Genomic DNA, 72,089 nt, shown 5'->3' with positions numbered 1-72,089 from the left:
GGATGCTGCCTAACCTGCTGTGCTTTAACCAGCAACACATTTTCAGCTGATTATGTTCTTCCTCTGGTTAATTGATTGCATTCTCGTTGCTGAGTAACAGTGTTGTGAGATTGTGACCCCACAAGCCAGAGACCTGGGTACAAAGCCTGCAAAATGAACAGTCATCTCCTTTTCAGTAGTAAATCCTGAGCAAAATGGGGTCTTCAGAGTTGAGATATATAATGATATAACAAGAAAGATAGAACCCAAACCAATAAGTTCCCCATGTAAAGAATCCTTGAAAACAGCCTGTCAGTGTTTTTAGTTGCAAGGGTTCAGTTCTTTGCCAATGGTGATTTAATTTAAAATTCTACACTTTTCTTTCAATTAACTCTGATCTCATTTTTTGTTTAATGCTTGAATTCCTTTAATAGGTTCTGCACCTTTCACTTTGCCAGATATGCTGGCTGCAGTCCGTACTTGAGCATTTCAAATTGGCCACCAGGGATGGATGTTAAAATGCACTTGCAAGCGTGCAGAAATGTCCAAACTGCAGGAGACTGCACTATCGAGTGATACAGGGTTTAATTTATCTCTCAGACAATGTCATGATGCCAAACCCCTGCCTCAATCGCTGATGCATCAGAAAATGTGGGAGGGAGAGAAAAGAAGTCAGCATTTCATATTTTAGATCATTTTTGGAAGGCGTACATAAAATGCTGGCTGTCAGATCCAAACTTGGTTGGCTAGAAACTCGAGTTATAACAATCATAAACATGCAGGAATGGAGAATGGCCAACACATCACAATCTATTGAGCCCTTCAGTTGATTGGATTCATTGGTTCCCAAGTAGCACGCTGATGTAGCAATCTCTCAAATTAATGTTTGTTTGTAAAGACTGGGTCTTTAAGTACGATGCCCAAAGGCAAAGGGACCAAGGTTTCACCTCAGGCGGAAATGTAAAATGAGTGATGGTAATTCATTCTCCTTCTGGCCCAGTTTTTATTTTCATGAACTTCAGGCTGTTACCGCGCAATTTTTCTGAGGCACACTGTCGAAATCTATTCACCGACTGGAGCCTTTGTCACAGCTTTGTGAAAGTTGCATTCGTGTTACCTGTCTAATCAAATAGGGGTGACATCTATACAGTTGTACTACGGGATGGCAGCAGGATATTAGGTTGGCAAGTTGGACAATTGTTTCCACTAGGCATCGGGAATTCCAATACCATGTGACTGGGAATGGTGGCCAGCTTTAGATTCTTGGCACTGTAAAAGGGTGACAAATCCTTATGATTTGGATGTGGAAATATTTGTTATGGCTGCATTGTGAGCCGTGACTAATTGAGTGTCAAGTGGTTAGATTGTTCCCAACTTACAGTCAGTTCTGCTCACACCATATAGTTTATAACAGACACTTCTAACTGAGCTTTGAGGAAATCAAAACTGTGGTGGAAGGTTTTCTGTTGGACATTACTGCATTGGATTAGAGATCTTCTGCTAATTCCACTAACGTCAGCATCAAGCCCTCCTGGTTGGTTTAGAGACAGGAACATTCTATAGGGGGCAGACTTGAAAGTGAGGCAAGTAGAACCCCTGGGAGATGGAGTCATTAACAATATCATTAACATGACTGGGAAGGAAAGATGGATGGTCAGTTATTTAGGGAGAATGGGGTCAAGGGAGCAGGATTATTATGAATAGGTTGAGTTAGGTGTCATCTGTTGGCATTTGTTGAGAGTCACCATTCCAGAATATCTGTTGCATCATTTCTATAATTGTAGTAATGGCACTTGGCAAATTACTGAATGCATTGAGATGTTTGTAGCACTATGCAAATGTAGATATTTTAAAATTTAAATGTAAAGTTCATTTCTGTTTGCAAGTCATTAGTTTATTATGATGAATTCTGTGAAAATCACCTGGAAATTATCATTTAATAATGACGTACTGTAATTATCTTATTAATATTTACACATATTGTCATGTCTATGCAGGAACAACCTTGGGAACAGTCAAGGAACGTGCTTGCTGAATGTGCACTGCTAAATAAGGGATCTAAGGCCACAGTCATTCCAGACAGCATGATGGGTTTGAGATTTTGGAGAAGATTTGTAGCTCAGGTTGTGGATCAGGTTTCAAGCTGGCCATCTGAATGCCCAAGCATCAGAAGTAATTATTAAACAATATCAGAAAGAACACAAATGATAAATCATGGGTAAAAATTATAAATCATGTCAAATTGACAGGCCATTGCTAAATTAATGACAGAATTGCAGGCAGTAGTGGAGCCTTGTTTTGATGTACCTTGTGAAATGCTGGAAATTATTTCATTGTGATAGCTGTAAAATAACATCACCAATGTCACATCAACAATATTCGACCACAATTCAGTGATAACATTCATGTTAGATTATTCATTGTTATCTTTACGATCAAGATAAATTTAGATCAAAATAATCTGAAGTCGTCTTTAGCTGAAGTATTCGTTCTGTCTCACTCTCTCTACAGAAGCTGCCTGCTTCATTACATATATACAGCATATTTACTTTGTTTGTCGATCAGATTTACAATAACCACTTGCACTTTGTTTTTAAATCCCTCTGTCTTCTTCGAAACATAGAACTGAGGAAGAAGGGCTACATCATTAGATAACATGAAGTTTGGAAACAACAAAAAGAATAAGAATGACTTCAAATGATATGTGTGCAACTGAGGTTCCATTGATATTTTCTTCCATTTTTATGTGACTCTCATGGTTTTGTAATAATACATTACAATCGTTGCAGCAAATGCTTCCTGTGAATAATCGGAGAACAATTCATTCTCATGATCCATATGGACGCTCAGTCGGTTTATTTCAATTCTTCCTGAGATTATAACACATAACTAATACTACAGTTCTCAGCAAGAGAATATGATTCATGAAACTCATTGTTTTAATCACATTACACATTAGGTCTGAATTTCTGGGATTGCTAAATCTTGTCAAGTTCGTGGACTGCTGAGGCACTACATTAAGACTTGACCACATAAAGTGCTTTGACATGGAGACATATAAGGCTAGTGCAAGCTGTTAATATCTTTTACCTATAAATACATAGAGCGTGTGAAACCCTGAGCATCTCACCCACCCTCTTCACAACACTTGGGTGGAAGATAGGAGAAAGTGAGGACTGCAGATGCTGAAAGTGTGCTGTTGGAAAAGCAGGTCAGGCAGCATCCAAGGAGCAGGAGAGTCAACTTTTCAGGCATAAGCTCTTCAACAGGTTGGAAAATATTCATCCTTGGTCTTAAGAGCTTTAAAAAGAGGAAAGTTACATAGGTAATCATGGTAGAGCAGACTTCGTTAGTGCCTTCTTTTATCAGGTATCAGTGCCATGTTATCTGATGATGTGACAACACAGTTTATTTTTACATACATGCTCAATAGCCATGGTCAGCGTTTGGGTACAGTTAACCCAAATCACTATCAGCTCCATGGTTATTTTACAGCATAATATATCAACTGTGTCAGCCATTTCCCATCCAGCAACAGCCTGGAAGAAGCTGTTCAAGGCCTTGGAAACACTTGTCAGTATTTTCTGAATAGCGCCATGGAATTTTTAACAGCAGACTGAATCACCACAGCAGCCACAGAGGGATGTGCTTAGACATTTAACCCTTGACAATGTTGAACTCACCTGGAGGTTGTTATGCTTGATCCAAGTGGAACTTGGCTTTATCAATGCTGTGGGGATAATACTTATAAAATTCTCTATAATGGCAGAAGATAAAAAATGGAAAGCTCTTCCTCGAAGTTATGCTCAGCATTGTAATTATAGCACATTAATGGATTCATGGGAACACCAAAGTTCCATTCCAAGCTTTACAAAAACAAAAAAACTAGGAGCAGGAGTAGGTGATCTGGCCTTTCGAGTCTGCTCTGCCATTCAATAAGGTCATGTTTGTGGACTCAGCTCCACTTACCCACCCACTCACCATAACCATTGATTCCTTTACTGTTCAAAAATCTATCGAGCTTTGGCTTAAAACATTCAATGTGGTAGCCTCAACTGCTTCACTGGGCAGAGAATTCCACAGACTTACAACCCCTTGGGTGAAGAAGTTCCTCCCTAACTCATTCCTAAATCTGTTCCCTCTTATTTTGAGGCTAGTTTCTAGTTTCACACACCGGTGGAAACAACCTCCCTGCTCCTACCTTATGTATTCCCATCATGATCTTCTATGTTTCTGTAAGATCCCCTCTCATTCTTCTAAGTTCCTCACACTGTCCTGACTTGGAACTACGTAGCTGTTCCTCTCTATTGCTTGGTCACAATCCTAGAATGCTTCCCAACAACTTTGTGGGTCTGCCTACCCTACATGGACTACTGTGGCTTGAGAAGGCAGCTCAACACCATTCTGTCATGGACAAGCTGGCCCAGCCAATGACACTCATATCGTTTGAACAAGTAAATAGAAGAAAATAATACACGATGATTTGTTTAAATCAGCAGTTGGATTAGTATGGCATGTGAACGAGGGAGAAGATCTGCAACTAAGTCATTTCTGAGAACATTCTAAAAGTATTTCTATTCTTAGTTGGGTTTGAATTTTGTTTTCATATTCTGATAATGTTTACAGTTTATTAAAAATTCTTGACTGAAGTAGGGAAATTGTACTGAACCTGTATTGAGTCTTGATCTAGCCACAGTGATAATATCGTGTCTAGCGTTAATCAGTACACTTTGGAAGAGCATGGAGGTCTTTGAGAGGACATTTACCAAACAGGTTTCAGGGTGGGGGATCTTAGGGAGAAGGTTACATTGGAGAAGCTTGCTCGTTCTCCTTGGAACAAAAGGAGACTGAGGGTAGATTTGAAAGAGCTGCATCATTAGTTTAGATGAGAAATCTTTTCTCATTAGGAAATGGCACAAAGGCTTGGGGACACAGACCTAATGGGATGACTGGTACACATGAGGAAAAATGTTTTGACAGAAAGAGTGGCGATGACCCAGAATTCCTACTTACAAGAATGGGTTAAGGTGGACATGATGAATGATTTTAAAAGGAAATTGGAATGGGTACTTGGGGGATATAAACTTATAGAACTACTGGAATAGTGTGAAGGAATGGGACTGATGGTATTGCTCAATGGATTCGATGAGCAAAATAGCCTCCATTTTCTTTCATTCATGGGACGTAGGGCACTGCTGGCCTGGTCAGCATTTATTGCTCATCCCAATTTGTCTTTGAGAAGGTGTTTGTGAGCTGCCTTCCTGAGCCGCTGTAATCTAATTGGTGTAACCTCACTGTGTCGTTCAGAAGGGAGTCCAAGATTTTGGCTCAATGTCTGAAGGAATGGCGATATATTCCCAAGTGAGGATGGTGAGTGACTTGGAGGGGAACTTGCAGGTGGTGGTGTTCCCATATACTTGCTGCCCTTGTCCTTCTAGATGGTAGTGGTTGTGGATGTGGAAGGTGCTGTCTAAGAAGCATTGGTGAATTTCTATAACGCATTTCACAGATATGTTACTGACATTTCTCCTGAAGAGCTTATGCTCGAAATATTGACTCTCCTGCTCCTCAGATGCTGCCTGACTGGCTGTGCTTTTCAAGCACCACACTTTTTGATTCTGATCTCCAGCATCTGCAATCCCCACTTTCTCCACAATGTTACTGTTGTGCCATGGTGATGGCAGGAGTTGGTGTTTGTGAATATAGTGCAAATGAAGTGGGTTGCTTTGTCCTGGACGGTGTCAAGCTTCTTGAGTGTTATTGGAGCTGTACTCATCCAGGCAAGTGGGGAGGATGCTGCCTGACCTGCTGCGCTTTAACCAGCAACACATTTTCAGCTCTGATCTCCAGCATCTGCAGACCTCACTTTTTACTCGAGGATTCTATCACACTCCTGACTTGTGCCTTGTAGGTGACAGACAGGTTTTGAGGAGTCTGAAGTGAGTTACTCACAGCAAGATTATGAATCCTTGCTCTGTTTTGCACCCAAATTATTAATGGGGCTAGTCTGGTCCAGTTTGTGGTCAATGGTAACCCCTGAGATAGTGGGGAGTCTCAGTGACAGTAATACCAGTAATAGGGATGATGGTTAGATTCTGTTTTGTTTGAGATGATGTTTTATCTGCACTCGTGTGGTACAAACATTACATTCACTTCTCAGCCCAAGGTTGGGCATTGTCCCAGTCTTGCTGCATTTGAACATAGACTGCTTCAGTATCTGGGAAACCATGAATGTTGCTGAACATTGTGCAGTTATCGATGAACACCCCAATGTTTGGCTTGTGATGGAAGGAAGGTCATTGATGAAGCAGCTGAAGATGGTTGGGACGAGGAAACTACCCTGAAGACCCCCAGCAGTGATGTTTTGGAGCTGAGATGACTGAACTCCAACAACTACACCTATTTCTCTTTGCATTCTAAATAGTAAAGATTTTTCCTCCTGATTCCCTGACTCTAGTTTTGCTAGGGTTTCTTGATGACACACTTGATTAAACGCAGCCTTGACGTCATTCTCCTCCCACCTCTGGAATTCAGCTCTCTTGTCCATGTTTGAACCAAGGCTGTAATGAGGTCAGGAGCTGAGTGGCCCTGATGGAACCCAAACTTGGTGTCATTGAGCAGGTTATTGCTGAGCAGATGCTGCTTGATAGCAACTTCCATCACTTTATTGATGATGGTAATTGGCCAGATTGGATTTGTTGGATTGTTGGATGGGTTGGATTTGTTGGATATTTCACATTTTCAAGTAGATGCCAGTGTACAGCTTGGCTAGGGAGCAGCAAATTTCCAAGCCATGTTGGTTTAGTACTATTGTTGCAATGCTGCCAAGACACGTAGCCTTTGCTGTATCCAGTACCTCCAACAGTTTCTTGGTATCAAGTGAAGTGAGCTGAAAATGTGTTGCTGTAAAGGCGCAGCAGGTTAGGCAGTATCCAAAGAGCAGGAGAATCGACATTTCGGGCATGAGCCCTTCTTCAGGAATTCCTGAAGAAGGGCTCATGCCCGAAACATCGATTCTCCTGCTCCTTGGATGCTGCCTGACCTGCTGCGCTTTTCCAGCAACACATTTTCAGCTCTGATCTCTAGCATCAGCAGTCCTCACTTTCTGAAGTGAAGTGAATCAAATTGATTGAAGACTGGTATCTGTAATGCTGGGGACCATTGCAGGAGACAGAAATGGAACATCCAATCAGCACTTCTGGCTGGAGATTGCTGCCAATGCTTCAGCCTTATCTTTTGCACTGATGTTCCATCATTGAGGATGGGGATATTTGTGGAGCTGCCATTGGCTCCTATCAATCAAACCTTCATTCCTATCCCAGCATCAAAAGCTTGAAATGTAATTGTCTAAAAGTTATGAAACCCGGGTACTGGGTTTAAGTCATTTGAAAAGAAATCCTGTTCTTCCAAAATTAAATAGCAGATGATCATTCAATAGTTTCACATGGCAATCCTTTTGCTATGATTACTAAATGCTTGGATTAAAAAAACTCCCAAGGTGTTCATCTATCTAATAATCCCGGACGAACCTGCGTTTCTTAGACTGGCATGGTGGGACAGTGGTTGGCACTACTGTCTCACAGTGCTAGAGACTCCAGGTTCAATTCCCACCTCAGGCAACTGTCTGTGTGGAGTTTGCACATTCTCCCCGTGTCTGCCTGGGTTTCCTCCCACAGTCCAAAAATGTGCAGGTTAGGTGAATTGATCATGCCAAATTGCCCATAGTGTTAGGTGAAGGGGGTAAATGTAGGAGAATGGGTCTGGGTGGGTTGTGCTTTGATAGGTCGGTGTGGACTTGTTGGGCCGAAGTTGTTTCCACGCTGTAAGTAATCTAATCAAATCTAAAAAACACACAATGCACTTTGAGACAGCTTATGAGGTATGAGAAGTGGCTTTTGTGGTACAGTGGTAATGTCCCTATCTCTGATCCAGGAGGTCTGGGTTCAAGTCCTACCTTATCCAGAGGTAGGTCATTACATCTCTGAACAGGAGAATGTCAATAAGGTGTTATATAAATGTAAGTATTTCAGTTGCTTATGCCATTGTTTCTATTTTACCACACTGCCATCTAGAGCTTAGATATCACACTGCAAGTTATGAAAGCTCGGTTAAAAACAAGAACTGCAGATGCTGGAAACCAGAATCTCGATTAGAGTGGTGCTGGAAAAGCACAGTAGGTTAGGCAGCATCTGAGGAGCAGGAAGATCGACGTTTTGGGCAAAAGCCCTTCATCAAGTTATGAAAGCTGTTCGGTACAAAGTCCAACAAGGTCTGCAGCTGGCATTGGGATATGTTGGCACAATATGTTGGGTGACCTTTTGTGGAGACCAGAGATATGAGGTGTAGACCACAAATCTCAAACTATAAACTTGACTGTGCAATTTTTATAAATTGCAAAAATATACCTTATTCATGAAAATCTTTATTTACATGCATGGTTACTAAAGCAGTTCTGTACAGTCTTTGCATTTGAGGAAAGGCATGTCTGTTTATTCAGCAATACTCAAGCTCTGGGATACCAACCGCCAACTTCCATAATATGGTAATTCTGTTCGGTACTACTTAATAGAGAAAACTGCAGAAAGCTCCAACACAGAGGGACTTGGAGATGTTTGTGCATCAAACGCAGAACGCTAGCAGGTAGTCAGGAAGGCCAATGGAATGTTGTCACATATTTCAAAGGGGTTGGAGTATAAGAGTTGGGAAATCTTATAGTAACTGTACACGGTGCTGGTGACAGCACATCTGGAATACCGTGAGCAGTTTTGGTCATTTTATTTAAGGAAAGATATGGTTTTCTTGGAGTTCAGTTCAGAGGAGGTTCACTTGGATGATCTCTGGCATGGAGGGATTGTCTTATGAGCAAAGGTTAAACAATGAGAACTCTATTCACTAGAGTTTAGAAGAATGAGAGGTAATCTTATTGAAACATGTGAGATTCTCAGGCGGCTTGACAGAGAGAATGATCCCCCTCATGGAAGAGTCCAGGTTCAGAGGGTATACTCTCAAAATTAAGGCCACAAATGTAAGACTGAGATGAGGAGCAATTTCTTCTCTCAGAGGGTTGAAAATCTTTGCAACTCCTTGTCACAGAGAGCTGTGTAGGTCATGTCTCTGTGTATATGTGAGGCTGGGACAGATAGATTCTTGATCAGTCAGGGAATCAAGGCTTACAGGGAAAAAGCATGAAAGTGCAAATGAGGACTGCCTGATCAGCCTTGATCCTCTTGAGCACAGAAACATTAAAAAGTATAAAATTATCTGCTATTTCTGACGGTGACCGCAAGGATCCCGAGGGAAAAAAACCTTCCAGATTTCAGAAGGTCAACGTAAAATTCAAGACAATTTCTGGATTGTGTTCATGTCATACCAACAATAGTCAGGTGAAACAATGGACCAATCCATTGTCAGATGTCGCCAAAAAATTACAGAATGTAGTTTCTCCGAAGCTAACATAGCTGAGACCCTAATGGAAATGACATTGGGTGTACATTCTTCATAAAAGCTCCACTGGATAAACCCAAAGAAAATGCCATTGATACATTATCAGATGACAGACGCATGGTCAAAGCTATAGTTATGCATCACCAGCATCTTTAGCTGCTTGACTGTGCAACAACAATTGCAGCCTTTGATTGGCCAATGAAATGTTCAAATATTGCAAGAAGTGCCACTTGTCTCACGTGCAAGTCACTGTCCAGCATTTCACAACATATCAAAGCTGTGTTCCAGAAGGGATCATTGGGCTAAAAAGTGTAGGAACTCCAACTGTTCAGAGAAACCCAAAATACAATGCAGCTGCATGTGAAGAACAGTCAACTAAAGAACAATATCATGGCCATTTCTGAAGTTCTGAAGAAGAGTCACTGGATTTCAAGCATTAACTTACTGATGCTACCAGATGGCTGAGTTTCTCCAGCAGTTTCTGTTTTTGGTGCAATATTCTGTGCATGGCAAGCATGCAAGTCAACAAAGTCCAAAAGCTAACAACAATGTTTCGGTTCGCAGACCCCAGTCAGACAGTACATTTAGGAAACTTGATACACCAAATTGTTACCAACTGAAAAACTGAAGTGTTTACCTCTGTCCAATAATATATCCCAAAAGGAATGAAAAATTTGCACAATGTGCCAAAATTATTCTGGTACTAGGTCTGACATTATTGCTTTACACATTTTAAACAAGCTCTATTTGAGACACTGTCACAATGCGGTGCAGACCACAAAAGTTAAGCTAGCTCTTAACAGGGGACCAACATCCCAACATTGGCATTATTCAGGTCAAATGAAATTTGAAATCTTTCACTCTCACCGATCTACCAATGTGAGAAACAAAGCTCACTTACTGCAGTAATTTCAGTCCGAGACAAGATCTGAATCAGCAGAGCTCTTTATTTCACACTTGCAAGTGGGTGTGATGTCTACAAGGCAGGGACAAAACACACCGAATACAACAAATACTCGATATTTATACAATTTGGTTCCTATATGTTTTTTTCTTATTTCATTGTTTCCCCCCCTGTTTACATCCTCCACTTCCCTGAGACCCTCCTGCGTATCTCGTGTCTTATCCGGTCTTGTTTGTGAAAAACATGCTCATTCCTGATTTCAGGCTATTTGCCCCTCTTCCTGCCTTTTCACAGCATCCTGTCACGAAGCCCTTCTAACTGGGGTTACCACTTGTTACATCCTTAGCAAACCAATTAGCATTTCCTCCACTGAGTTCACATTCTTGTTGACTCAGCTCCTGGCTGAAACAATTGCCCACTGATGGAGTTCAGTTTTTTTTATATAATGAATTTCGAATTGCAGAAGAAACATAAATTTCCTATATCTCACAACCAACATGCACCAATCTATCTTAGGATTCATGAATTAACAAACTTGGCATTTGCAACACCAAAGATTCTGAACCACAACAATGATCTCATATGTTTTGGTCACAGCTGAGCACAGCAGGTGTAGCAAACTATGTCAGTTAACCAGCCAAACAGCTCATCATCATAACCATAACAATCAGAAGGTGTGCTGAATGCATCTCACACGGTCCCCAAATTATTTATGTTCATGCTGGATTTTCAGAGGTGAACTTGGACTCTCCAAGAATGTAATCCTCAAAGGCAAACAGCTCTGCAAGCTCCATGTTAAGGCACGTGAGACTCTGTACCTAACATGAAGAAAACCACCCAATTGTGTTTGGACCTATCTATTGGCATAGAATTAATAAGGACATTGATTAGCTGATCAAGTCGTGTGAAATATACCAAGACAACTTGATCTTCTACACAAGATTCCTTGTGAACCTTGGTGCAAGAGAGTGACTGATATTTGCCATGCCCAAGGACACAATTACATTCTGGTGATTGACTATTTCACTAAAATGCATTTTGCGTGACGAATCGAAGCAAACACTGATGCTTTAGTTTTTTTTAGTGGTTTTTCCATCTGGGACCTTGTTGCTTTGAAAATTTTGAACATATTGCAATCGAGAAATGTGCCACTCTATTATGCATTATAATGCAGTTAGAGTCACAGAGTCATAGAGAGGTACAGCATGGAAACAGACCCTTTGGTCCAACCCATTCATGCCAACCAGTTATTCTAAATAATCTAGTCCCATTTGCCAGCACTGGGCCCATATCCCTCTAAACCCTTCCTATTCATATGCCCAACCAGAAGCCTTTTAAATGCTGCAGTTGTACCAGCCTCTGGCAGCTCATTCCATCCATGCACCAGCCTCTGTGTGAAAAAGTAGCCCCTTAGGTCCCTTTTATATCTATCCTCTCTCACTAAACCTATGCTACCTATTTCTGGACTCCCCCACCCCAAGTAAAATACTTTGTCTATTTATGCTATCCATGCTCCTCATGAATTTCTAAACCTTTATAAGGTTACCCTCAGCCTCTGACATGCCAGGGGAAAAGCCCCAGCCTATTCAGCCTCTCCGTAGAGCTCATAACTCTTAAATCCTTTTAAATTAATATAACAAATGTACAGCACTCATGACTGGTACTCTGAGCAGAACTGAAGTCACAACCAGATTTTCACCAATCACTTCCTCGGAGATGAGCAACTTTGAATAAAAACAAAAACTAGCAATACGCTTGGAGTAATTTAGCAGCAACCAATCAATCAGCAATTAAGTTGACAATAATTTATGGTCATTTTAAATAGCATACTGAGTGGTGAACATTCAGATCGAAAATCACATCACTTTCAGCAGATAAACATAGAGGTACAGTTTGTAAGTTTGCAGATGACACCAAAATTGGAGGTGTTGTGGATAGCAAAGAGGGTTACCTCAGATTACAACAGGATCTTGATCAGATGGGCCAATGGGCCGAGAAGCGGCAGATGGAGTTTAATTCAGATAAATACGAGGTGCTACATTTTTGGAAAGCAAATCTTAGGAGGACTTATACACTTAATGGTACGGTCCTAGAGAGTGTTGCTGAACAAAGAGACCTTGGAGTGCAGCTTCATAACTCCTTGAAAGTGGACTTGCAGGTAGATAGGATGGTGAAGAAGGTGTTTGGTATGCTTTCTTTTATTGGTCAGAGTACTGAGTACAGGAGTTGGGACATCATGTTGCGGCTGTACAGGACATTGGTCAGGCCACTGTTGGAATATTGCATGCAATTCTGGTATCCTTCCTATCAGAAAGATGTTTTGAAACTTGAAAGGGTTCAGAAAAGATAAACAAGGATGTTGCCAGGGTTGGAGATTTTGAGCTATGGGGAGAGGCTGAACAGGCTGGGGCTGTTTTCCCTGGAGCGTTGGAGGCTGAGGGGTGACCTTATAGAGGTTTACAAAACTATGAGGGGCATGGATGGGATCGATAGACAGGGTCTTTTCCCTGGGGTGGGAGAGTCCAGAGTTAGAGGGCATAGGTTTAGGGTGAGAGGGGAAAGATATAAAAGGGACCTAAGGGTCAACTTTTTCACAGAGGATGGTACGTGCATGGAATGAGCTGCCAGAGGAAATGGTGGAGGCTGGTACAATTGCAATATTTAAAAGACATTTGGATAGGTATATGAATAGGAAGGGTTTGGAGGGATATGGGCCGGGTTCCGGCAGGTGAGACTAGATTGGGTTGGGATATCTGGTCAGCAAGGATGGGTTGACATCTCTATGACTCTATTATTGATTGACATCATGATCTGCCTATAATCTGCATTCTGCTGGTGAATTAGCTTCTGTTCGTACTGACTACTCACATATGAAAATGGCAGGAGCTGAGGCCTATATTAACAGAAGAGTATGCACAAAATGCAGCTGAACCAATCAGCATCCATAGCACCACTAATACAAGCATTACACAAAACTTTGCAGCTTTGGTGTTCCAAATGTAGCAATGTATAAAAATTTGTTTATGAACTGTAGTTGTTCCTGGCTGGGCAGTGTTTATTGCCCGTCTATAGTTGACCTTGAAAAGGTAGTAGTGCCTTCTGAACGCATGCAATTTAATTAGTGTAGGTTGACTCACAAAGACATGAGGGAGCCACCTGCCATTTTGTTAAGTGAGTAGTTTGAAGGAGCACATGAATTATGTACCAGCAGAATACAAATTATGGGCAGAGCCTGATGTGAATTAATAATGCTTACTTTCTGCAAATTATGTAATTTTTGATGTTGAAGCTAATTTTTCAACTGATTTTGGAAGAAACAGTGATATGTTTCGAAGTCTGGGTAGTGGGTGACTTGGGCAGAGGAAACTTGCAAATGGTGGTGTTCCCTTTTAATTTAAAATAAAAGGAACTGATAATTTTTACCTTTTCTAACTTTCCCGCTGAATGGCTCTTTAAATCTTGACTTAACCACCACTGAAAGTTGGAAATAAACGTATTGGAGCTCTACAGGAACGTCATCCATTGCTCCCAAGTTTTACTGTTTGTGTTTCTTCTGGGAAAAGTCTTGACTTTCACTGTATCTGGTGACTTCCATGTAATTTTTTAAAAAAAGTCAGTAAAACAACCTATGGAACCTAATAATAGAAGAAGAATGCAAAATCACCCCAGCATCATCGTACTAAGTGACAAATTGAATGCAAACACTGTGAGCAGTGAAAACATTGTGGATGAGGAGCATGTGAAACTCAGTGATGGGATTGGAGTGAATTGTCGGCCGGGCCCGAGTGTTCGGGGCTGCTGTACCGGCCGGAGCAATATCCGCGCTGCACACATCGCAACACGGGAGAGCACAGGGTGCACCGCCCAAAGGGGTCCGCTACATTCTTGGTGGCCGGAGTTTGTGGGAAGGAGGTGGTTTCACTCGGACGGAGCCCCTCCCTCGGTCCGGCGTCATGGGCCTCCTGAACAGGAGCAGGACTCTGAGGTTCGGACTTCCCATGTTGGTGAGTGAGTGAGTGAGTGAGTGAGTGAGTGAGTGGCTGGAGGGGAGGGGGAGAGTCGGGGATTAATAGAGACATACAGCATGGAAACAGACCCTTCGGTCCAACTCATCCATACTGACCAGGTATCCCAACCCAATCTAGTCCCACCTGCCAACACCCGGCCCATATCCCTCCAATTCCTTCCTATTCATATACCCATCAAAATGCCTCTTAAATGTTGCAACTGTACCAGCCTCCACCACTTCCTCTGGCAGCTCATTCCATACACTCATCACCTTCTGCGTGAAAAAGTTGCCCCTTAGGTCTCTTTTATATCTTTCCCCTCTCACCCTAAACCTATGCCCTCTAGTTCTGGACTCCCTGACCACAGGGAAGAGACTCTGTCTATTTATCCTATCCATGCCCCTCATAATTTTGTAAACCTCTATAAAGTCACCCCTCAGCCCCTGACGCTCCAGGGAAAACAATCCCAGCCTATTCAGTGTCTCCCTGTAGCTCAAATCCTCCAACCCTGGCAACATCCTTGTAAATCTTTTCTGAACCCTTTCAAGTTTCACAACATCCTTCTGATAGGAGAGAGACCAAAATTGCACACAATATTCCAAAAATGGCCGAACTAATTTCCTGTACAGCCGCAACATGACCTCCCAACTTCTATGTTCAATGCAAACCAAATGCCCCCTTCACTATCCTATCTACCTGCAATCCCACTTTCAAGGCAATATGAACCTGCATTCCAAGGCGTCTTTGTTCAGCAACATTCCCCTGGACCTTAACATTAAGTCCTGCTCTGATTTACCTTTCCAAGAGCAGAGGTTGTAAGTTTGCTTGCTGAGTTGTTGAGTTTGTTCTCAGACATTTCATTGCCATGCTCGCTAACATCATCAGTGAGCCTCCGGTGAAGCGCTGGTGTTCTGTCCTGCTTTCTAGTTATGTGTCTTGGTCTGTAATGGTGAAATTCACAAGATAGATCTCCAAAGAAGGAAACTTGATGGATCCAACTCACCCCACCTCTATGGATTACCTAAGGTACACAAACCAGGGGCCTCTGAGACCCATAATCTCACTCCCTGGCACACCAACATACAGACTAGCAAAAGAACTTCACTGTAAACTGAAATACCTGGTAGAAGACTCACGACACTGCATCCACTCCACCCAGGAATTCCTGAACACCATCAAAGACACCAAGATAGAAGAGGAAGAAGTCATGCTCTCCTTTAATGTAACGGCTCTATTCACATCAATCAACATCAGCATAGCCAAAGAATCATGATCTCACTACTAGAGGAACCAAGGACACAAACACCAGACAGCACCAACTCCATCAGCAAGGACAGCATCCTCAATACCTGTGCCTTACTACCCATGCACCTTCAACGACAAGACCTACAAACCAATCAACAGGACACCCATGGGATCACCAATATTAGGTTTCTTAACAGAAGCAGTAATGCAGAGACTCATATGAACAGCCCTCCCCATTATCCAGCCCATGCTTTGGGTCTGCTATGTGGATGATGCCTTTGTCATCACAAAATGGAACAAATTAGAGGAAACCTACAATATCATCAATAACATCCTTTCTGCCATAAATTTCACCATAGAGAAAGAGAAAAAGAAAATGGTGTTTCATTAGCTTGTTTTACATTCTGACACTGACGTAGCGCCTTGGATGCTCCAAAATGGTTTCCATCTGATCTAACAAAGTTAGCGTTGAGCCACTCATAATGATATGAGCTCAGGTGATTAAAAGCTCAATCAGAGGCTAGCTTTTCAGAGCTTATTTAAGGAGTAAAGGCAGTGGTAGGGAGGGTACAGAGGTGCAGGATGTCACTGTTTGGAAGCACAGGTAAGTTGCTGGGATGGGAGACTGGACCACATCGGAAAATTAGGAAGGAATGGTGCCATGGAAGGATTTGAACTGATGGATGAGAAATAGCTTGTAAGAGCTTATTTAAGGAGAAAAGTCAGTTGTGTGGAGGACACAGAGGTGCAAGATGTCACAATTTGAGGAGCATAGGTAAGTTGCTGGGATGGAGAGCATTGGACAGTTGAGAAGGGATAGTGCCCTGAAGGGATTTGAACTAGCCAAAGTCAAGGCTAGTCTGGGAGAGAACAGAACATGAATATTCCTTTAGCAAGAAGAATAGAATTCTGCCTAAACATCAGTTTCCAGTGCTACACTCTTCATCTCTGATCTGCAGTCCCTCGCTTTCTCCTGAACGTCAGTCTCCTCAGGCAGTGAATGAGAGACCGATGTGGCCTCAATGGTAAAGATTCAACTCCACACGAACATGACTTTGGCTGGAAGGAAATTCCAAAGCTTGCTCCTTTTGAAGAACGAGGGATCACCAGCCAAGCCTGCAAAGTTTGCATCTTAAAGGACTAAAATTAGAAGCCGTTATTTATTTCTGCTAATAAACCAAGCACGTGCCTTGCCTCTAGAATCCATCCTTTCTTATGTTTGTTCTCGGGAGGGAGAGCTTCTTACGTTTCAAAATATACTTGCAAATGTTATCCTTTGTTCTGAATTTAAAACTTACTAGAAGTCCTGCTTTGTGGTGTTGCTGCAAATCACAACACTTGAGCTTGAGAGCACTCTAAGACAAGTTGCTACAGACCACTGAGAGGTGAGGAAAGTTATCTCACTCTCTCTCATTCTCTCCCTCTCCCTGTGTAACACTGTTTTGGTGCAAAGCTTCAGGCAATTTCTGCTTTGGATTCTTTTATCTCTAGGATTCCCAACAATGGCATTTCAGAACCGTAAGAATGGCAGGAGAACTGAAGCTGCACTCCCCTTCCTTGTGACCAACTGTATCTGTTGAATAATACACTTTGAACTGTCATGGTGAAAGTGGCCTTTACTAAACCAAGCCACCAGTCCAGTGCTACCACCAGTGGGTCCTCAGTACGATCCCTTTAAGCGCTTACGAAGAGAGAATGTGCACATGACCAAACTAAATGATGGAGTTTGCATTTGCAAAACAAAAACAAATTGCTTCAGCCACTTAACAGAGGGAGATCACAAAATGCAGAGATAAAAATTTGAGAAACTAATCAGAAAAATTAAGCTTCAGCACAAGATGAATTTGAGTAAAGCATGCAAAATACTGAGGCAAAAGGTTTTTGTTGCCACTTAGTGGCTAGAATATGCAACTGCACGAAAGCAGTTCTTAAAGTATGCTGTACACTGTCACATTAATTGGAAAATCCTGTTAAAGCAGGATAGGGAATATCATGCCTAATATGGCCAGGGATGCAATTAACATTGAGCACATTGCAGTTGCTGATGGACAATCTTTGGAAGAATGATGAGCATTTTTCTAAAAGAAATCCTATACAGTGTGACAAGGCTGCTATCAAAATATGCCTCTCTCCATGTGAGCATCTCTGTAACAGATACCACTAGTTGAATGTGTGGTATCAGTATCTTTAATTTGGATTTCTTTGGAATATGTTAAGTCCATGTGCTCCAGCAAATACATTTTCAGCAGGGAATATTGATTCATATGCACTACTTTCAAAAGAACTTCCTAGGTGATTAATTCCCTTTGTGCACAGGACTCCTGAATAGTTTGCAACCTACAAAGTAATAATTAACAAGCCCGAGAAGTCGATGGGAGTTCTGTGAAAGGGCTGGCTCTTGGCCACGGGGCTTGTAGACTATTTGGTCTTAGACCTGTGAATAGAAATGGTCATAGCTCATCTTTAGGGAACAAGTGGTCATGATTTCAGTGCAGCCTAAATTTCCTTTACTCCTTACTTTCCTACATCATAGCTATTTGAATTGGAAGAGTATTCATTTTGTGAAAATCAGCTTTCGAGAAGCCATGTTCTGTACATGGGAACGGATCATACATTGTGTTAAAATGATAGTAGCTGACCTCGAACCTGAAGGAAAGTAGCTTGGCCTGGAGCTATTTTGTAGATATGTCGTATTTAAGGGTGTGGACGACTGAAGCCAGCACGGATTTCAGATGCAGTTGTACTTGCCTGTCTGTGAGCAATTGAGAAGCTCCTCTTGCATTTAAAACCAGCAAAATTAAATTGGCATAAAAATTCACAGCACACAATTAACTGCAGATTATTGCTCAATAAACCTGTAGTAATGGCTTCAGTCATTAAAATACTTGTGAATATGATTGCTTATCAAGGTCGTCAAAAGTTAGCTGTGTGTAGACAGCTGCAATTGGCAGAAGAAAATGACTGCAAGTAAAATTATTGTGCATGAACTAGCAGCATTGGCCCAGAGTTTGCTGTACTGTGTCCTATTCGGGTGTTTTTTACTTCAGCCTCCAACTTAATCGTTTTGCACCACAAATTGCCTGATGCAAAACTTGATAATGCTGGAGAGAGTCAATGCAGCATCAAGAACCTTGGTCAGCAAGATGTCCATGTTCACTGTGGTATGATGAATTAGGGCCACAATGGGATAGACAGATCAGTTTGGGAGAAGCAAGAACTGTGCTTTTGTTCAAAAAAAGAGAAAATCTCCAGGGACAATTTACAAACTGCAGGAATAAGAGTCGATGCCTTCAATGTATAGAAATTTTATGACACCACAGTCTGTCATGCCTATGCCACTCAATTATCCCACCTTCCTGCATTAGGTCTATGGCCCTGCAGGTCCCACTCTTTAAGTAAACAAAAGAATACTTTTGAAATGTGGTGGAAGTTACCACTGCTGTTCCCTTTTCAGGTGATGAGTTCCAACTCCTGACAATCCTCTAGTGGAAAGGCCTTTCATCCTCTCCCTCTGAACCCACTGAACACTTTAAATCTGTGTTCCCCTGTTTTTTGATCCCATATGCTAAGCTCCCCTTGTTTGCTGTAGCCAGACCCCTCATAATTTTGCACACCTTTGAATGTTAGTTGCCTCTGTTCCAAAGAAAGGAAACCTAGTGTATTTAATCCTTATTTACAGCTAACATTTTCTAGTCTTGCTAACATCCTTATAAATCCCCTCTGTACCATCTCTTGTGCAATCATATCTTTCCTGTAATGTGGTGACCCAGAAGACTTGAACTGTGGATTAACAGTGCTTTCTAGAGTTCTGATATAATTTCCCTGCTCTCGTATTGGGTGCTTCAAGTGATAAAGCAAAGTGTGCAGTATGCCTTTTAAGCATCTTATAACCCAAGCTGTACTTTTCTTGTGGTCTGGGTTCATATACTCCAAAGTGCCTCTGTTATTCCACATTCCCCTCCCATATATTATACATTCTTTTCCCTTGATGCTCCTTTCAAAATACATTGAATCCATAGAAGTATGAAGTAATTTCATTTTTCATTCTCCAGCCCAACTGACCAGACTGTCTCCACCGTGCCACGTTCTAAAACATTCCTCCTCGCAGTCATTCGGCAACCTATATTTTTGCACCATCTACAGCTTGGTTATATTACAAAACCCTCAATTTTTGGGTTGAATCACTCATATAGACTACAAAAATGCAAATGGCTTATACTCAGCTCTGAAAGACTTAGCTGATTTAAAAAGTTAATAAAGTTATCCTTTATTTCTTGCCACTCACTAATTTTGGACCTAGTTTGTCATCTCCTTTTAATACCAAGGCTTCACCATTTTGATAAGCCTGCCACATGAGACCATGTCAAAAACCTCGCCAAAAGCCATATGGATTATATCCAACTCACTGTCCTCAGCAACGTTACTTGACATCTCCTCAAAATCTTGGAAGTTAGTCCAGGCCAACCTTCCCTTCACAAATTTATGCAGATGTTTCTCCATTCGCTTCTGCCCTGATTGATTCATGGTTTTCTGAATAAAGGTTTATGTGGTCCCTTTGGCCTCTAGTTACTCTAATTTTCGCTCATTTTGTGAATTGCAGAACAAAGTCCTCAGATCCCCAGAGGACAGGCTCAGGTCTTCTAGCCAAGAAGGATGAAATCTGAGGGTTGCAGCCTCTGCATTTTTCTTCCTTGCTTCTTTTAACAACCCAAATTATGTTTCATCCAGGTTTGGCGAGTTATCTCCTTTTGTAAGTGCAAAACACTTTAATGCTCCTTTTCTCACAATGTTTATCCAATCCAATATTTCACTGTTACTTATCAACTACAATTCATCATAGGCCCCTGACTTGTGGAGACAATGGTAAAGTCTGCATTAAGAACCTTGCCCACAAGGTGGCTTCACGCACGGGTCACCTTTCCGATTGACTGTTTTCTTAGTTATTCTATTGCTCTTGATACAGTTTTGAACATTTTAGATTTTACTTGCTAATATTCCGTCTCTTTGCTGTTCTAGTTTCCATTTCATGTTCACCCCTGTATTTCTGGTACTCTTCTGGACTCTGAGTCATACAGCACTGGAACATGTGCTTCCATTCAACTTGTCCGTGCTGACCAAGTTTTCCAAACTAAACTAGTCCCATTTGCCTGAGTGTGGCCCATATCCCTCTTAAACCTTTCCTGTTCATTACCTGTCCACATGTCTTTTAACTGTACCTGGATCGATCATTTCCTCTGACAGTTCGTACGGGCCACCCTCTGTGTGAAGAAGTTGCCCCTCAGATCCCTTTTTAAATTTTTCTCCTCTCACCTGAAAAATATGTCCCCTAGTTTTGAATTCTCCCCCCCTTGGGAAAAAACCTTTGCTGTTCATCTCAGCTATGCCCCTCATGATTTTTTCAGCCCCTATAAGGTCAACCTCCTGCACTCCAGTGAAAAACGTCCCAGCCTCTCGCTATAACTCAAGCTTTCCATTCCCAGCAACGTCCTGGTAAATCTTTTCTGAACTCTCTCCAATTTAATAATATCTTTCCAGCTTTTTATGTTTCATGCAAGCTTCTCTTCTATGTGTTACAATGCCTACTATCACCTTGTCATTTATAGATCTCTAGAATCTACTGTCCTATCTGTCTCTTAGAGAAAACAATGTTTACCCAAACTCTTTGAATTGTTTTTCTTCTCATTGCTCTGGCACCACTTAATATTAAAATGATTGTTTCCAATACAATTTTAAGTTGTTTCGCTGCTTAATCAAGTTGGCCTTCTCTCAATTTAGAAACCTTACTCATCATTTATCTTTGTTCTTTTCCATAATTGTGCTAAATATAACTAAATTACACTAACTACAACAAAAGTACTCCCCCACTGATAGTCCTTTCACATGCTCAGCTCCATTGCCTGAATCTAAATCTTCCACCAGTTCCCACTCCACCTTCATCTTGTTCATTTTGTCACAGTGACCTTAAAAAAAGTTACCTTGAATGTAGTCAGAATGCTCTCTGTATCTTTTAACCTCACTGCATCTCAACTATTAGGGTAATTGAATTCCCCCACTAATACTGTTCTGCTCTTTTTGCATTTTTCAAGAGTTTCCTTACAGATTTGATGTTCTTTCTTCATCACTTTTGTGATTAGGTGAAGAGGTATGAATTCACTCACATCTTTTCAGCCGTGAACAAAGATGCATTCTTTTCAGTGTGACGCTGTACTCTTTCAATTAAAATGTTAACTATGTTCCACTGATCAGAGAGGAACCAATTATAAGGTTGAGTGAAAGGAAGCAATTTTATTATCTGATATTGCTGAGGGGGAGAAAGTAAAGGTGCAATGTCAAGTATGCATGTGATGATGCAAGTAGAAATTTACAAAGGTTTAGTTTCCAGTACAGAACCAGGTGAAAGGAACATACAATTTAAAGTCAGTGGGATGTCATCGAGCTGTAAGACTTTAATCTGAGATCACAGTTATTATTTTGTAATATAGTCAATGTTACAGTTCTTCTTTTGAGTTCTATGTTCTGATGTGTCTTTGTGACCTGTCTTATCACTTCTCTGTTTTCCTTGTTGTCGCACAGAGCGTTTTGCACCTTCAGTTCTACAGTCACTAATTAATAATCTCTTTTCAGCTGGAACCGGCACCTTCAAATATAAGCTTCACTCTCCGCAAGCTGCGTTTACTTTGATTTGCTAATTTCAAATGATGTTCCATCTCCAATGTGCCAGTTCCCAGAAAGTTGTTTGTCAAAGTAGATGATTTGTCACACCTGCCTGAGTTCATTGGTTTTAATGCCTTTTGATAAAATCCCAGTTTCATTTTAGACCAATTTTGTTTTATTCCTTTTGTGATAAAGCGGCCTCTTACAACTAAAACATAGTATGTCTGCAGCATCTGTGGAGAGACAGAGTTCCTCCAGCAATTTCTGTTTCCGTTTCAGACCTCCAACATCTGCACTACTTTGCTTTTATTTCTCCATTCCATGTTGAACTTTATCTATCGTGTGGTCAGGTAATTGCCAGTGTTTTTTGTTTCTTTTTAAAACCATTTCACTCTGTGAAAATCCCAAGGAGTAAAATCAAACTATGAAATTCTGAAATCAACAATCTATATTTTATCAACATTGAGACAGTCAACCTGTTTGGAGATCTCTAGCATGTACCCAGCACGGCCATTCCCCCTTCCTTTTGTTCCATGGTTTACAGGGATCAAATGAGCTAAGACATTTAATGTATCACCCTTTGTCACAGCCATAATTGTTTCTTCAATCAATGTTGTCATCCCATCTCCATCTTTATCCCGTGCTCTCTTTTCTCTGAAAGCCCTGTTAAGTAGGAGCATTAAGTTGCATTCCGATTCCTTTTCTAAATGATCTTTCTGATGTAGCTTAAAATTTATACTTCCAAACCCCTCCTTTTTTTGACTCCTTTTTGTCTATTTTCCAATCTCTGTGCAGCTTTCTAAAGCCCCTCGTAGTTTTCGATACCTGCCCTGCTTTTCTCCCTTCTGTGTCTGTGGCCCTGTTTGGTATTTTCATCGACTGAAATGGTTTTAAAAAGAAACAAAAACACTGACAAATGCTGAGGGGCACCTACCGTCCTGATCGATTCCCAATTTCACCTGAACCGATCCCAATGCCTGAAGAATCTAAAGGCTTCCCTCCTGCACATTCTCCAGCTCCATAGTTAGTTTTCTCCTCCCACCTCTCTGCTCACCAGGCACATGGTCCTCCTGAACTATCAGCCTACACTTCTTCTGAATGACAGACACCCAGACCCTCTGTACCTGCAAACTCTCAAGGTGTGGACGATCACTCATAACAGGGTGTGCACTTCATTGGTCTGAGGTGCCCTGCCATTCTTTTTATGTTTAGTCATAATGTGTATAATCAAAATGCTCAATGTATATGTTGGTTTATTTGTTAGTTAACTACCTGTATTTCTCAAGTAGAGTTGCCTCTTTAGTTAGCTAATTATTGTCCTCAATCAGTTAGGTGACCTAACAAGTAGGTATAGATGATGTGAAACTTATGTAAGTTTATTAGGACTTTGGTAATCTATTCATGATGTACACATATCGGGTGTGATGGACAGAAGTTTAGCTTGAGTCAGTATTAAGTAGTACCTTGAACAACCTCTGGGGTGATCATAGTTTTTAAGGAATAAGGTCATTGAACTCATGTCAGGGTGGCATGGTGGCTCAGTGGTTAGCACTGCTATCATAGCGTCAGGGACCTGGGTTTGATTCTAGCCGTGGGCGACTGTCTGTGTGGAATTTGCACATTCTCCCCATGTCTGTGTGGGTTTGCTCCAGGTGCTCCGGTTCCCCCCCTCAACCCAAAGATGTGCAGATTAGGTGGATTGGCCATGCTAAATTGCCTATAGTGTTCAGGGATGTGTGTAGGTTAGGTGCATTAGTCAGGGGTTAATGTAGAGTAATAAGTAGGGGAATGGATCTGGGTGGGTTACTGTTTGGAGGGTCAGTGTGGACTTGTTGGGCCAACTGGCCTGTTTCCACACTGCAGGTGTGGAATCTATGATTCTGTCTGTACATGCAGTGCCTAATGAGTTTCAAGTAGTTATCACAAATATAAGGGAGCTTATTATTTGTTGCAACAATTTGTTGTGAGTTACGAATGTTGTGTATATTAATGTGAAATAAAGGTATTCACTTTACTATTTTAACGTCTTAGGTTTGAGGCCTAGGTATGTTTTAATCACCTGTTGTGCCCAATATGCTGAATGAGTGTTGACCTGAGCATGACATTGAACAGATCTGTAAGTGATAAAGCTGACAAAAATCTCTCCATTATGAGACAATTGATGGAATGGGAAATATCCACTTAGCTTCCCCTCACCACCTTTCACAGCAGTGTTCCTATCCTATTGTAGTGCGATTTCCCAATATTTTGTAATCTTGAGACACTGCCAGTAAGTGCTGCCATTGTGAGTCCATTCTGTCATGATGCCTGACAAACAGTTTTGGGGATACAATATTCTCCACAGCAGTTTCTTGCTTTGAGTTCAACTGTGTAGACAGTTAAATTTTGTTTCCCATTTATTTTAAGCATTGATTCTGTCAACGTTCTACAACTAATATTGAATATCCAGATAATTCAACTGTGTATCTAAGGCAGATTAATGTCCTTGTGTTTAACACAAATTATATCGAGTGCTATACTGTAAAGCGAGTATTTTGCACCTTTGCTTGTTATCTTTTATGGTGTAGACTGGTATGGAAGATCATGTACTGTATATACTTGTCAACCCCTTATTTTTGGCCAAACAGTTCTTGTATTTTCCATGTACCTCATGTAAAAGTTGATCCTACTATATTGCATCATAAACTTCTTACAAAGGAAGCTACACGTCCCTATTAACCCACTTAAACAAAATCGCATTCAGTCATACTCTACTCATCACTCTTTGTTTACAATATATTGCGTCTCATCTTTGGATTGGGAGAGGAAACCGGAGCACCTGACGGAAACCCACACAGACACGGAGAGAATGTGCAAACTCATCACAGACAATCGCCCAAGGCAGGAATCGAACCTGGATCCCTGGCACTGTGAGGCAGCAGTGCTAACCACTGAGCCACCGTGCCACCAAACTTTGTTCACTATACATCCAAAAGTCAATATCGTTAAAAAGTTAATCATGTTAATTGTGCCATTATATCTGAATAAAAGTGAGATATATTAGCTGCATATATCTTTAATTCTTTGACAAATGTGTTAATATTGCTGAGGTTCCTTACATACGAGAGTAAATGGAAGGGGAAAGTTCAACATTCAGAATTTAATAAATGTTTCATTTTAAGTGTGCCATTATACCAGGCCATGACTATGGTGAACAGTGTGATTTTGCAGGATTTCACTGAATCTTTGACATGTTAAATTTTTGTACCGGTATATATAAATAAAATTTACTACCAGTATTTCGTTCTTGTTTCTCATGCTTTGATCTGGTAATTCCCTTTACCGTAATTCATTGTGTTGTTCTTCTTTACCTGGGATTAGTTGAGTGATCAAATCGACTTCTGCTAATAATACGGTATTTTGAACTGCAGGATGAATTTCAGCCACTCAAAACTAGGGCCCGTGTAACAGTCGACCCTATAAATTGAACTTTTAAAAATAGTCTAAAGAATTCGACTTTTACATGAGAATATGTAGTATTTTAGGACTGAGGCTGATGGATGGTTTCAGGCAGCCTTTTTTAATTTGCTCACGGGGTGTTAAGGAGCACAGTGATATCTAGTTATCCATAATTGCCTTTGCAAAGGTAGTGGTGAGCTGCTACCTTGAAATGCTACTGCCCATCTTTTATGTACCTACAGTGTTGTTGGGAAACACATTTTAGTCTCAAGGCCCAGTGATAGTATGTACAGTTCCAGTTCAAGATGATGTGTGGCTTCGAGGGCAACTTTCATGTGGTGATGTTTCAGTACATCTGTTGCCCTTGTCTTTTTAGATAGGAGAGATCATTGGTTTGGTGGGTGCTACTGATGCAGTCTTGGTGAGTTGTTGCAGTGCATCCTGTAGATGGCACACAGTAGCCAACGTGTGCTTTAGTGGAGGGAGAAAATAGTGAAGAAAGGCTGCTTTATCCTGAATGGTGTCAAGCTGGAGGGGTGCAAGCAAGTAAAGTATTCCATCACAATCCTGCCTTGTGACCTATGTATGGTAGACAGACTTTGGGGAGTCAGGATGTGAGTTATATGCTTACAGAATTCCCAGTCCTTGACATGTTCTTGCATCCATAGTATTTATGTGACTAGTGCAATTTCTTGTCTCTATGTATTGTATCAGTATTTGTAGGAGTGTAATTGATACAGAATATTGTGTAGATTGCCAGAAATTTGCACATCGCTTAAAAAAAGACTGTTTGACTTTCAGCTTGGTGTGGGAGAACGGGGATGTTTGTGCTTCTCTACAATTACACTGTTTCATGACCTAGTAACTTCAGATGATCAATTTGTACAACTGTGCCCAGCTCAAAACTGTTTTTCTAGGGTATACTAACATGGAGTACAATTCACTTTACAAGTTTAATTTGAAATGCTGTTCTTTTATCTCAATTCTTATCTACTTTCCTTCATTTTCCTCCCTGTGACTTGTGTAGCTTGAAAGCCATTTGCAGGGGATTGAAATCTGTAAATGTGACCAAAAGGAAATGAGAATTAAGCCAGCACCGAAGGAAGCCACTTTGCCCATGGTGTGTCAACCATTTAAAAGAGCCATTCATTCTTATTTTAAAAGAGAGTACATCTTTCAGGCAGTAAATTTCAGGTCATAGAAGCTCCTATGTTTTTTTTAAAGTTGCCTTTCTCTGTTGGTACCTCACCCTACTACTTCTTTGCTAGTTATCTTAAATCTGTGTTCTATGATTACTGACCTCCTTGAGAATAGAAACTGTCTTACTCTGTGACATCAAAATCCCTTCTTCAGTTTGAATGGCACTGTGAAGTTTCCCCAAAATCGTCACTGCCCTAAAGATAACCACCCTAACTTCTCTAGTCTCTCTCCATCACTGAAGACTCTTTTTGCAAACTCATTAACATGAGCTCTCAGACTCCACCAGAGTATTTGTGTATTATTTAAGTTAGCAAAGTAAATTCATTTATTTTCTTATTCCACAGCTGCTTATTACTGGTGGATCCTTTGGCCTTCGTGAATTTACACAAGTTCGCTATGATGTTCAAAAAGTGAAGAGGAAGGTGAGCAATAAAAGGTCCTCTACTTCAAAGCCTTTAACTGCTGCAACGCATAATAATCTGAGGCTTGCCTGTTGATCAGCATTACTATCTGAAACTGATTGTACGCAACTCTGCAATTGCACTATTAAATCTGTAACATTGTAAACTAGCAAATGAAAATAATCTTTGAAGCAGTGTAATGCATTCTATCAGAAAGGCTGAATGAGCTAGAAATTTCCTCTTCCTCCTAATTTTGAGAGGCTGCATACTTTTTGGTCATTATATAATAAAGTGGCGCTGTCGGTATGTTCCCAAGGATCTTTTGATGCAATGGTCATGTCTCATCTCTGGGCTATAAGGTACAACTTCAGCCCACATCTCGGAGCATAAAAGCTTTGGAAGTGTGTCATAACACATCCATAAAGATTGACTTTGTTTTTTTAAAAACGTGCATTATATATATTCCTTTGCAATTTCTTCCTATGTGTTCTTGAAGCTATCGATACTCTTGTGGTTTGTTTAGGTTGCTGTTTATGAAGTGTGAGCACTGGACTGTCAAAAGGATCTGCAAAAGGAATTACAGCTGTACTTCATACACCTTTTGTTGTCTGTCCACATGAATTATGTGTTTGGAGGGTGAATTTTCCTGCCAAAGACCCAGGTTCCTCTGTAGTGGCATCAAAGCTGTCTGTTTTAAATTTTTGATAGTTTGTTCATTTTGCTTGTAAAAGGAAAAAGGGCCTTTTACTAATTTGCGTTTTATTTTGGTTATGGGTGAGTAATAGTTTGGACAGGTTTATGCTCTTTGCAGTTGCCTGATGAGGAGCAGAGTAGGTTCTTTTGTCAAAACAGTATAGCTCATTATTTTCTTCCCATTGTATTTACAGCGAAGGCTTTGAAAGATTTTGGAAGATGGAATGAGGGAAGCTACTTAATATCATCTTTCAGTGGAAGTAACTAGCATTAGGTGCCATCTTAGAAATTCAAGTAAAATAATAACTCCAAAATAGATCTTAAATTTAGTTCTCCTTCATCAGATTTTAAAGTTAATTTTGTATCCTGACTTCCAATTTGTTTTGAGAAAGCATGTAATTTTTACAGATTGCACATTCTGCTTTTAGGCAATAAGCTATGTTTTTTCGCTGATACTGAAGTACATTTCAGAGGGTGCTTTTGAAAATTAGGTAATTCACCTTCTTGAACTCTAAACTGATCTCCAGTCGTGGAAGGAGCAGATACCAGCTGAAAGTCATTGATGTGTCACCGTATTTGTGATCCTTTCAATTGCTGACCAGTTCAGAATGCCTGTACAAAATGCCAGCAATGTGATCTGGCTCACCTGCACTAGGATGCCTGGCTATTCTTGTGACCCCTAAAGATTGCTACCCATTGATGGATGTTCTTCTTTCTGAATATCTCCTGAAATCTAGTAATTTAATGCATTTTTGTTTTAGAGTTTGTTTTATATACCTGCCGGGTGTGGGGAGGGGTGTCGGGGGTGGGTGGGGGGTGGAGTATTGTATTGCACCAAGGTAATATTTCTGTTCCCTCCGTCAGCCAGCTTGTAGACATTTTTATGACAATGCTGATTTAGTACCAATGTTTGCCAAATGTGTTCAGTTTTATGTTATGCATTATTCCTCTCGGAAATGTGATGGCATTTGCTTTTTAGTAACGCTCATCTCAGCTGACTGGGTTGGAAAATTTAACTAAAGGCATAAATGTTCTATTTCAGGTTTTTTTTTTCCAAAATCCCATCAGATTTCAAAACCTGTACCATTATTTCTAGATTTTCTTCACTTTTTGTAGCATTTCATTCACATCCTGAGGGTAAACATTTGGACACTCATGCGATTGATCTGCTTTAATGAAAGTGTTAGTGTGTTCCAGGTGCATTTGTGTGTTGCCTTGAGACATTTTGACAGAAATACTATTTGAGTATAATTCCAATATATCTCAATTGTTATGCATTTGATTTTTTGTTAGAACAGTGCAGAGCAGAAACCAGTGTGTCACTTGGGCCTTGTGTAAGTTTTTCTTGTCACTCCCTTAGGCTTCATAGGCTTCATACTGCTGGCATAAAAATGAGGATTGTTTCAGTCAGTGGTTTGGTGTGTCCTGTTTCCTCTCTATATTCTCTTCGAAATCTCATTTTGTTACGCAGTTTATTTTGATATTTTATAGCCTGTTAGTAGACTTTGCACTGAGGCTGCCCTGACAATTGCAACACCTCATATGAATTTTGAAGATGCCTTCTAATACTCAAAACATTGCATTCAAACAGTTGAACCTTGATTAGATTAGATTAGATTACCTACAGTGTGGAACCAGGCCCTTCGGCCCAACAAGTCCACACCGATCCTCTGAAGAGACCCCCCCCCCCCCCCCCCCCCCCTATATTTACCCCTGACTAATCCACCTAACACTATGGGCAATTTAGCATAGCCAATTCACTTAACCTGCACATCTTTGGACTGTGGGAGGAAACCCAAACAGACATGGGGAGAATGTGCAAACGCCACACAGACAGTTGCTAAAGGCAGGAATTAAACCCAGGTTCCTGGCGCTGTGAGACAGCAGTGCTAACCACTGAACCACCATGTTGCCCACTAATCAACAGATGAATGTTGCAATTGGTGAATTGGCTACCCAATACAGCAGGAAAAGCTAAATTGGGGAATTTAATGTATTTCATTGCACTGGAAATAGTGGCTCCTTCATTTTTAGTATTTAAAGGGTTAGCATTTTTATCAGCCACTTTAATATCTTGCTGTAATCACCTTGCAGGTTTATTAGCTCGGTTGGTGAAACGGCCAGAGTGTAGAGTAATGCCAACAACATCAGTTCAAGTCTCATATCAACTGAATACGCTCTTGAGGGTGTCTTTGCCCTGTCCCATAATGATACCTTGGTTATGATTAGCAACCCTAAGACAGCAGAAACGCTACATGAAGAGAAAAATCACTTTCTGCGTTCATTAGAGTCTTTAAATAAATTGTGATTTTTGTTCCATCGTTCTACGTTTTGTATTTTACAAAATGCTCACTGTGACAAGTTCAGGACTTCTGTTTTGTCTCACACGTGCTCAAGCTGATTTCCCACCTTGATGTTCAGTGAGCATGTGCATGGTTAATCAGGTCGGTCCTACTTGGCTTTGTTATTTATTCTGAACTGTCCAATTGCACAGAGATTTTATGGAGTTAAAAATAAGTGATAGCATTGACATGCAAGACGTCATTTGCACTCCTCTGTTATTTGTAATGCTCAAAACTGCAATCTGCTGCTGCAAAGGAACCAAGCACAAAATGCAAAGTTTTCAGATAATTCGAAGCACTTTGAGTCGGCAGCAGATGGCTCATTGGCAAGATTTAAAACACAGATGTGGTAGAACAGCTGGAACAGAGAAATCTTTTTTAATGGCATTTTGTTGGTGGGGTGGGGAAGCTCTGCTGCAAGGCTGTTTGGAAGAAGTAGAAGAGTTTTGTTTTCCAACAAACTCAGTGCTGTGATATTGTAGGTCTGCTAGTTTCCCTGTCACACAGTATTCCATTATTGATCTAAAATAATTTGTTTGATGATTTATAAAGAAAAGACCCAGAAGTAACTGAAAAGGCACCTGCCTTGCAGAATTAGCTGTAGTTGATATTGAGTAGCCAAACTTCTAAAAGATACGATCTGAGACGGGTAGAGCTGAGAACAGAAGTGAGTCAAACAGTCAGGGAAGGCAGGGACAAGGTAGGACTAATAAATTAAACTGCAATTATTTCAATGCAAGGGGGCTAACAGGGAAGGCAGATGAACTCCGGGCATGGTTAGGAACATGGGACTGGGATATCATAGCAATTATGGAAACATGGCTCAGGGATGGGCAGGACTGGCAGCTTAATGCTCCAGGATACAAATGCTACAAGAAGGATAGAAAGGGAGGCAAGAGAGGAGGGGGAGTGGCATTTTTGATAAGGGATAGCATTACAGCTGTGCTGAAGGAGGTTGTTCCCGGAAATACAACCAGAGAAGTTATTTGGGTGGAACTGAGAAATAAGAAAGGGACGATCACCTTATTGGGATTGTATTATAGACCCCCCAATAGTCAGAGGGAAATTGAGAAACAAACTTGTAAGGAGATCTCAGCTATCTATAAGAATAATAGGGTAGTTATGGTAGGGGATTTTAACTTTCCAAACATCGACTGGGACTGCCATAGTGTTAAAGGTTTAGATGGAGAGGAATTTCTTAAGTGTGTACAAGACAACTTTCTGATTCAGTATGTGGATGTACCTACTAGAGAAGGTGCAAAACTTGATCTACTCTTGGGAAATGAGGCAGGGCAGGTGACTGAGGTGTCAGTGGGGGAGCACTTTGGGGCCAGTGACTATAATTCTATTTGTTTTAAAATAGTGATGGAAAAGGATAGACCAGATGTCAAAGTTGAAGTTCGAAGTTGGAGAAAGGCCAATTTTGACGGTATAAGGCAAGAAATTGTGAAAGCTGATTGGAGGCAGATGTTCGCAGGTAAAGGGATGGCTGGAAAATGGGAAGCCTTCAGAATTGAGATAACAAGCATCCAGAGAAAGTATATTCCTGTCAGGGCGAAAGGGAAGGCTGGTAAGTATAGGGAATGCTGGATGACGAAAGAAATTGAGGGTTTGGTTAAGAAAAAGAAGGAAGTATATGTCAGGTACAGACAGGATAGATCGAGTGAATCCTTAGAAGAGTATAAAGAAAGTAGGAGTATACTTAAGAGGGAAATCAGGAGGGCAAAACGGGGACATGAGATAGCTTTGGCAAATAGAATTAAGAAGAATCCAAAGGGTTTTTACAAATATATTAAGGACAAATGGGTAACTAAGGAGAGAATAGGGCCCCTCAAAGATCAGCAATGCGGCTTTTGTGTGGAGCCACAGAAAATGGGAGAGATACAAAATGAATATTTTGCATCAGTATTTACTGTGGAAAAGGATATGCCATGTTGCGGCTGTACAGGACATTGGTTAGGCCACTATTGGAATATTGCGTGCAATTCTGGTCTCCTTCCTATCGGAAAGATGTTGTGAAACTTGAAAGGGTTCAGAAAAGATTTACAAGGATGTTGCCAGGGTTGGAGGATCTGAGCTACAGGGAGAGGCTGAACAGGCTGGGGCTGTTTTCCCTGGAGTGTCGGAGGCTGAGGGGTGACATTATAGAGGTTTACAAAATTATGAGGGGCATGGATAGGATAAGTAGGCAAAGTCTTTTCCCTGGGGTCGGAGAGTCCAGAACTAGAGGGCAGGGGTTTAGGGTGAGAGGGGAAAGATATATAAAAGAGACCTAAGGAGCAACTTTTTCACGCAGAGGGTGGTACGTGTATGGAATGAGCTGCCAGAGGATGTGGTGGAGGCTGGTACAACTGCAACATTTAAGAGGCATTTGGATGGGTATATGAATAGGAAGGGGTTGGAGGAATATGGGCTGGGTGCTGGCAGGGACTAGATTGGGTTGGGATATCTGGTCGGCATGGATGGGTTGGACCGAAGGATCTGTCTCCATGCTGTACATCTCTATGACTCTATATGTGTTAATAAATGAGATTACTTAATCTTGTCTCATTCATTGATTCAGCAACCTTGGTTTACCAAGCCATTGTTTATTATGGGTTAGAATTTCTGCATTCAGGTTTGAAATGATATAAGCTTTCTAATTCTGCTTGCAATGCATACCAATATCTGGTCACTATTTTGTTTGGATAACATCTGCTGTAGCTTACTGAAGCATCTCGCTATTCTTTTAAACCTGCAACCCTACTAGCTCTAGCTATATTGTGCACGAAATGTGCATATCATTTTTGGTGTTGCTCACTGTAAGTCAGATGATGCGCACTCTCATGTTGAATCGTTATCCCATGCAATACTCTGGGCTGTCTGCTGCCATGGTAAAGGTGGTTGGGCCACAAATTTAAGGAAGAAAGTAATGGAAGAAGTCGGTTTAAATCGTTCTTCAGGATGTACATGTTTGGCCCTAACTTCTTCCTTGTGAAAGGTGAGTTAAGTCAGGACTGACTGAAGAGCAGGGAAGTTGAGAACATTCTGGAGAATGAAGGACAATAACCAGAACTCATGGTTCATTATTGAACTGAAAGTAAAAGCCGAGATCTTGCAGTTAGAGTTCAAGACATTAAAGTTAGTGCTACCTGGATTTTTGACAGCACTATATCCTTGTGTGCCCAGGAGCAGTGAGATAAGATAGATTAGTGTGGTTGGTGGAGTAATGCTGAAGGGAGGGTTGTCAGCTCCCAGAAAATTGAGTAGATTTTCAGGCAGGAGGGATCAGTATAAGATGAAAGGGTTTGCACCTCGGAGTTTGGATAACTGCCCTAATAGAGTGCACCTGGAGCTTTGGGGAGGCTTTAAACTAATATGGCACAGGAAGGCACCATATTGAAATATTACAATGAAGTTAAAAGGCTTGTAGAGGAGTGGAAGAAGTGAATTTTTTTTTATTTCAAAAATATACTTTATTCATAAAATAATTTGATGGTCTGTACTGTTGGTCCTGCCATACATAGGTAAACATTTACATACACAGATCGGAATTTATCATTGTTATATACAGGTCTGTACATTTTTCAATCATATGCCCATATATTTAGCTGAGGCGTTAGCAGAGCCCAAATGACTGCATGGGCCCCCTAATCTTCTTTAAGCAGGCTGATGTTACACGGTGGTCTTACCCCACCGCGCCTTGGCGGCAGCTGCCCCAAGCTTCAGCGTGTCCCTCAACACGTAGTCCTGGACCTTGGAATGTGCCAGTCTGCAACACTCAGTCGGGGTCAACTCCTTCAGCTGGTAGATCAACAGGTTTCGGACCGCCCAGAGAGCGTCCTTCACCGAGTTGATGATCCTCCAGGCACAGTTGGTGTGCATCCCGGGGAACAGGCCGTAGAGCACGGAGTCCCGCGTCACGGCGCTGCTCGGGACGAACCTCGACAAACACCACTGCATTCCTCTCCAGACTTCTTCTGTGTAGGCACGTTCCAGAAGGAGGTGTGTGACAGTCTCGTCCCCCCCACAGCCGCTTCGAGGGCAGCGTGCGGTGCGGCTGAGTGTCCGGGCGTGCATAAAGGATCTCACAGGCAGAGCTCTTCTCACCACCAGCCAAGCCATGTCTTGGTGCTTGTTGGAGAGTTCTGGCAATGAAGCATTCTGCCAAATGGCTTTGACAGTCTGCTCAGGGAACATCTCAATAGGATCCGCCCTCTCCTTTTCCCGAAGGGTCTCAAGGACACTATGTGCTGACCACTTCCTGATGGACTTGTGGTCAAAAGTGTTTTTCTTCATAAACTTCTCCACAAAGGACAGGTGGTACGGAACGGTCCAACTACTCAGAGCGTTCCGCGGCATCGAGGCCAGGCCCATCCTTCGCAACACCGGGGACAGGTAGAACCTTAGTACGTAGTGACACTTGGTGTTTGCGTACCGGGGATCCACGCACAGCTTGATGCAGCCACACACAAAGGTGGCCATCAGGGTGAGGGTGGCATTGGGTGTATTTTTCCCCCGTTGCCCAGATCTTTGTACAGCGAGTCCCTTCGGACCCGGTCCATCTTTGACCTCCATATAAACTGGAAGATGGCCCGAGTGACTGCAGCGGCACAGGTTCTGGGAATAGGCCAGACAAGTGCCACGTATAATAGCAATGACAGTGCCTCACACCTGATGACCAAGTTTTTTCCCGTGATGGAGAGCGACCATCTGCCCAGTTTCTGCCTCACTTTGCTGATACGCTCCTCCCAAGACTTGGCGCACGCCCCAGCCCCCCCGAACCAAATATCCAGCACCTTCAGGTGGTCGGTCCTGACGGTGAAGGGAATTGAGGATTGGTCGGCCCCATTCCCGAAGAGCATGGCCTCGCTCTTGCCTCGGTTTACCTTGGTCCCCCGAGGCCTGTTCAAACTGGTCACATGTGCACATGAGTCTGCGCATGGACAGCGGATCCGAGCAGAAAATGTCGAAGTCATCCATGTACAGGGAGGCCTTAACCTGCAGGCCCCCGCTGCCAGGAATAGCCACCCCTCTCAGGCTCGCATCCTTCCTGATGGACTCGGCAAATGGCTTTCTGCAGCACACAAACAAGACCGAAGAGAGAGGGCAGCCCTGCCTGACTCCAGATCTAACTGGAAAACTATCTGATTCCCACCCAATGATTGAGACTGCACTGACAATGTTGGCGTAGAGCAGTCTGATCCAATTGCAGATTCCCTCCCCAAAGCCCATTTTATACCTGTGTGATATCCTGTCAAAGGTTTTCTCCTGGTCCAGGCTGATCAGGCAGGCGTTCAACCCTCTATCCTGCACGTAGGAGATCGTATCCCTGAGGAGTGCGAGACTCTCAGCGATCTTCCTGCCCAGCACAGCACAGGTTTGGTCAGGGTGAATCACCGACCCCAGAGCAGACCTGACCCGGTTGGCGATTACTTTTGACAGAATTTTGTAATCCGCATTCAACAGTGAGATTAGTCTCCAATTTTTGAGTTCCTCCCTCTTCCCCCTTCCACTTGTAGATGAGGGTGATGAGGCCTTTCCTCATGGATTCACTTATGGTACTTGCCCGAAGCATACTGACATAGACCTCCAGCAGGTAGGTCCTGGCCAATCAAGTCCCACAGAGCGGAATAGAGCTCGACCGGTAAGCCATCGCTTCTGGGAGTTTTATTCTTTTTGAAGGACTCGAGGGCCTTGGTCAGCTCATCCAGAGATAGCGACTGGTCCAGTCTCTCGCGTGTTCTGTCGTCTAAGACCTCCATGATAGACGACAGGAACGACTGGGAGGCCGTGCTGTCGGTTGGCTTCGCGTCATACAGACTGGCATAGAAGGATTTACTGATCCTCATGACATCAGCCTGAGATGATGTCATTGAGCCATCTTCTTCCTTCAGGCTGCTGAGCACGGAGCTCTCTTTGTGCACCTTCTGGAAGAAGAAACGTGAGCACATCCCGTCCAGCTCCACCGAGCGGACCCTAGACCGGAAGATTATCTTGGAGGCCTCTGAGGCAAAGAGCGAGCCTTTGCTGGCCCTTTACCTCCTTGAGGTCCTCCGTGACATCGACCCCCATCGCCTGCAGCAGGAGCAGGTTCTGCATACCTTCCTGGAGCTGGGACAGTTTTCCCCGCCTCGCTCTCACCTCCTGAACACCTTTGAGAATGAAAAACCTCTTGATGTTCCCTTTTACTGTTTCCCACCAGTCCACTGGGGACTCAAAGAGGGGCTTCACGGTTCTCCAACCTGCGTAGTCCCTCTTGAGCTCCTCAATGTTTCCTGGGGTCAACAGCTTAGTGTTCAGCTTCCCACGTTCCCTTACCCGCCCGCTGCTCGTCCTGTAGGTGACAGTTGGCCAGCAGGAGGCAGTGGTCAGAGAAGAACACCGGCTTGACGTCGGTGGATCTGACCGAGAGCGTTCGGGACGCAAACAGGTAATCTATCCTTGAGTGGATAGACCCATCTGCCCGTGACCAGGTGTATCTACGCTGCGCTCCGTCTGCAGGGGTGCTGAAGACGTCGTGCAGCTTGGCATCTTTTACCGTGTCCAGCAGGGCTCTGGACGTGGCGTCCAGTTTACTGTTCCCCCCGCCGGATCGTCTGTCTGCATCAATGATACAGTTGAAGTCTCCGGCCAGAATGACCGGCCTGGACGTAGCCAGCAACAGTGGAAGCTGCTGCAGCACAGCCAACCGTCCACTGGGGCGTACACATTAATCAGTCTCAGGGGAGCATTCCTGTACATGACGTCAGCGACGAGGAGGCGCCTGCCCACCACCTCCTTAACCTCGGAGATGGTGAAGTTGCCTCCTCGCAACAGGATACCCAGGCCGGAGGCACGGCTATCGTTGACCCCCCCCGACCAAACTGACGACCCTTGGGCCCACAAGCTCGACCAACTCCTGTAGCTGCTGAGGTGCAGTATCCCACACTCCTGCAGAAACAGGAGGTCGGCTTTAACGCTGGCCAGAAAGGCCATCGTAGAAACACATCGCGTAGCCGATTTGATGCTACGTACATTGATGCTGACAATTTTAAACTCCATTTTAACAGTTTACAAGGTTAAGTGTCCATTTGCTGCTGGTCTTGCCCCTCTGGGGTAGCTGTGTGCATCCCTGTGGTGACAGCAGACTGCTGGAGCTTCCCAGGGCTGAGGTAGCTGTCCGGCTCCACGCTGGAGCCATTTCCCCACTCTGGTGTCTTCGTTTCGGGCCCAGGGTCCGCACCGTCCAGTTCTCCATCTGACAGCAGGGCTGTCACAGGATCGCTGCTCCCAGTTACCTGGAGCTGTGGGTCAGTGGGTACCTTTTGGCTCTCACCGGGTGAGGGGAAGCCTTTACCCATCCCCTCAAAGGAATCGTCTTTTCCTGCTTGGGAGGTGTTGCCCTCTTTTTTCCTCACGATGCTCTGTCTCTTCCTCTGGTGTCAACCCTCCTTGCGCCCGTCCTCACCATCGGAAGAGCTGTCTGTATCCTCGTCGTGTAGGTGTCGCTTCCCCCTTCGCTGGGTGGCTTTGAGGCCCTTGAGAGGTTTCCTCTTCCTGCTTTTGACAGTAATCCAATCCTCCTTTGATCCCTCCTCTTCCATTTCCTCCGTCGGCTGCTGCATCTCCCCGGTCTCTGCCGTCTGCTCCACTACAGCTTGCCCTTCCTGAACAGGTGAACAGCATTAAAATGCAGCTTATACATACAAAGATGTTAGAGGTGACTGCGGAGATACAAGGTTGACTAAGATAAAATAACTTATTAAATTTGTGGTGAATAACATTGGTGAGTTACAAGTGCAAATTAATGTGATCATAACATAGTGGTGATAATAATGCATTGTCTCAAATTAAGGAATTAAGCGTTCCTGCTACAAGATTTGAGGGAAAAAAGAAGGCACAAGGAGAGTGGGATAAGGGCATTTGTTATTCAGAGATACTAGCGAGTTTTGAGAAGATTTGTAGCTCAGGTTGAGGTTTTAGATTTTAGATTAGATTAGACTTACAGTGTGGAAACAGGCCCTTCGGCCCAACAAGTCCACACCGACCCGCCGAAGCGCAACCCACCCATACATTTACCCCTTACCTAACACTACGGGCAATTTAGCTTGGCCAATTCACCTGACCCGCACATCTTTGTGACTGTGGGAGGAAACCGGAGCACCCGGAGGAAACCCACGCAGACACGGGGAGAACGTGCAAACTCCACACAGTCAGTCGCCTGAGTCGGGAATTGAACCCGGGTCTACAGGCGCTGTGAGGCAGCAGTGCTAACCACTGTGCCACCGTGCCGCCCACAGGTTCTGGATGAAGGTTTGATCACTGAGCTGGAAGGTTCAATTTCAGATGTTTCGTCACCATACTCAGTAACATCTTCAGTGAGCCTCCAGACGAAGCACTGCTGATGATTCATGCTTTCTGTTTAAATGTTTGGGTTTCTTTGGGTTCGTGATGTCATTTCCTGTTCTTTTTCTCGGGGGTGGTAAATGGGGTCCAACTCAATGTCTTTGTTGGAGTTCCTGTTGGAATCCCATGCTTCTAGAAATTCTCGTGCGTGTCTCTGTTTGACTTGTCCGAGGATGGATGTGTTGTCCCAGTCGAAGCGGTGTCCTTCCTCATCTGTATATAAGGATACCAGTGGAGAGAGTCATGTTGTTTTGTGACTAGTTGGTGTTCATGTATCCTGTTGGCTAATTTTCTGCCTGTTTCTCCAATGTAGTGTTTGTTACAGTTCTTGCACGGTATTTTGTTATTTGTATCAAAGATACTATTACAATGAAGGAAGAGGGCATATACTTCAGGGTCCAAAGACTACTTCTATATTGCTTAAACCTAAGTAAACAAGTACACATGCAAACAGAAAATACTGGAAAAGCTCAGCAGGTCTGTCAGCACTTGTGGAGAGAAATCAGAGTTAATGTTTTGTCTCCAGTGACCTTTCCTCAGAATGGTCTAGCCAGATCCACTGAGATTTACCAGCATTTTCTGTTTTTGTTTCTCCTGCATCTGTAGTTCTTTTAGTTTTTATTTAGATTCTGTCGTGCTACTGCTTGTATTCGGTTGGCCAGCAAATAGTGGGAAGCAGAGGAACAGTTTTGCATTTGGCTTTTTCTAAACAGATTTATTGCAGGTTGGTATTTCAATGAAAAATGCGTTCTGCTGTAAAGAGCTACAAATGTGACAGATTGCATTGGATGTAACAAATGGCAATGTTTTACCCTTTTAGCATTTTAGTGGTTTAAAATTAAAGGGAAATGATGTGTGACTGTCTATAAATGGTCATTAGAAGTATCACTTAAAACCAGTGCATTGCGCAGATATCATACTGCATTTGGTTTGACATCTTGTGATCTAAATTTACTGCACATAAACATTTATTCATATGCTGTGCACTGTTGATTTTCTCGAATGCTTTGACTTCTCTATCCTTCTTGTCTTCCTTCCTCTTCTAAACATTCAGTTGGTTACTCCAAGGCTAGAGCCTCACAAAGGGACAAGTTTGTCAATAGAATGATACTTAATTCAGCGCTGGGAAGAAGTGTTGTTTTTGGACAGTCGCTGCCCAGTGAGATATAAAACTAGTCTGGTGTGCCTGTTTGAGTTCAGGTAGATGCTGAGGACCTCAAGTCCTATTCAAAATAGGACAGATCCATTTGAACACTGCTCTCTGTACACTAATACACTCCCTCCCCCCCCCCCCCCCCCCTCAAGAACCTGTTGCTTATTTTGAATGGTTGTGTAGAACACAGAAAATAGAGCATTATAGAACATCAATGTTGCGCCAACCCGTCATACCAATCTGAAGCCCATCCCACCTACACTGTTCCATGTACGTCCACATGCTTGTCCAATGACGACTTAAATGTCCTTAAAGTTGGCGAATCTACTACCGTTGCAGGCAAAGCATTCCACACCCTTACTACTCTGAGTAAAGACACTACCTCTGACATCTGTCCTATATCTATCACCCCTCATTTTAAAGCTATGCCCTTTTGTGCTCGCTGTCACCATACTTGGAAAAAAGGGCTCTCCCTGTCCACCCTATCGAACCCTCTGATTATCTTATATGTCTCTATTAAGTCCCCTCTCAACCTTCTTCTCTCCAACGAAAACAGCCTCAAGTCCCTCAGCCTTTCCTCATAAGACCTCCCCTCCATACCAGGCAACATCCCAGTAAATCTCCTCTGCACTCTTTCCAAAGCTTCCACATCCTCCTCACAATGTGGTAACCAGAACTGTACACACTACTCCAAGTGCGGGCACACCTGAGCTTTGTACAGCTGCAGCATAACCTCATGGTTCCGGAACTCGATCCCGCTATTAATAAAAGCTAAAACACTGTGTGCCTTCTTAACAACCCTGTCAACCTGGGTGGCAACTTTCAAGGATCTGTGTACATGGACACCAAGATCTCTCTGCTCATCTACACTACCGAGAATCTTACCATTAGTCCAGTACTTGCATTCCACTTACTCCGGCAAAGTGAATCATCTCTCACTTGTCTGCATTAAACTCTATTTGCCACCTCCCAGCCCTGCTCTGCAGCTTATCTATGTCTCTCTGTAACCTACAACATCCTTTGTTACCATCCACAACTTCACCGACCTTAGTGTCGTCTGCAAATTTACTAACCCACCCTTCTACGCACTCATCCAGGTCATTTATAAAAATGACGAACAGCAGTGGACCCAACACCGACCCTTGCGGTGCACCACTAGTAACTGGACTCCAGGATGAACATTTCCCATCAACCACCACCGTCTGTCTTCTTTCAGCAAGCCAATTCCTCCGCATTTTGTACAATAGCCTACTGTGGGGAACCTTATCAAATGCCTTGCAGAAATCCATATACACCACATCAACCGGTTTATTCTCATCTACCTGTTTGGCCACCTTCTCAAAGACTCAATAAGTTTTGTGAGGCACAACCTACCCTTCGCAAAACCATGCTGACTATCCCAAATCAAATTATTCTTTTCTAGATGATTATAAATCCTATCTCTTATAACCTTTTCCAACACTTTACCAACAACTGAAGTAAGGCTCACTGGTCTATAATTACCAGGGTTGTCTCTACTCCCCTTCTTGAACAGGGGAACCACATTTGCTGTCCTCCAGTCTTCTGGCACTATTCCTGTAGACAATGGCGATTTAAAGATCAATGCCAAAGGCTCGGCAATCTCCTCCCTGGCTTCCCAGAGGATCCTAGGATAAATCCCATCTGGCCCAGGGGACTTATCTATTTACACACTGTGCAGGATTTCTAAGTAAAAAATGAGGTCTGCAGATGCTGGAGATCACAGCTGCAAATGTGTTGCTGGTCAAAGCACAGCAGGTTAGGCAGCATCTCAGGAATAGAGAATTCGACGTTTCGAGCATAAGCCCTTCATCAGGAATAAGAGAGAGAGAGCCAAGCCGGCTGAGATAAAAGGTAGGGAGGAGGGACTAGGGGGAGGGGCGATGGAGGTGGGATAGGTGGAAGGAGGTCAAGGTGAGGGTGATAGGCCGGAGTGGGGTGGGGGCGGAGAGGTCAATAGATGAAGAACAGCAGGGGTCCTTTGCAGGTCTGTGAGATAGATGAAGAACAGCACACACATCATCTATTGCATCCGCTGCACCCGATGTGGCCTCCTCTATATTGGTGAGACAGGCCGCTTACTTGCGGAACGCTTCAGAGAACACCTCTGGGCCGCCCGAACCAACCAACCCAATCACCCCGTGGCTCAACACTTTAACTCCCCCTCCCACTCCACCGAGGACATGCAGGTCCTTGGACTCCTCCACCGGCAGAACACAACTACACGACGGCTGGAGGAGGAGCGCCTCATCTTCCGCCTGGGAACCCTCCAACCACAAGGTATGAATTCAGATTTCTCCAGCTTCCTCATTTCCCCTCCCCCCACCTTGTCTCAGTCGGTTCCCTCCACTCAGCACCGCCCTCCTAACCTGCAATCCTCTTCCTGACCTCTCCGCCCCCACCCCACTCCGGCCTATCACCCTCACCTTGACCTCCTTCCACCTATCCCACCTCCATCGCCCCTCCCCCTAGTCCCTCCTCCCTACCTTTTATCTCAGCCGGCTTGGCTCTCTCTCTCTTATTCCTGATGAAGGGCTTATGCTCGAAACGTCGAATTCTCTATTCCTGAGATGCTGCCTAACCTGCTGTGCTTTGACCAGCAACACATTTGCAGCAGGATTTCTAATACCTCTTCCTTGTGAACCTCAATCCTACCTAGTCTAGTAGCCTGTGTCTCCATATTCTCCTCGACAACATTGTCGTTTTCTAGAGTGAATACTGTCGAAAAATATTCATTTAGTGCTTCCCCTATCTCCTCTGACTCCACACACAACTTCCCACTACTATCCTTGATTGGCCCTAATCTTACTCTTGTTATTCTTTTATTCCTTAAATACCTATAGAAAGCCTTAGGGTTTACCTTGTTCCTATCCGCCAACGACTTCTCATGTCTCCTCCTAGCTCTTCTGAGCTCTCTCTTTGGGTCTTTCCTGGCTACCTTGTAATCCTCAAGCGCCCAAACTGAACCTTCACATCTCGTCCTAACACAAGCCGCCGCCTTCCTCTTGACCAGAGATTCCACTTCCTTCATAAACCACGGCTCCTGCTCTCTACAGCTTCCTCCCTGCCTGACAGGTGCATACTTGTCTAGGGGACACAAGAGCTTTTCCTTGAATAAGCTCCACATTTCTTTATAAGAATCATTGAACATCGTTTCTTTTGATTGTCATGTCCAAGTTATGAAAATACTCATGTGAAATGAGAGGCATTCTACTACTTTGTCTACTGTAATAACGATGTTTTAATGACTGTTATATTTACAAAGTGCAATGTCACTTGTATAACACTGCTGGAAAACAAAATGTATATACTCCAAATAAAATAGAAGCAATAGTTCACTGAAGGAATTCTATTGACATTTATGGTGTAGCTTCCTGAAGCTTTATTAAGCATTTAGTATTGTTGCATGGTAATCAGCAAAATGTGTCATTCCTTCTTTTGGCATGCACAGTTTAAATTGTTTAAACTGTTGCTTGCAGTCACTTTTTACTGCAGAACTTAGATATGTTGAATGACCTATTATTTCATGAATGTGGCATCAATTACAAAGACTGATGACCTTTATCCTGGTCCACATAACTCTTCCATCTTCTCCAATGTTAGTATGGCTTTTCTTCTTTCAACTCCGGAAGATTTTGACAGGAGTATGCTCACATGCATGCCCCCACCTGTCTTGCCCATGTGACCACCTTAGCCCAGATGGTTTCAGCAGTGTACTTTCAAGCAGGAGGTATCTCAGATAATTATCCTATCCTTCTCCAGTGCCTATGTCTGTAAACGTCCTGGCTTAGCTGGTGCTGGTCAGGAACATGGGCTGTCAGGTTCTCCTCTCCCTTGCCAGTGCTTTGTTTTTCTTAGCCCAAAGAGATTGGCAATTGTGCCATCACCAATTCTTCTGTTGGAATGAACCAAGAACTGAGCTCCAATCAGTTCAGTTTCCTGTGTGCAAACATGCTGTAACATAGTGTCATTGTGGAGTTTGCTGTAAGATCATTTGTGTGCAGTTTGTTTTGAGCAACACCGACCTCGGATCAAAAACGCATATTATTTTTGCAATAACTGTAATCATCATTTCTCGACTTAGGATTTTCCATGCATCAGCACAATCCCTTTATTCCATCTGCTTCTATTTGTCTCTGTGCATCTGCAGTACTGCACAATTCCAAGTGCCTTTGTGTACTGCCCTACCTCTCTCACTTCAAACTCCTGTTTCAGCGTTGTTTCCATTCTAACACTGAGCTGTCTTTCAGAATGTGAGCGTCACCCACTCATTCTCTCCTGCTGTAATAACTGCTAATGTGCAGTGCTTTATGGATATTTTCTAATCAGCCTGTTAGGGATGCTATTGTACCCCTCTGAGCTCAGAGGTCGAGGCGCTATCACTGTGCCGCAAGAGCCCTTAGACCTACAGAGAGAGGGGTGGTGCAGGGCTGGTGCTGCTAATAAGATTGTAGTTATGATTAAATGCAAAACAAGGTATTGAAAGCTTCAAGTAGTTACAGCAGTATAAATGTGAAGGTTAGTAACGAATTGATATGTGGTCATCTGAGTGAGATGCTATCCCACAGAGTTGCGCTCATACACTGCTTTATCGCATATCAAAAATGTCACATTGAGTTATTGTGCAGACAAGCGCACAACTTGCATAAGATCCCATGAATGGCAAGTGGATCTGTTTTTTAGTGCGATTTTGAGGCAGGAATATTGACCAATGCAGGGTAAGCTCCCTGGTGTTAAATTGTGCCAGAATTAGTTGCTCTCCATTTTAAGCAGGTAAACGGACAGTGTTTGTACCTTCCCTAATGTTGCTTCCTTGGTTATGTTCTGAACTTTTAACTTAGATTCCATGGTAGTGTTGGATCTTTAAATCCATTACCCTCCTGACTCTGAGCTGTGCTTGCTACCAACCAGGCCAAGTTGCCACATGACACCCTTGGCCTTGACTTGTCCTTTATAGAATCATGGAGCTGTACAGCTTGGAAACAGACCCTTCAGTCCAACTTGTCCATACCTACCAGATATCCTAAATTAATGTAGTCCCATTTGGCACCATTTGACCCAGATCCCTGAAATTAAATCAATAGCTATAAACAAAGTAGGGTCAGATGCTGTGGAATCTATGTGGGTGGAGGTGATGAACTGCAAAGGTAAAAGCAAAACCATGATGGGAGTTATTTACAGGCCTCCCAACTGTAGCCAGGATTTGGGGCACAAGATACACCAAGAAATCAAAAAGGCTTATAGGAAAGGCAAGTTTACAGTGATCATGGGGGATTTCAATATGCAGATGGACTGGCAATATCAGGTTGGTGGTGGATCACAAGAAAAGGAGTTTGTGGAATGTCTACGGGATGGCTTGTTGAAGCAGCTTGTGGTGGAGCCCATGAGGAAAGAGGCAATTCTGGATTTAGCATTGTGCAATGAGGCAGACTTGGTAAGGCAGCTTGAGGTGAAGGAACTCTTTGGAGGCAGTGATCATGGTATGATAGAATTTACTCTATAATTTGAGAGGGAGAAGGTGGAATCAGATGTAACTAATTTACAGTTGAATAAAAGCAAGTACAGAGGCATGAGGGAGGAGCTGACCAAAATTGACTGCGAGAGGAGCCCAGCAGGAAAGATAGTGGAATAGCATTGGCAGGAGTTTCTAGAATTAATTTGGGAGAGACAGCAGAGATTCATTCCGGGGAAAAAGAAGCGTGTCAAAGGGACAATGAGGCAACTGGAGCTGACCGGGGAAGTCCAGGACAGTATAAAAGCAAAAGAGAAAGCATATGATGTGGCGAAGGGCAGTGGGAAGCCTTCAAAGACCAACAGAGGACAACAAAGAAAGAAATAAGGATGGAAATGATTAAATATGAAGGTAAGCTAGCCAGTAATATTAAAGAAGATTGCAAGAGTTTCTTTAGATATATAAAGGGCAAAGTGGATATTGTGCTGCTGGAAAATGCTGGAGAACTGGTAATGGGGAACAAAAAATGGCTGAGGAACTGAATGAGTACTTGGTGTCAGTTTTCATGGTGCAAGACGCAAGCAGTATCCCAAACATTCATGAGAGCTGGGGACAGAACGGAGCATGGTAGCCATCACCTAGGAAAACTGAAAGGACTGAAAGTGGACAAATCGTCTGGAGCAGATGGGCTATGCCATAGAGTCCTGAAGGAGATAGCTGGAGCCTTTAGTAGTGGTCTTTCTGCTATCACAGAGTTAGGGAGGGTGCCAGAGGACTGGAAAAATTGTTAATGTAGCACTTCTTTTAAGAAGAGAGTAAGGCAAAAGATGGCAAATTATAGGTCAATTAGCTTGACCTCAGTCATTGGTAAGATTTTGGAGTCCATTGTGAAGGATGAGATTTCTGAATACTTTGTTATTTTATTCAATTGTAGATCAGTTACATTCCACCTTCTCCCTCCCAAATTACAGAGTAAATTCTATGCATGGTAAAATCGGGCAAAGTCATCAAGGGAAGGTCATGCCTGACAAATCGGTTAGAGTTCTTTGAGAAGGTGATGAGCACGTCAGACCAAAGAGAGCCAATGGATGTTATCTATCTGGACTTCCAGAAGGCCTTTGATAAGGTGCTGCACAGGAGACTGCTGAGTACAGTCCAAAGATGTGCGGGTCAGGTGAATTGGCCATGCTAAATTGCCCGTAGTGTTAGGTAAGGGGTATATGTAGGGGTATGGTTGCGCTTCGGCGGGTCGGTGTGGACTTGTTGGGCCGAAGGGCCTGTTTCCACACTGTAAGTAATCTAATCTACGATAAGGGCCCATGGTGTTAGAGGCAGAGAGTGGGGATAAAAGGGTTCTTCTCGGTATGGAAGTCAGTGCTCTGGATGAAAGAACTGATGGCATTGTGGCTACGTTTGTAGATAATACAAAGATAGGTAGCTGGATAGGTACTATTAAGGACGCGGGAAGGTTGCAGAAAGATTTAGACAAGTTAGCAGAGTGAGCTAGGAAGTGGCAGAATGAAATACAGCGTGGGAAAGTGTGAGGTTGTGCACTTTGGTGGGAAGAATAGAGGCCTAGACTATTTTCTAAATGAGGAGGAAATTCAGAAATCTGGAGTACAAAGGGACTTGGGAGTCCTGGTCCAGGGTTCTCTTAAGGTAAGCTTGCAGGTTGAGTTGGTAATTAGGAAAGCAAATACAATGTTGTCATTCATCTTGAGAGGAGTAGAATACAAGAGCAGAGATGTCCTTCTGTGGCTTTGTAAGACTCTAGTCAGACCATATTTAGAGCAATTCTGGGCCCCATACCTCAGATGTATTGGCTCTAAAGTGGGTGCAGAGGACGTTCACGAGAATGGTCCCAGGAATGAAAGGTTTAACATGAGGAATGTTTGAGGACTCTGGGACTATACTGGATGGAGTTTAGAAAGATGTGAGGGGGGACTGACTGAAACTTTTGGAATACTGAATGGTCTGGACAGAGTGGACATTGGAAAGATGTTTCCATTGGCTGAAGAAGCTAGGACCCAAGGGCACAGCCTTACAATAAAGGGCAGACCCTTTTGAATGGAGATAAAGAGAAACTTCTTTACCACAGATGGTGAATCTTTGGACCTTATTGCCACAGAAGGCTGTGGAGGCCAGGTCATTGAGCATATTTAAGACAGAGATAGATATGTTCTTGATTGCCAAGGGGATCAAAGGTTATGGGGAGAAAACAGGAAAATGCAGGTGAAAAACCCCTCAGCCATGATTGAATGGCGGAGCAGACCTGATGGGTCTAATGGCCCAATTTCTGCTCCTATGATCTTATAAACTCTTCCTATTCATCCAGATGCCTTTTAACTGTTGTAAATGTACCAGCCTCTTCCACTTTCTCTGGCAGCTCATTCCATACATGTACCACCGTCTGTGTGGAAAAAGTTACCCTTTAGGTTCCTTTTAAACTTTAAACCTATGCCCTCTAGTTTTGGACTCTCCCACCCTGGGGAAAAGAGCTTGTCTATTCACCCTATCCATGCCCCTCATGATTTTATAAACCTCCATCAAGTCACCCCTCAGCCTCCGATGCTCCAGGGAAAACAGACCCAGCCTCTACTATAGTTCAAAATCTCCAACCCTGGCAAATCCTTGTAAATCTTTTCAAGTTTAATGGTATCCTTCCTAAAGCAAGGAGCCCAGAATTGAACACAGTGTTCCAAAAGTGGCCCTACCAACGTCCTGTACGGCTGCAACATGAGCTCTCAACTCCTCTGCACTAACCAATAAAGACAAGCATACCAAATGCCTTTTTTGTGTTAAGAGTTAAGGTAGCTTATAGAGTTTAGTGTCTCGAGCAAGTGAGAGGCAACTCTCATAATCCAGCAGTGACTGTTCAAGTATCTTTGTAATGACTTTCATTAAAATGCTTTATTACATGGTTTTATTAAGATTAAATCTAAATCTATCTGAACCAACAGGAAGCTCATGTTTGTACGAGTTTGATTTTAAAAACTCACTTGTGGTTTCATAAAGTTATGAGTTATCATATGAGCAAGTGCAGATAATTCTGATTTATGGCTGTGACGTGGTTTTTGTTTCAAGTGTACAATAATGAGACTGCACATATTCCTGTTTTGAGATTCAAAAGACGTTTGTTAGCATTATCCTCTGGGTCAAACTGAGAGTTATTAATCATTGGAATGGATGTGTTATAAATAACCCTATGATTGCGGTATTCCTGTAAAATGTGAAGAATAAGAAACATGGCTGAGGGTAACAAATATGTGAGTAGAGGTATGAAGTTGGCATTTCTTTGTTTCATGTTGTGTTTGACCTATTTGCATTGTTTAAATGATAAAAGGATAAAAAGGGTTTCTTAGTTAGACATGGAAGAAACCACTTTGTGTGGTGCTCCAGAAAAAGGAGTGATTTTAATCCTGGAGCTGGGCTAATTTTGAGTATAATCAAGGTGCGTTTTCTCTAGGTTCGTAAGAATATGGAGCACTCTTCCTCCAAAATGCAATGGCTGCTGGGTTAATTGAAATATTCAAGATTGTGATGCTAGATTCATGAAATCAGAAATGGAAAGTGCTGGCGAAACTCCTCATGTGGTGAGAGGGTCAGAATTAATATTTCAAGTCCAGTGATTCCTGTTCAGAACCCACGATTTGTCCTGGCTAAAGAAGTAGAGTAAAGGCAGGAAATCGAGGTGAGATCCAGACCAGCGGTAATTTGATTAATAGCAAGATACTTTGCAAGGTCTAATTGCTCCACTCCTGATCTTGTGTTCCAAAGCTTTATTCATAAAGAGTAGCTTGTGCGTCACTCAGGTATGAAACCGTCAGAACTAATTGGATCTACATCTAAAAATACCAGCCCAAATGATGAGCAAATAAACCACCACTTTGAATGTGTAGTGATTAATTTCTTTCTAAAGTTGTAACATTTTTGTTATTTGTGTGCGCAATTATATTCGTCGATTAAAAACAAATCTTGTAAGTTCTCATTCACCTACTGATCCTTGGAGAATTTCTATACATTGTAGAGATATCCTGCGTCAGCCTGCTGAAGTTGCTGATCTAAACCACTGAAGATTTTAACAACACAATTTACAGGTTCTATAAATAAACCTGATGTAGTAAAAGATCTGTGGAGAATTATGGAAACCAATGGGACTGCATTTAGAGGTGTTCAATTTGCTCTCTCACACTCACGTCCCACACGCCAGCTAACCAGCCCTCGTTCCCAGCATCAATGTCGGGAACCCAATTGATTGCTTTAGAGTGAGCTGTCCAGTGCTTTCTCAGGCGAACGTTTCATCTTCGAGCTGCTAGCTCCTCTGTAGTCCCAACAATGCTGCCTGGGAGTTAGGACCGTCCGTGCAACTACGAGCAGCCCCATCTCACCAAAGAGCCTAGGTCAGCCCAGATTCGGGATCTCATTTTGTAGCCGCAAGAGGGAAGTGTTCTTGAAGAACCGGCATCGAGAAGCCAGAAGAGGGGAAGTTACAGACGAACTCCGGGGAAAGGTGTTTTCAGCGGACGTAATGAATCTCAAAGGAGGTTCCGACAAATTTCTTTCACTGTTCTCCCTCCACCCCCATACCCACCCACATTCCTTTGCCTGACACCAACCCATGCTGCTAAATGCTACCCCAGCTTTCGCCATGATGTGGTGACCCCCTTGCCATGAAGTAGGACTGGTGGATGAACTTCTTAAGTGACAACCAATAGGCTTTGAGGATGAGTCACTGTCCCAAACTTTTCCTGCCTCTGTAAAATTTTGAGGTAGTGCAGGTTGGTAATTCATGGGAATCCACCTCCATCTCTGTCTTCCAAATGCAGCCCATTAAAGAATAGGACATACAACACTGGCTTTTTATAGAGCCTTTTGGGAGTAAAACTGTTTGGGGAGCAGATTCGAGAGCAATGAGCCCTGTCCTCTGAAGGCAAGGACCAGAATTGGAACAAACCACATTTCAGAAGTTGCAGGACTAGATGACATTACAGAGACTGAAAGGGGCCAGGACTCGGGAAGGTCAAAAATAGCCTGAGCCTTACAAATAAAAGCTAAATGGTTGCTTTTAAGATAAAGGACATTCATAAACATAACTATTGATGAAACAGCATTCCATGGATGCTAGCTGTAGCAACAGAGTTCTGGAAAATCGACCAAGTGGCAAAGGTTTTTCCTCCTCTCCGGTAGCTGCTGCTTTCTACTGGAAAAGTAATAAAAGTGAATCCTGTGGCAAATTTGAGACCAGTTACCTTTGTCTATTGAAATGAATTGGCTTACTTAAAATCCTGTTTTGCAGACATTCAGTATTGCAGTGACATTTTGTAGTTATTGAAGAGGCATCTGGTTACACAATTCATACAATAATAAAACACAGAGGCCATTCAGCTGATGGCACCCATTCCTTTCTCCTGATTTCTGCCAGCCTAGAAATTATTTTCTCAAAACTTATTTATTTGAAACTTACTATTGAATTTGTCTTCATCGCTTTTTTAAAATTCTGAATCATTGTAACTTGTCGCATTTTTAAAACCAGGCTGCCTGGTTTTAACCTCTTCATTGTCCTCTGCTTACTGATCTTACTGCCACTGAAACAATTACTCATTATTTACTCAATCCTTCATAATTTTGAAATTTTCTACTGAACCTCTCTTTAAGGAGAGAGGTTGAACCTGCACTGCTTTAAGGATGACAACCTCAGCTTATCCAATCTCTCCAGATAACTGAAGTGAGGAAGTAATGAAGATTTTGGAAGGTTTAAAAGTGGACATCTTCCCAAATCCAGATGAGTGGTATCCCAGGCTGCTATTGGAGATGAGGGAGGGAATTAAAGAGGATCTGATCCAAATAATTTTTCTCTGGCCACAAGAGATGTGCCAGAGAACTGGAGGGCTTCTAATGTGGTACTACTCTTCAAGAAGAGTGATAGAGATTGGGGAATTATGAGTCAGGTTGTGTCTCCTTGGTGGGAGGGGAACCTTGGAGAAAATTCTAAAGGAGTGAAGTAATCTTCATCTGGAGAGGCAAGATTTGATCAGGGATAGTTAGCATGGCTTTGTCAGAGGGCGGCCATGCCTAGCACATTTGACTGGGTTTTTCGAGGAGGTGACCAGGCGTGTAGACCTAGGTAGTGCAGTCGATGGATTTCAGCAAAACCTTTGATAAGGTCCCATATGGGAGACTGAAGAAGGTATAAGGACAAGGGATCCAGTGTAACTTGGCAGATTGAATGCAAGAGCCAGAGGGTGGTGGTAGAAGGCTGTTTATATGACTGAAGCAATATAGATGAGAATGTGGGAAGGGATAATAAGTTTGTGGATGACAAAGGATTGGTTGGGTTATTGACAGTATTGAAGAGGGCCTTTGTTTACAGGAAGGTATATACTGGACAGATGGGTGGATCAGTGGCAGATGGGATTTAACCCTGAAAAGTATGAGGCCGTGCACTTTGGAAATAGTCACAAGACAAGTGAGTAAGTATTCCATGAATGGTAGGGTGCTAGGAATCTCAGGAAAAGAGGGATCTTGGAGTGTTTGTACATAAATATCTGAAGGTGGCAGGTCAAGTTAATAGGACTCTTAAGAAGGCATATGAGGCACTTAGTCTTATCAGTCATCATGATCTGGAGATGCCGGTGTTGGACCGGGGTGTACAAAGTTAAAAATCACACAACACCTGATTATAGTCCAACGGACTTAATCGGAAGCATTAGCTTTCGGAGCGACGCTGAAGGAGCAGCGCTCCAAAAGCTAGTGCTTCTGATTAAACCTGTTGGACTATAACCTGGTGTTGTGTTATTTTTAACCTTATCAGTCATGGTATAGATTATAGGAGTGGGAAGTTATCTCAGAGATGTATAGAACTTTGGTTAGGCCACACCACGCTACAGGAAGAATGTAATTGCATTGGATGAAGTGCAGAGGAGATTCACCAGAATGTTGCTGGGGTGGAGCATTTCAGCTCCAAAGAGAGGCTGGGTAACTTCGGTTGCTCTTTTTTTTAAAGAGTGGAGAAAGCCAAGAAGGGACTTGATTAAGGGGAATGGATGGGGCTGCTTCCCCCGTGCCCCCCCCCCCAAAAAAAACCCTGGTTGAACTGTAAATAATGAGTGACATGATTTTAAGGTGAGAAGCAGGAGAGTTTGAGGGGAGAAATGGCATCCAGAAAATGGTGGGAATCTGGAATACACTGACTGGGAGGGTAGTGGAGGTGGGAAACCTCATACGTTTACAAAGCATATGGATTAGTGTAGGTAGGTCAGTGCAGGTTCGGTAGACCAATGGGTCTCTTCTGCATTGTATAATTGTATGAACTGATTAACCTGAGACTATTCTAGTAATTCTCTTCTGAATGCACTAAGGTTTTGCCATCCTCCCTAAAGAGTGTTTTGCAGAATTGAATAAGGCTGTGCCGTATCCAGTGTTTTATGAAGGTTTCTCTTAATTTCCCTGCTTTTGCAATCTCTAATGATAAGGATTCAATATGCTTTGTAAGTGCCCTAGTCAGCTTATCAAGCCACCTTCAATGATTGTGTGCATACACTCTCACATAGAGTCATAGTGATGTACAGCATGGAAACAGACTCTTCAGTCCAACCCATCCATGCCGACCAGATATCCCAACCAATCTTGTCCCACCTGCCAGTATCCGGCCCATATCCCTCCCTACCCTTCCTATTCATATACCCATGCAAATGACTCTTAAATGTTGCAATTGTACCAGCCTCCACCACATCCTCTGGCAGCTCATTCCATACACGTACCACCCTCTGAGTGAAAAGGTTGCCCCTTTAGTCTCTCTTATATCTTTCCCCTCTCACCCTAAACCTATGCCCTCTAGTTCTGGACTCCCCAGCCCCAGGGAGAAGACTTTGTCTATTTATCCTATCCATTCCCCTCTTGATTTTGTAAACCTATTTCCACAAAACTAACTTTGAGAAATACTTAATTCTAGGAGAAATTTGGCATTGGGTCAACTCATAGCTGCAGTGCTGAGCCTTAAATCTGTAGCATTGGGGAGCTATCTATATTAGGAAGTGGTTTAATTTTCAGTCTTGTAGTTGGAGCTTTAATCTTTACATGTGTTTTCTGTTTGCTAAGAATATCAGCAATTTGAACCCAAGCTCCTGGTTAATTAAGATGTTGTTTATCTCATTTTATAAAGCTCTATATAATGGTCCCATCATAAATCCAGTGTTCCAATCTTGTTCAATAAATGTAGAAACCTTGCATTAATGTATTTAGTGTCAAATTTTACACTTTCATTACCAACTAAGTTATAGCAGTGTACGTTGAGTGGTTAGAACATTGACACCGCAAGGACGCGATGCCCCAGATTTTCCTGTCAAATTAGCAGTGAAAATGACTGCATATTTATGTACATTTGGTTGAGCCAGGCAGGAGAGGAAATTGCATTTAAACTCAAATATCCTAAGGTTGCTGCCCTAGTTACTATGTATTAGTTACTTCTGAAAATACAGAGCATCTTTTATGACCGTCTTTACTGTGAACTGCTTTGATTGTGAAGTTGCTGTTTTAATTTAGGATAATGCAGAATTGCATAATACAGAAAGGTCATCTACCCAACTTGTGTAGTAAAAATGTCTCAGCTTTCAAGTCTCCATCCATTTATCTCTGGCTTTTAGTTCATCTTGGCCTTTCAGAGTAACCTTTTTTTTAACCATACTCTCTCAATTTTTCTCTCCAATCATTTAACTCAATCACTTTCTATGCTAGCGAACTACAACGCAAGAACAAAATGTAATCACTCTGAATAAAGACATTTCTTTTTATTCTCCCTTAATTTGTGTAAGTGTCTTTATATTGATAGCTTCTATTTTGGAATCTCTCAAATGGAGATATTCTCCCCTCATCTACACTCACCTACTCTTTCAAACTTCTAATCTTTACCAGAACATTTCTAGACCTTTTTCCCCGAAGGACAATTGCACCAATCTATTTGATCTTTCCTGACAGTTACAATCTCTGAAATGTGGTACCATCTTTGTCAGTCTTTTCAGTGTATCCTTTCAGTGATGGGTCGAGTATTTGTAACGTGCTGTTGAGGGGTTCCTCTTTCTGTGCCACCCCCGTCTGAGCCATTGACAGCCAGTTGGTACACACACATGTTGGATGATGGACAAATTTGTAACCTAACCCACTTTCTCCACCATATGACCATGTAGCTGATGGACTGCACAGTCCTTTTGCCTACCTTTCAAGCTGGATAGAATCATAGAATCCCTACAGTGGGGAAACAAGGCCACAACACCGGAGTTTGCTTATAAGTTCACACCGACCCTCCGAAGAGTAACCTACTCAGACCCATTCCCCTATCCAACTCAAGCCCCTAAACCACGCATCCCTGAACATTATGGTCAATTTGACGTGGCCAATTCCCCTAATCTATACATCTTCAGTTTATGGGAGGAAGCCGAGCACCCGAAGGAAACCCACACAGACATGGGGAATGTGTGCAGACTCCACACAGACAGTCGCCCCAAGGCTGGAATCGCACCTGGGTCCTTGATGCTGTGAGGCAGCAGTGCTAATCACTGAGCCACCGTAGCACCCTAGGAATGTACTTACATAGAGAAACCATATCCCAGAAATACTCCAGAGTCTCAAGTGAAATTAATCAACAGGTAAATGGGTGAATTATGTTGCTGCACACCAAATCTCTCAAACAGTGGGGCAGCATGGTGGCACAGTGGTTAGCACTGCTGCCTCACAGCGCCAGAGACCTGGGTTCAATTCCCGCCTCAGGCAACTGTCTGTGTGGAGTTTGCACATTCTCCCTGTGTCTGCGTGGGTTTCCTCTGGGTGCTCCGGTTTCCTCCCACAGTCCAAAAAAAATCTGCAGGTTAGATGAATTGGCCATGCTAAATTGTCCATAGTGTTAGGTGTATGGAGGGGAATAGGTCTGGGTGAGTTGCTGTTCGGAGGGTCGGTGTGGACTTGTTGGGCCGAAGGGCCTATTTCCACACTGTAAGAAATCTAATCTAAATAATCATGTAATCTAATTTTAGTGGTGCCAGTTGAAGAGTTTGTTGTTTTTGACCAATGTGCTGGCAGAACTCAGTTCTTTGTATAGTGCAGTGAGATATGCAAGCTTAGGCATACAGATGCTCATTTCAATGCCTTATCTGTTAAATTCCATGTCTCCACCAAATATTTCTCAGCGTCAGTGATCTCTCCTATAAACAAACTCCAAGCTTGTGATAAGCTGGAGCATATCTTTACCTTTCAATGTTTCGTAGCATGATCTGTGTCCTTAGAAGTAAAATGTTAAATGGGCACCATGATGTTTCATGTGTCCCATCTGTACATTCCACAAGGCAGGCAAAATAGACAGGAAGAAGGCTGGAAGAACACAGCAGGCCAGGCAGCATCAGTAGGTGGAGAATTCAGCATTTCGGGTATAACCCTTCTTCAGGACTGGAGGTGGGTGTGGGCTAGCTGCAGATAAAGGGTATGGTGGTGGCAGGGTGGTGAAGTGGGGATGGGTGAAGGCGGGTAGAGGGTACGACCTGGTTGGTCATTGGGAGGAATGAATCTGGTTGGTGGAAGGGAGGGGGAGGGACTGGGAAGGGAGTCAGGGGATGGGGAGGGAGGTTATTAGAAATTGGCGATCTCAGTGTAGGCTCTCTGGACTGTAGGCTGCCTAGGCGGAAGGTGAGGTGTTCCTCCAATTTGCGGTGTGGTTCATTTTGCAAATGGCAGAGACCAAGGACGGTCATGTCGGAAAGGGAGTGGGAGGGGGAATTGAAATGGGCGGTGACTGGGAGGTCCGGTTGGCCCATGTGGGCCTGGCTGTGATGCTCGGTGAACCATTCCCTAAGTTTACATTTGGTCTCCCTGATGTAGAGAGGACCATATCGGGTGCATCTGATGCAGTAAACTAAGGTTGGAGGAAAGGCAGGTGAACCTCTGTCTCATCTGGAAGGAGGGTTTGGGGACTTGGATGGAGGTGAGGCGGGTGGTGTACTGGCAGGTTTTACATTTTTACCACTTACAGGGCAAGGTACCTGGGGATTCAGGGGTCGGGGGGGAGGGGGAGTGGGGAGCGTAGCACAAACCAAGGACTCTCAAAGAGAATGGTCCTTGCAGAAAGCAGAGCGTGGTGGGGAGGAGAAGATGCTCTTGGTGGTGGGGTCTAGTTGGAGTTGGTTGAAATGTTTAAGGATAATGTGTTGGATGTGGAGACTGGTGGTGTGGTCGGTGTGGACCAGGTTGACTCTGTCTTTGGTGGGGCGGTGTGGTATTTAAAGCAATGGAACGGTGAATGGAGGTCGTGAGTCGGAGAGCTGTCTGGGTGACGGGGGGAGAAAAAGCACGTTGCTTAAGGTAGGTGGACATCTGGGATGCTCGCGAGTGGAAATGTCTCCTCATCCAAGCAGGTAGGGTGGAGACAGAGGAGTTGGGAGAAGGCAGGCAAACAGATGTGTACAGATCAACTGTACTGAGTTGATGCTAATTGTTCACTAAGAAACCAGTTTATTTTAGACACCACCCTCACAGAGCAGAATGCATTTTTCTTTGAAATTTTGTCTACTTCCTATCACTTCTAAAACTTCTAAAAGGGTCTGTGTAAACCTAGCCCACGGTTATAAGCTTTGCTTCATTTCAGGCATTATATTTGCTGAAGTTACTGATACAAGCAGCAGATGGGAACAAGTGTTCTCTCTCCTTGCAATTTCAGAATGTAGCACAAAAACACAATCTCTGATCCCCTCCTGACATGTAAAGCCCTATTGCCAGTTCAGGAAAAAACCAGCCTCAGACCCCATACCTCCCTTTGGCATAGGACCTATAGTAATAGATTTGCCAGATAGGACTACTTCTGTGCTCAATAAATATAAGACATTCAAGCATTGTTTCCAATTCTCTCTGGGATGTGTTGCTCAGCTTATGCGCTCAAATCGATGTGCTCAACAGCTTTTAAAGCCTAACCCTTGGGCCGGTTCATCTGAATTCATGGCCAGTCCTTGCTTCAGTTGCTCAAAGGTATTTTTTTTATATATTGCTTTCAGATCAGAAGGTTTGTTGAACCTTGGAGAATTCATTACAATCTTGAACTTGACCTTGTGCAGCTCACTATATGTCTCTGATACAATAATACTTCTCCCAGGCCAATTGTGGGGGGAAAAAATAAGTGAAAACATGACAGACATTTTCTCCAACACCAAGTTGAAGTGTCAGCCTAGATATATGTGCTTAGGTTCTGCAGCCTTCTAACCTCTAGCCAAGTTTATTCTTGCACTTGCATTGCCAGTCTAATGGACCAGTCTCAGCAGTCCATACTTTAGTGTCTGTTCATACTGGAAGATCTAGATGAACCTTTAGGAATGGACAGCATAACTAACCAGTGGCAAACCCTGTCTAACTGTTATGTGCCTTTTAGTTACAGGGCTTATCTAATATTCTAAAAAGCTTCTTCCCTTGTAATAATCATTGTCTTCAATTTGAAATACCAGTTTTCTTCACAAACTATCATGTGTAATCAGTAATTGTTGAGTTTCTGTTATGAATTCAAATATACACAGTAAAAATGGAATCTGTGGGGAGATTCAAGATGGCGGCAGTCTGAACAGTCTGCTGTGTTGCGCACTGTGCCATACCCCAGGTAAGGTGGGCTCCTACCCACTGCTCCCCCCTCCCGAGGAAAGTTTCTAAAGTAAATAGAATACCTAGAGCTCTTTTAAATCAAGATTTGCCAGATCTGGAGCTGAAATGAAGACATCAAGGGGCACTCCCCTATTATGACGGGCAACCTGCAGCAGTTACCTAGACTCCCGTGGCAGGGTCCTTAAGTTCAGTGGAGCAGCAGCATTTCCTCACGGAGTTCACAAAACTCTGTGAAAAAGTTGAGGGAACGCTGGAACCAATTACTGCCATGCTGACAAAGCATGAGTAGGAGATCCAGACTTTGGATTAGCGTGCCGAAGGGGTAGAACAGAGGACCACTGCCTCGGAGACTGCGACGGAGAGCTGTGAGGGGTAGATAGGTTTGGGCCTTGCAGGAACAAGTAGATGACTTTGAAAACTGAGGTCGGAGAGAAACGTCTACGGATTGTGGGATTGCCGGAGCATGAAGAAGGTGAAAACCTTGTTGATTTTCTTGAAGTGGCTTCCAGAGTTGCTGGGCCTGGGGATTGAGTCGGGCCGGATGAGTGTGGGGCGGGCCCACCACGATGCACAGGTCCGGACTAGCCCAGCGCCCTCGCCTGGTCCTCATGCGACTCCAGCATTATAAGGGAAAGCACTTCATAATAGAAACAGCCAAAAGACTGGGAAAAGATCCACAGGCTTTGGCTTATAATGGTTTGAGGATAATGTTTTTTTCATTACTTTTCTGGGGCCATAATTGAGAAAAGGAATGAGTAAAGAAAAAAATTAAGAGATTTAAACATTAAATATTCTCTGATGTACCTGACAGTGCTACGTTTCAATTATGGGGAACTGTCTACAACTTTGACTTGATGGTGGTGCTGCAGTGAGTGGTGTAATGTAATATAGTACAATGTAGTGTACTTTAATTTTAGTGGATTGTAATTTCATTTCATTTTATTTAATTTGAGTTTATGCTAATTTGGCTTAAGTGTATATGAGATGACTGTATCTTGAAGAATAGGCAGTTTATTGTCAATGTTACTGTAATATAATACGGTCATATTTCTACTTTTGTACTTTTATAACTTTTCTCAGTTTGCTTTTTGTAAAAGTGAAAAATGTTTTCAATAAATATAAACATTTAAAAAACAGGAATCTGTAGCTGTGTTGCAGTATAATTGACAGCATTAGTGGAAATTGCTTTGTAGTCTGTTTGTGTTACACAGCTCCTCAACCTGTACTGTAGGATAACTCTGCTGTTCCTATTTTAGTTCCTTTACTGAACTGTATATGTATAAAAATGACTTTGCAAAAATGTGTGCAACTCTGTAATTCAGTCAGAATTTCAACACCTCTTGCTCCCCTTAGTTCTAGCTGGCTAATACTGCTTCATCCAAAGATCTCATTTAGCTTTGTTATCCTGTGTGTAGTGTTTGATTAGTAGTTAATAGTTACAAGAAACAATCTTCCACTTGTCAAATAGATGAAATGACTTTTTTTTAAAACACAACCCACAGCTCCAAGAACCAAATTAAACCTTTTAAACAATGACTGTTCAATGGTGTTTTTTTTCTCTTTTGGGAATGTTGCATCCAGTCGATTGGTAACTTTCTTCGTGAAAATTCAGATTTTGTGATTTTTAAGTCGTCCCTTGTTTTAAGTAGAACAGCTTATATATAGGCAGTCAGCAATTGCCTAAATGAAATTATTTTGACCTCCTAGTTTGGAAACAAACTGTCAGTTAAGTACAAATTAAAGCAATGGCACAATACTTGCAGCGCAATCTTTCAAATTTTAGTGAAGTCTATAACTGAAAGCTCCAGCATTTTGTCAAAATAAACTTTGTAATGCAATTGTAGTTTTTGAGTTGTGTAGTGGCTGGATCAATTTCAAACGGTAATGATGCAAATATGATTTATTTTCACTTGTCACAGCATTGTGGCTCAGCCGACAGTGTCTCACACTTAGGAGACCTTTGACTCTAGTATCTCAAATTATAACAAAAACTTCTGAAGAAGGATTGCTGGACCTGAAATGGTAACTTCACTTTCTCCCCACAGCTGCTGCCAGATCTGCTGAGAATTCAAGGTTTGTGAAAAGATTTGTAGCTCGGGTGCTCGTTGTTGTGGTTCTGTTCGCCAAGCTGGGAATTTGTGTTGCACACGTTTCATCCCCTGTCTAGGTGACATCCTCAGTGCTTGGGAGCCTCCTGTGGAGTGCTTCTGTGATGGTTCCTCCGGCATTTATAGTGGTGCATTTTGCTGTGCATTTTCCAGCAATTGCTGTTTTTGTTTATGATTTACAACATCTGTACTTTGGTTATTTTGCTTTGGTCAGACTTAACCATTTTCAGTGTCTTTCCCTGAGGTTGTGAGAAAGTCTGGGAACTTGCTGGAGAAGGGGATAACTTCACCTTTTCTAACTCTGTTGGATTGGGAACTGGATCTCCACTGAGAACAGACTGTGTTTTCTACTCCATCATAACCTCAATATTCCCAAAGCACCATTCTACTCCAGCGTTCTAAACTAATTAAAAAGATTAGATTAGATTCCCTACAGTATAGAAACAGAGCCTTCGGCCCAACAGGTCCACACCGACCTCTGAAGAGTAATCCACCCAGATCCATTCCCCTATCCTATATTTACCCCTGACTAATGCACCTAACACTATGGGCAATTAATCTGACATGCACATCTTTGGATTGTGGGAGGGAACAGGAGCACCTGGAGGAAACCCACGCAGATGCGGGGAGAATGTGCAAAGTCCCCACAGATAGTCACCTGAGGCTGGAATCAAACCTGGGCCCCTGGCGCTATGAGGCAGCAGTACTATCTACTGAACCACCATGCCACCCATTTATTTAAGTCTATTGTTGCATATCCTTCAAAGAGCATATCAGTAATTGCAGACAATTTTGCACCGAGCTATCAATATGGTGTCACAATAGGAGATCTTTTGGAAATAACATGATTGATCCCTTTCCGAATTCTAAGTGAAGGTAATTTTTGACTTAATGCTGAAATGGGAGATCCCAATCCAGGATGATTTAATCCTAATGACAGTCTTGCATTGGTACACGTAGCTGAATGCCTTTGCATCATGGACAGACCACACTCATGAGTTTCTGCTCCTTATTGTTGTCCACTACTTATGACTTATTGCCTCTCGTTTGACAATGAGACCATTGCTTGTCTTGCTGTTTGTTGATACTATTGAGACAGCCAACCAAATAATTGGAACAAACCTCCTGCTTCTAAATAACAAAAGTGCGGGTGTTGAAAATTCTGAGTCAAGTGCTCCGTTTTAGTGTTATATGCTAGTCATTTTAGAAATGGCACGAAAGTTTGTGCTTATGAATTTGACCAGAGTAAACACTGAATTCTGGCAAGTCTCAATAAATAGTTTGTTTTTTTTCTAGTTTCTTTTTGAGATTCTTACGAATCAAACTAATTGTTTTCCCCCACTTTGCAGATTGATCCGGCTCTTGAAGCTCAATTAAACAAGAATAAAAATAAAATTTCAATGGAATCAGAGTATGAGGTAGAGTATACAAATCGGACAGCCTTGATTAACTGATCTGAAAATGATTAATATTCATCATCTGAGCTTGAGGCTATTTCATTTTGTTCTTTTATTCTTTAATTAGTCGATGGTCCTGATACATAGTTTTGATATATTTTATTCTTTTAATTCTTCATTCGAAAATAATTCCACTTTTGATTGTTATCCAGAAAGTCCTATTGACTATACACACATCTGAACAACAGATGTTGAGGGGATACCATTGGGGATCTGTCATTCTGCTTACAGCAATGTCTAGGTTTACAAGTACATGGTAGCTGCTTAATACATACACAAAGAAGGTATGGCAGAGTTTGCTAATAGGCTAAATGAAGAGGAATGGGAGGAGACTCGTGAAGAGCACAAAGTCCAGCATAGACAAGATGGCCCAATGGCTATTTTTCTTTGCTTTGAGTTCTGTTTGTTTGCGTGAGGTGCTGGAGGACTAGTGATCCAATTGGGAGCCTTGCATTTAGTCAAACTGGAGACCATTTGAACTGCCTGTTATGTAAAGAGAAACTACTTGTGGTTGTTTTTGCTGTTTGGTTTGGAGTGTTTTAGAGAGGGGAATGGATTCAGCTGGATGTCTGCAAGACGACAAAAGAGCTGCTGTTCTAAAATTTATCAAAGCCAGCAGTTTCAGAGTTGAGACTGAATATTGTATTAAGCTTGACATGATTCTCACCAACAGTGGAATGTTAAAAGGCTGAGGCAAAGAGTGGAATCCTACAGCATCATAAATGGCCTTTCGATTTTCTGACTTGGTATTACGTCTGTTGGACATTCACAAAAGCTAGCTTTAGAACTTGTTTACCCCCATTCTTTTCCTGACTTGTGCTGTTCCCTGTGTCCATATCACATTTCACACCTCCCTATTTAACATGGTCGTGGTTCTGAGCACTTTTTGCTTTCTCCTGACTGATGCAGGAGTGTCTGTAGGGACTGTTTGGCAGGGAGGAAAGAAAGAGTACTGTTCTTGGGAGGATTGAGGCTGCTGGGATTGACTAAGGTTAACATGATGATTAATGTTACCCCACCACAAGCTATAGGATCGATTATAGTGACCTTTATGTCCATACTGTCCCATGAGAAGGATTTGTGCCATCCATTGGTAATTCTCATTCAGCCTAATTAATTCTGATCCCTCTGATGTGCACAGTGTAGCACAGGCATGAATTCCTGTGGCACTTTCAATATTACGCCTTTTACAGGAGAAAGAAAGGTTTTCTGGCATGTGGCCAAGGTTTAAAAATAAAACAGCTCATCAAATAATAAAATTTTTGTGGTATCTGCAATTTCCTTGTACTACGACAATTTCAATACAAAAATTAATTCCAGACACAAACTAAACTGCAGCATGATGAACTAATTGTACACCGTATACTTGCAAGCAGCTGCCAGAGTGGATGTGATGCTTGTGTAACTAGCTTCTCACTTTTTAAATCAGTGCACGTTCAAACTCTTTGTCAAGGGCTACAATCCTGAACAAAATATCTTCCTTGAATGCTCTTTCAGATGTTCCATATTCTGCTCCATGAAAGCAGGGAGGGCCCAGGGACTTCCCAAACAATGTGCTCTTTACGACTGTTGTGAGACTGTGGCTTGGTATTTCCTCTCAAAGGTTGGAGGTAGAGAGAATGGATAATTCCATTTCCATTTTAATGGGATGGTGACAGCAGATCCCATGTTAAAATTAAATCTAAAATATTGTCTGTTCAAGGAAATCAGATTAGAAAAAAGCTAAAAGAAATGAATTACTTGGGAAGGGCGAGGAGAAAGATAATTTCTTTAAGGAGATGATATTTTTTCCCAAAGTGGTCATCCTAACTTGTTGGTGATGGGAGCACGGTGTTCCTTTTTTGTTGTATTTTTCTCTCCTCTCCTCTCTTCCAGTGCAGGCAAATATTAGGATGCCTGGAGAAATCAAATATCCATAGCATGTGAGAGAAATTAGTAGGAAAGGCACGCAACTTATTATAGAGTTCCCTTACTTTCTCTCTTGTGAAGATATTCTAGCATGGCCTCGTATAGAAACACATGAAAAGGTGGCTCCTAAACAGAAAGTAATGGCAATGACGAGCAAAAGAACAAAAGGCTATCAGCTGAGAGGTGATAAATAGAGTCATAAAGATGTGCAGCATGGAAACAGCTTCAGTCCAACTCGTCCACGCCAACCAGATGTCCCAACCCAATCTAGTCCCACCTGCCAGCACTTGGCCCGTATCCCTCCAAACCCTTTCTATTCACATACCCATCCAGATGCCCTTTAAATGTTGCAATTGTACTTGCCTCCCTCCCTCCACTTCCTCTGGTAGATCATTCCATATACATATCACCATCTGCGTGAAAAAGTTGCCCCTTAGGTCCCTTTTATATCTTTACCCTCTACCCTAAACCTATCACCCTCACCCCAGGGAAAAGGCTTTGCTATTTACCCTATCCGTGACCCTCATGATTTTTTAAACCTCTGTAAGGTCACCCCACAGCCTCTGACACTCCAGGGAAAACAGCCCCAGCCTATTCAACCTCTCCCTATAGCTCAAACCCTCCAACCCTGGCAGCATCTTTGTAAATCTTTTCTGTGCCCTTTCTAGTTTCACAAAATGCACTATTCCTAAAGTTGCCTAACCAATGTCTGTACAGCTGCAACGTTACCTCCCAACTCCTATACTCAATACTGTGACCAATAAAGAAAAACATACCAAATGCCTTCATTATCCTATCTACCTTCAAGGAACTATGGACCTGCACTCCAAGGTCTCTTAGAGCCATAGAGCTGTACAGCATGGAAACAGACTCTTCAGTCCAACCTGTCCATGCCGACCAGATATCCCAACCCTGGTGCTGTTTTCCTTGGAGTGTCAAAGGTTATGGGCTGACCTAATTAGAGGTTTAAAAAATCATGAGGGTTACGGATAGTCCCACCTGCCGGCACCCGGCCTATATCCCTCCAAACCCTTCCTATTCATATACCCATCCAAATGCCTCTTAAATGTTGCAATTGTACCAGCCTCCACCACATCCTATGGCTGATCATTCCATACACGTACCACCCTCTGCGTGAAAAAGTTGCCCCTTAGGTCTCTTTTATATCTTTCCCCTCTCACCCTAAACCTATGCCCTCCAGTTCTGGATTCCCTGACCCCAGGGAAAAGACGTTGTCTATTTATCCTATCCATGTCTTTTGGTCACAACCCTCCACCACCACCCACTCTCTTCTACCTTCGAGCCAGTTCTGTATCCAAATGGCTAATTCTCCCTGTTTTCCATGAGATCTAACCAGTCTCCCATGGGGAACCTTGTCGGAACACCTTACTGAAATCTATATAGATTGCATCTACCGCTCTGCCCTCATCAATCCTCTTTGTTATTTCTTCAAAAAACTCAATCAAGTTTGTGAGACATGATTTCCCACTCACAAAGCCATGTTGACTATCCCGAATCAGTCCTTGCATTTCCAAATACATGTACATCCTGTCCCTCAGGATTTCCTCCAACAACTTGCCCACCACCGACATCAGGCTCACTGGTCTAAAGTTCACTGGCTTGTCCTTACCACACTTCTTAAATAATGGTAAGGAAAAGCCAGGGAACTATCGACCAGTGAGCTTGATGTCGGTGGTGTGTTAATTTCTTTTTGATGTGGGGCATTATATAGTTTCCACTACATTTGTAAAAACTCTTTATTTCTTCAGTCACTGCCTTGCTACCATTTTAATTATTTCATAAATGTTCAATAGCCATAAGCTTTCCAGTCACCTTGTTTAAGAACATTTTGGTTTTCTGAGACCGTATGAAAGAACAATTCTTTTCCTTTTATTTAAAACAGAAATTACAGCAACAGAACTTGGATGACTGGGTAAATATCCGAGGACCACGTCCCTGGGAAGATTCAAAATCTTACCAAGATCAGCAGCGGAAGACTCAAAACGCAAACAATATCATTAATGCGAAACACTGATCTCGATATATTTACATCTGATCACTGGACATCTAGCTAAGCTGAAGATGGCTCTTCCTGAAAAGTTGAAAAGTACGTTTGCATTGATTTGATAGAGATGGTACTTTATTGCAATATAGTTTAAAATGGCTGATTGGAGACTTTTGAAAAGGAACTGCAGAGCATATTGTAAATCTTTTTCGATGTATCTGATTGACTTTTGCTTATCAAATAAAAAAAGCCCTTGATTTCATTGAGTGTACAATGAAAAGTGAGTTTTAAACTATTGCTGAGAGAAAATTGACAAGCAAATACAGCATCTTTATTTACTTCTCCAGTCAGTATTAGTACACTGCTCTCGTTCAGCAGTCGTCTTCTGTTTCCTGGCAACCAGTTGCAGTAACTCTAAATTAACGTGACACTGGACCTGTGTGCAGTGCTGCTCATCTTGGTGTCAGCTTTCGCTGTAGTTGGCCAGAACCAAGCGAAGTTGATTTTGACAATCATATAATTGCCCCTATAATTGCCCATCTCTGACAATTCTATGAATGTATTCTGTGGAATTTTCATTGCGTAATGAGAACCCTAACTGATTTGTTTAGTTAATAACTTGGTAAAACAGCTCTGGAGAAAATGTTTGTCTGTTTGATTTGTAGGTAGCCTGCTGCAGTTTATTCACCATGAAAAGAAAGTAATGTAACTTTGATCATATTCATTAAATGTTGAATAGATGTATCATTTTGCCTTTCCCTTTCAGTACCCAAAATAACCTTGACTCAAACCTGTGAACACAGATGTTGCATTGTTGCAGGAAGAAGTGCTGCCTGAACACAGTTCATGTCTCTAACTACTTGGCCAAACAGTTGTAGGTTTGTCAACTACTTTGTATATTTGTTGTCCACCATGTGCAAATTTCTCAAATGCAAAAACAAACGTTCAACTAGTTTTGTCAAAATGCAACCTGATGCAGTTAATTCCTGACTGTATTTCAATTTGAGAGACAACATTGTGTAATACCTGCTGTGCCTAGACCAACAATGTTTGCAATTAATCCGTGGGCAAACTCTACTCTGGAAGTAATGTCACTGGGCTAATAATGCAGAGCTTGAGCTCGTGCCTTGTGAAGACTCTGATTCAAATCCAAGCAAATCTAAATCCTAGTCTCTGTAATGGTTGTTGGGCAAACACATCTTGTTCTTTAAGAAAGGAAATCTACCTCCTTTCACTGTCTGATTTGCATGTGACTCTCTGGCCCCAGAGCAGTGTGTGTGGTTCTTAAAAAAAAACAAAATATTCAGTTGAACGCAGTATCAGCCGTACAATCCTAAAAGGAATAAAACTGGTGGAACCAACTGGTATTGACTTAAGCAGCGGAGACTACAGGCACATCTGCCTGTAGACTCTGCAAGGTCTTGTTTCATAACATTTGAAAACTTCCAGGTATGTTGAAAAGGTGAGTAACCTTTGGGATATATTCCTCAGTTCAGTGTCACTGTAAACAAACTTTTTCTCCTACTGTCTAGAATGTGACCTGACTGACATCCTGGTCGCTAACAAATGGACCAGTGATTGCAACAAAGAAGCTTTACTCAGTACAATTGTTAAAGGGATATATCACACACTCAGGTATGCACTTCATCTCTGGAAAGGTAGCTGAATGAGCATGGACCATTTGTGCATCCAAAATAGGAAAGTGTCCCACCATCAAAATGGACCGAAGATCAGCTGAGTAAGTAGGTAAGAATATTACTTTAAAAGATGATCAACGTAAATGTCACATTGTCCTATCTCGAGTAGAGGGGACATCAGGCAGTGATAAAGAATTGACCTGTATTTAATGATGACATAGTAATCCTAATAGCACTGAGATGTAATTTTACAGTACCAACATCAAGGTTATTTAAATATTGCTAATTTTAGAGTCAAAGCATGTTATTTGCTTTGGTTGTCAGATCTTTTGACATAATGGAAAGAAATGCTGTCCAAATGGATTGCATTTACAAAGCAGAGACCAGAATTAAAAGAAACACTAGTGACGTTAACTTTTCCCTACAAGGTTATAGGAATCACTGGGAATTGATTAATTTGAGCATAATGGAAAATATTTCTATTACTGTGGAAGGCAGATTTTAGTGAAACCGTTGCCTGCTCCTTGTGGGTTACTTATGGGAAGAACGTTGTGAACATCGATTCCAGTGCTTCCACATCCAAACATCATACCAAAGACTTAAAGAAAATAGGACAAAAGGAATTTACCAAAGTATGTGGAGGAGACACTATGATACTTGTCCCAGAGCAAGAACTATATCAGACCTTCAACAGGGACAATAGGTTTGGGATCAGATTTCATTTGGCGAAAGTGGAGAAATTGCCATTCTCAACATTTTGCATAGCATAGACAGAACAAGGCAAGAGATGTTCGGAGGACCTGAATTACTTGGATAAAGCATAGCAGAAGAACGAGAAAACAAAGTAGTGGAAGAACAAAATTGTTTTAAAATTATGAATTACAGGTAGAAAAAGTAATATGTAGTCTTTTGAAAACTAGTTTTTGCTGTTTTCTGACAATAGTAAAATGTTGGTTCAATCCTTATTTGTTCAAACTGAATTTTGTCCACTGAGCACTTATTTTTTAAAGTCTTCATAAATCTTCATGCGGCAACTCTAATTTAATGTGATTAAAATATGACTCAATACCTTTTACTCCCACAGGTCATAGGTAATCATTACTCTGAGAGAATGCACAGAAGCCACAATTCAATTAGTGTCCAGTTCGAATGGAGGATGATGTCATGCACATTTCAATGCAACACCAATCCCAGGGAGCTGTTTGTTTTTAACCTTTGTCATGATTATAAATATAGAAATGCAATGTAAATACATATTTAAAACCCTGAGCTGACAAAGTCAACAAACTATTTCCATGCTGTTTTTCTTTTTCACTATAAATATCCCTGCAGTGGTTTTGCTACTGTACTGGTAGGCTAGATGTGGGTGGAAGTGCTCTTTAAGATGGAGTTTTGCATAATGTGGAATGAAGGAACTGGGGCGGGGGGGGGCGGGGGGGGGGGTGGGAGTGGAGGTTGGTGGAGAAAATGGATAAATAAAAAGCATGTAGATTAAGATTGAGGTAGGGTGTGACCTGCAGAATTTAAACTCATCGCGTCCCAAAGGCTGTGGCGTGCTGAGTAAGACCTTGTTTCTCGAGCTTGAGTTGTGTATCACTGGAACACTGTAGGAGGCAATGGGCAGAAAGGTCAGCACTGGAATAAGGTGGAGATGTAATAAGACAAACAACTAGAAGCTCAGATCGCACTTCTGAGTGGGTACACAGTCTGCATTCAGTCTCTCCAGTGTAGGGAAGACTGCCATGTGAACAGCATTCCCTCTAATCTCAGGGTGAACTCTGCATGGCAGCAACTTGCAGAACCGGAAGTGAGTGTTGCATTGATGGCAGTATGCTGATTGCTATGTCCAGGACATTGGGGTTTGTGCATGCATCACACACGGAATGTTGATTGTGAATACTGAATAAACATAGAAACATAAACTTGAAATGGGAGTAGACCATTTGACCCTTTGTGCCTTCAATAAATGGCTGATCCTCCTATATCAGCACCATATTTACTTGTTCCCATACCCTTGATATTATCTGTCTCTTTCTTGAATATACTCAGTGACTTGTCCATCTGCCTTCTGTGGTCGAGAATTCAACAGGTCACTACCCTCTGTGAAGTATTATTTCCTTATCTCAGAGCCAAATGGTTAACCCCATATCCTGAGACTGTGTCCCCTGATTCTAGACTCCCCAAACAGGGAAAGCATCCTCCTTGAATCTAGTCTAGCCATTGTACCTAGGTACCTTTGTGTGGTGACAAAGTAGTAAGGGAAACAGTTTAAAAAGTTAAGCAGTTAACAGGCCCAGGCAGTGGGTAGTGGACCAGTAATTGCCTGCCCCTCTTCCACAGTTATGTCTGAGCCCAGGTGTCCCTGGAGAAGGAGCACGTGGTGTCTACCAACACCCTAGAGGTTTTCAAGGAGAGGTGGGCACTGCAGGGAGTGCAGTGTATTATTTCCCTCTCCATCTCTATTTTGATTTAATCTCTGCCCTCTCCTGTTTGATCTTGCAGCATTGCCCTTTGATGAGAAGGGTGCTGCTTGTCCCTGGCCACTCGAATGTTTCCTTTCTTCCTGATGGTGGGATATCAATTAAGTTTTACACACTTGTTGTTCTTCACCGTGTCCTACACCTGCACATGAACTACATGGGTACTGGGGAAAAATAAGCACATTAGGCAGTAGTGTGGAGCAGAAAAAAAAAGTGAAAAAAAGGAGGGAAAAAGACAGGAGTGTCAGAGGTTCGCTCACTCTGAGAGCTGCCTCTGAGGGAGTTGGATCAGAAACAAAAAGTTTAACAGTACCTTAATTGAATAAGTAGAAAAATAAAGAAATAAGGTAATAGTTAACATTAAAGTCTGTCTTAGTTTAAACTAGAAAATGAAGGAATTAAGTTAAAAGTTCAACAGTCTTTTGAGTCCTTTGGAACTTCTCTCGCTCTTTGGGAGACTACAGCAGCCTGTTTTCAATGCCGTTGGCATAGATACCAGAGGGGAGCCGCCACCCACCTGGTGTCTCTAGAACATACTCGAGCAGAACTCACTCGCACGCCATACTGTAACACTGCTACAAGCTGCCAAGAGACTGGGCCAACCCATGGCCACAAGACAGGTCAGATGCACCAGATGGAATGGTGATGAAGGAGGCAGGTGTGAGGAAGGTAGTTGAGGCAGATGTGGGGAGTTCACGGATTTGTCTTGAACATTGATGGGAATCCTGTATCCAGAAATGGGGAAAAAGAACAGTCAAGGAAGGGTCAGGAAGTGTTGGGGATGGACCAGGTAGAAGTAAAGGTGGAATTAGAAACAAAGTCTACAAAAGCAAAACCCTGCAGATGCTGAAAATCTGAAATAAGCAGAAACGGCTAATAAAAACTCAGCAAGGCAGACAGCATCTGTGAAGAGAAACAGTTGAGCTTTTGGGTCGATAACCTCCAATCAGAACTGGAGAAAGAAATGTGAGAATTTCTAAACTGGGGAGGAGGCTGGGTGCTGATCTTCTGCATTCTTTCTGCCCCTTGCCTCCTTCCACTGACTCTTTCCCTCTCCATGGATGCACGCACGTTTTCCAGCTCTCTTCAAATCCGATCAAGGACTGACCTGAAGCATTAAACTCTGCTTCTCTCCACTGCCTGACCTACAGAGATTTTTTCCAGCTTTTTCTTTTCCTGACCCATTGGTACCACTGGGTAAAAATGGAGCTACAGCTATCCAGCAACTTCAAGTACCATCAAAAATATCTCCCTCAGCTATTGACAACAATATTTAAATAATGCACTTGAATTCAGCAGAAGTCTCTGCTATAGATGTTCCGTTTGCTGATAGATTTATGAAGCTGGAATCCTGCGACTCCATTGGGTGAGTTTATCTCCCTTGTACAAGGGTGTAAGAAATTATATTTCTTTGCAGGTCTTCGTGTGAACCAGAGTGAAGAATGCTTCCATCGCAACAAGTTATTTTGGCCCCAAAGGAAGGATATTGTCTATTTTATATATGGGAACTGATTAAATTGAAACAAATTTGTTCAAATGGCCTTCACAAAGAAAGAGTGAGAGTTCCTTGCATCACAGAAGTACTATCTGTGACAGAAATATCCCATGAAGTTGCTTGAGAACCTGTGTTTGTCCACCAGTTATCGAGTGGTATTCTACTTTGGATTAGCATGAGGCAAAGTCTGTGTTTGGATATTTAACTAAAATTAAAATCAATTAAATGTGGCCACTTCTATAGGTCAGATGTGAAGAATGGATAATAGATTCCATAATGTACACTGTTACTGAAAATCTTGTATTGATATAACATGTAACTCCAAGCTGTCATTCTAAAAGAAGAACTCAGCTATGAAAATAAGTAAAGATCGGTCCTCTCTGTGTAAGCAGCTATTATTTGGGATAGTCATGTGGGTTCAATATATGATCTTGGTCATCCTGGTTAAAGGATGGAGTAAGAGAAAAATCAATGAGGATTCTGGATCTTGATTCTGTGATAGGAACGTCATGCTTGAAAGTGAAGACAAAAGTGTAACTTGAAGATGGTCTTTCTTATGATGTCCTCATACACCAAGTAATCAGATGCTCTTGCTGTGAAAGCTCATGTACCAAGTGCATTCACTTGAGGTACTGGGGAGGGCCTAATTCTTCAATTTCACCACTAATTGCCACTAATTCTTCAATTTCAAATTAACGCATGAATTATAATAGACTACCAATTCAGGCAAATTAGATTTATTAACAAGAAGCATTCCTTTGTATTTCCAGTATTTTGTAGCCTTCAAACACATTCTCAGTAAATATTTATTGAATAAGAAGCTATGCCGAGAAACGTGACACTCAGGAAATTCACCAGTGTTACAAATGATATAATCCTTAATTGTATTAAATGTAAAATGTAGTTTCACTACTGACTTAAGTACAATACTATAATCGGAAGTGAAGCATTAGAAGCAAATTCAGGGTTTACTGATTACAAGTTCCTCCAAGCTTATAGGTCATGTTTAAGGGTGTTTAAAGCAGCCAATTGTTAGTCCACATTAGAATACATATTGTGCATAGAATCCATACAGTTA

At 42.4% G+C, this 72,089-nt stretch overlaps 1 protein-coding gene across 1 annotated transcript; it reads left to right on the top strand.

Moving 5' to 3' along the window:
* Positions 1–14,143: 14,143 nt before the first annotated feature.
* Positions 14,144–65,661, top strand: LOC132817835 (cytochrome c oxidase assembly protein COX16 homolog, mitochondrial). Its single transcript, XM_060828347.1, has 4 exons — positions 14,144–14,331; positions 27,216–27,293; positions 61,379–61,447; positions 65,298–65,661. Exons 1-4 carry the CDS (start codon positions 14,281–14,283, stop codon positions 65,427–65,429), a joined length of 330 nt encoding a protein of 109 aa, XP_060684330.1. The 5' UTR covers positions 14,144–14,280; the 3' UTR covers positions 65,430–65,661.
* Positions 65,662–72,089: the final 6,428 nt, after the last annotated feature.

Source organism: Hemiscyllium ocellatum, chromosome 8 (genome assembly GCF_020745735.1).
Source record: "Hemiscyllium ocellatum isolate sHemOce1 chromosome 8, sHemOce1.pat.X.cur, whole genome shotgun sequence".
In the NCBI taxonomy this organism is placed as follows: domain Eukaryota; kingdom Metazoa; phylum Chordata; class Chondrichthyes; order Orectolobiformes; family Hemiscylliidae; genus Hemiscyllium; species Hemiscyllium ocellatum.
This window is presented reverse-complemented; position numbering and strand designations above follow the sequence as displayed.

Coding starts and splice junctions, on each gene's coding strand:
- LOC132817835 (XM_060828347.1), top strand. CDS start 14,281: ATGGGCCTCCTGAACAGGAGCAGGACTCTGAGGTTCGGACTTCCCATG. Junction 14,332..27,215: donor GGTTCGGACTTCCCATGTTG/GTGAGTGAGTGA, acceptor CTTATTCCACAG/CTGCTTATTACTGGTGGATC. Junction 27,294..61,378: donor TTCAAAAAGTGAAGAGGAAG/GTGAGCAATAAA, acceptor CCCACTTTGCAG/ATTGATCCGGCTCTTGAAGC.